This window comes from Panthera leo, chromosome D2 (assembly GCF_018350215.1).
Source record: "Panthera leo isolate Ple1 chromosome D2, P.leo_Ple1_pat1.1, whole genome shotgun sequence".
In the NCBI taxonomy this organism is placed as follows: Eukaryota; Metazoa; Chordata; class Mammalia; order Carnivora; family Felidae; genus Panthera; species Panthera leo.
Genome location: NC_056689.1, coordinates 73,515,413 through 73,586,035, shown reverse-complemented (window position 1 = coordinate 73,586,035; position 70,623 = coordinate 73,515,413). Strand labels below are relative to the sequence as shown.

At 52.1% G+C, this 70,623-nt stretch overlaps 1 protein-coding gene across 2 annotated transcripts; it reads right to left on the bottom strand.

Annotated features, from left to right (window-relative positions):
- Positions 1-36,174: 36,174 nt before the first annotated feature.
- On the bottom strand, positions 36,175-42,219 carry EMX2 (empty spiracles homeobox 2). Of its 2 annotated transcripts, XM_042908468.1 has the most exons (3): positions 41,514-42,219; positions 39,391-39,575; positions 36,175-37,153 (listed from the first exon to the last, which is right to left on the bottom strand). In XM_042908468.1, exons 1-3 carry the CDS (start codon positions 41,920-41,922, stop codon positions 36,986-36,988), a joined length of 762 nt encoding a protein of 253 aa, XP_042764402.1. In that variant the 5' UTR covers positions 41,923-42,219; the 3' UTR covers positions 36,175-36,985. The 2 variants fall into 2 exon arrangements, with proteins under 2 accessions (XP_042764402.1, XP_042764403.1); XM_042908469.1 differs by lacking the exon at positions 39,391-39,575 and having other exon boundaries at positions 37,050-37,153.
- Positions 42,220-70,623: the final 28,404 nt, after the last annotated feature.

Below are 70,623 nucleotides of genomic sequence, written 5' to 3'. Positions count from 1 at the left end.
AAACAGAATGATGAGAGAGGGAGACTAGAGTAGCCTTTGGAGCAGGAATTTAGGGAAGACCTCTCTAATGAAGCAACACTCAAAGGCCAAATTCCCTGTGAGGTAGCAGCCATGTTGAGAGCTGAGAGCAGATCAGAGTATGAAGCAAGTGAGAAGCCTAAGAAAAGAACAAACCTATGAGTGTGAGTAACAAAAAGACCAGGGAGGGTGGAGTGGGGTCATTAGGGGAAGGAGTGGTAGAAGATGAGATCAGAGATGTCAGCCAGGGTGCCATCATGGAAAGCCTTGCAGGCCCCAGTAAGAAGCCTGGGTTTATTTCTAAGTGTGATAAACTTTCAGCCACTGGAAGCCTTTAATAGGGAGAGGGATATGACCCATCTCAGTGAATAATGGCAGGAGCAGAACCAGAGCACCAAAAGAGGTCATTCTAAGAAGTTAAGGAGCAATGATGATGACCGGGACTAGGGAGGAAGCAATGGGGATGGAAAGAAAAAGTCAGATTTGAAATATATTGTTAGGGTAGATAGTTTTAAGTACTTGCTAATGGATTCAATGTGGAGGATGAAGGGAAAAAAGAGTCAAGTGAGACTCAGCATCACTTTTATATGTCACATATTTCTAGCATCACACATGGCCCGCTACAGGAACTAGTAAATAGTTGGATGCTTGCTTGTCCACTGGTAAGTTGGTTGGCTGGCTGGTTATCTGGGTTGATTGGGTAGTTGGTTGATGGGAGAGAGGGAGGGAGGGAGGAAAGGATGGATAGGTGCTTGATTAATACTTGGGTGGATAGGTAGTTGACTGGTGGAGTAGATAGGTAGATGGGTGGATGGGTAGATGAGTAGATGAATGGCTTTATGGTTGATGGTTGGATGGATGGATGGGTTGTAGAGAGGTTGACTTGTTCACCAGTAGGCTTAATATATTTCCTGCACAGCCTCTCCTTTCAGGCTCCTTTGCACCCACCCAACTCCCTTGAGCCTAATTCCCTGCCTTGACCAACACCAAGAGTTTTCCATTTTAGCCCAGTGCTTGCTATTTCCCCCATGGCCCTGCATCCTCAGGATCTTCCAGGGCTGTTGAGGGACTAATGCTGAGCTCCAAGTAGTCGAAGATCTTCAGTGCAGTGGTGGATATTCATAGTGGGCCGTAGACTCAGGCAGAGCCCAACTTTGCCTTTTTTGTGGCCATGTGGCCTGGGGCAGGTCACTCTACCGCAGTTCCACTTGGTAAATGGAGCTAAGAACGGCTGGCCCACCTACTCACAGGATCATGAAAATCAAACAAGAAACGGTGGATGAGGGTATTCAACGGGTGTCAGGGCGTATTCTCATTAGCCTGCCATTGCCGTTAAGGAGCAAGAGCTTCCTGTCTGGAGCAGGCATCTCCCTTTTTGTTGTCTTCACCTGCTGCTGCTCTCACAGCCCCACTCGGACCTGCAGCTCAGGCTTCTGCCCTCACCCCTGATATCCACACATGTAACCCATCTTGATGGTACGTTGCAAAAGCTCCTGCAATGCCTTCTGTGTTCTGGTTCATTTGAAAAAGAAAGCCTGTCTCCTACTCCAAGATCTCCAGCGCAGCCCATAGTACAATGCCTACACGTAGCGAGTGCTCAAAAAAGTACATGTGCAGGAACAGTGCCTCCTCATTGATTTTCCAGACGTTCTTTTGTCTAGGTGTGTTAGTTAGCTTTGGGTACGTTGAAAAAAAAAAAACAAACCAAGACTGTAGCTGTTTGAAACAACAAGCATGTAATAGCTCTCATGATTCTGTGGGTTGGCTGGCAACTCCTCTGGTTCGGGTGCCTCAGCTGAAGCCAGATGGTCTAGGACAGCCTCGTTCCCGCATCCGAGACTTCTGAGCGGACTGGGACCTCTCTCTACATTGTATTTCGTCCTTCAGAAGGCCAGCCAAGCTTTCTCACCAAAATGGCGGATGAACTCCCAAGCAAGAGGGTGCAAACCCAATGCGCATGCACTTTTTAAGACTCTACTTACGGGGCACCTGGGTGGCTCAGTCGGTTGAGCGTCCGACTTCAGCTCAGGTCACGATCTCACGGTTCGTGAGTTCGAGCCTCGCGTCGGGCTCTGGGCTGATGGCTCAGAGCCTGGAGCCTGCTTCCAATTCTGTGTCTCCCTCTCTCTCTGCTCCCCCCCCATTCATGCTCTGTCTCTCTCTGTCTCAAAAAAAAATAAACATTAAGAAAATAATAATAAAAAAAAGAAGAAAAAGAAAGAAAAAATATTAAAAAAAAAAAAAAAAGACTCTACTTACATCACGTCTGCTAATGTTTACTGGCCAAAGCCGGTCATGCAGGTAAGCCCAGAGTCATTCTGGGAAGGGACCACACAAGAGCATTGTCACAGGAGGCATTCGATTTATTGGGGGTCATTAGTCCAACAACCTACCACGTTAGGTAACTCAAAAGTGGCTTGACTGCGCCCACATTCTAAAAACTCCTCTGGGAAGCAGAACATTGAAGACCAACGGGGGGAGCCAGGGAGAACACGAAGCGGCTGAGAGCTGTCAGGCATGGCAGGAATTCTGGGAGAGGAACTGGAACTTCCTACTAACATGACACCTCCCCTGCACACACCAGCTTGCAACGTCCGTCTTAGTCAGCTGTTGACACAAAATACTGCATGACAGACAATCTCAAAACATCAGTGACTTACAAAAAAATACTTATTCTCCTTGTTGGCAGGTCTGTGACTTTTCTAAAGTTGCTCCCTCCCACGGTTGACTTTTGGGGGCTTAGACTGAAAGGGCAGTGGCTACCCAGGGCACACGCGTCTCACATTAGCCGCAGAAGTGCGGAGAGAGCGCCCAACTGCACAATCACATTTCAAACCTTTCTCACGTCACATCTGTGATCATCCCACTGGCTGATGCAAGCCCCATACCTAAGCCCAAAGTCAGAGGGCAGGGATATTCCCCCTCTCCACCACGAAGTATGATAAGGGTGTGGATGTCAAATACTCCTAAAGAGAAAGGCAGAACTGTAATTAACTTTTTAATCTACCAAAACCTCCTCATCGCATCCCTCCTCACCTTCCCATTTCCCCCACTCCAGCTCAGTCGATTCAAAGCTGTAGGTAACAAGCAAGTCAGCCAGATTTGCCCCCCCCCCACCCCCGCCAGGTGCCCAGCGCTTTCCTTGAAGCTTCTCGATACTCAGGTGCACCGAAGACGATATGGAGAAGGTTGACATGGTTAGAAACATGACGTGGGCTTAAGTTTTTATCTTGCCACAGAAGAGAAAGCCCTGCGGCCACGGAGCTACCTTTGTCACAGTAGAAGTGCCCAACATTCCCAATTGCGACACTTATCATCATTTCTGGTGTCCAAGATCACCAGCATCTTGTAGTCAAGGCTGAAAACAGGGCTATTGGCTGAGCTCCATATCTGACAGAGACTCGTGTCCAGGACATATTTTTATCATTAAAACTCCTTCTAACAGTTAAAACAGCAGAACACTTTTGAGGCGACTGGGCAAAACTTCCTCAGGAAACATGCTGATTTCAACCACCTGGGCAGAGCAGATGTCCTGATCTTCTTTTTATCTTGCTGAACACCTTTATTGATTTATTACCTTCTCCTAACATGTGTAAAGGGAGATCCTATTCATTTGCTCATAGAGCTTCCCCAGGCCCTAGGAACTGAAGTCGAGAGGAGGTTAAAAAACACGAAGATTTTTAGGGTGCACCTGCTAAGTGCTAGGAACAGGGCTGGGAGACCCAGGCAAGCAGGCAATGACCAGTCACGGCCCTGGTCAACACAGAGCACACACATGGGAGGCAACCACAAAGAAGAGGAGACAGCATTTGATGCAAATGACAAATCCTCTAGGAGTTTTAAGGAAGAAAAGGTTCCTCTGGGCTGGTTGAGCAGAGCTGGTGCACCTTGAGATAGGAGGGAACTAAGATTGAGAAAGGTGAAATGGCTTGCTCAGTGAGGATGGGGAAACCAGGATTAGGACTCACTGCTCCTGCATTTGGGTTCCAGGCATGTCCATTCTGTCATAATGGCTTCCCTCATCGACCACTGTCCAGGGATGTCTTCCTTAGCCATGTCCGAGGTTACATAGATGGAGACGGATTAGAATGAACTCCACAGTGACATTCAAGACCTAGTTTCTAGACCTGGCTTTATCACTTTTCAGTCGTTGAGTTCCCTGGCAAGTCATTCTGTTGGAACCAGGCCTTTTTCATCTGTAGAAAGGGTGTAAAAATCAGAGAATACCAGAATTACAAGAGATCTTTCAGGTTATCTACTCCAACCATCCACAAGATACTTGAATCCCTTTCCGGTGGAGGAAATGTAACCAGTGCTACAATAACTTCTGATGACAGAGAACTCATCACTCTCTGGGAAAGCATTTATCACGTTTGGACAGTTCTATTGGAAAGTCCTTGTTTAGAGTGAGCTGAAGTTTATCGTCCTGCTTACTCTCCTTGTAGATCTTTGATCTCCCCCTTTGAAATGAGAAGAACCCGTTGGCTTTCGCTTCCATAGGATAGGTCTTTCTTCGTCTGGGGAATTGATTCACAGGACCCCTGAGCTTTCTCTTCCGCCTATCAGACACCCCCAGCTCCTCCCCTCACGTCTCACGTCACCTGGTTTCAAGTCCCTTCGGCAACTTGATCTTTCTTCTCTGGACGGGCTTCCATTTTACTTTCAAAGCTCTAAAAGCCAAGCGTGGGAGCCGCTGGTAAGTTGGTACCAGCCCAGAGCAGGGAAATCCTTCCCCCTTCCAGCAACAGCATTTCTAACCTCACAGATAGAAATGGAGCAGCCTTTCCTCCCAGACTTAGGCTTATACTGGACTCCCTTTCAGCCAACTAGGTCTGTTCTGCACATGTCAATAATGCACACCCCCTTGGTTTCTCATTAGGTGCTTGCACGTGGATTAACCCAAACACTGCTCTTACACCTATCTTTGTTATACTTCACCTTCCTTGATTCAACTCTCTGCTCCAAATGTCAAAATCCATTTGTGTCTTTTAGAGGTTATTTTTTCTTTTTGTTGATCTTCCTTGCACCGTGGTGATTTTACTTTAAAATTTTAGAGCATGCTGAGACCTAAAAGAGCTGATCCAACCCTCTCATTTATTTATGGTTCTCTCTGTTTTCTTTGAACGATTTTTTTTTAAGTTATAGAAAGTAGAGTAAAAGTTATGAATGGATATTTCACAGAAAAGAATACTATTCCTATATACACGAATTATATATATTATAATTATATATAAATTATATATATATATATATTTATATGCAAGTGGCTCTTGTATATATGAAAAGTTGGCCACTCTGATGCACAATAAGGGAAATGAAGATTACCCACCAAATACGAAGAGATCAAAAAGCTGTCAAAAGCAGAGGAAAGACGCATGCTTTTATGTTGTTGGTGAAAAAATAGAAAATGTTATGAGAGCAATGTGAAAATGTTTACTACATTACAAATACAAATATATATGTGTGTGTGTGTATATATATACATATACACATATATATATAATGAACACACCATTTGACATTTTTAGGAATTTATTCTACAGATGTACTCAGATGTGTATGCAATTAATTAGGCGTGACTTACACTACAACATTGTTTCTAGAAGGAATATTGGAAACTACATAAATGCCTACCAATAGGAAACTGGTTAAATAAAATATGAGACAACAGATATTGAAATATTACACAGTTGTCTTCACAAAGAGGGTATTTCCACCTACGGCGGTGATGGAAAAACTAGCCTTTTCCCTTCATAAACAATTAGAAAATCGGGTCCAAACAATTGTTTTCTGACATTGAAAAATAGGCAGCGTAGGACTGCGGTCCCTGAGCCCAAGCTCCCAAGCAGAGTATAATGGACTTGCTGAGATAACGAGACAAAGATTCGAGTTCAGAGAGGTTAGGGTAACCGGAATTTGTGGAGCAGAATTCTAAAGAAGAGAAAACCATGCAGAGGAAGTCTCCAGAAACCTTCATGGCGACCTCCTGAGTCTTTGAAGACTAAGAGGTTTATGCATAGAGACTCCACAAAGCTATTCAAAGAACAACTATCAGGGTGAGAAATACTAATGGAACTCACACAGAATTTGGAGATGAGCAAGTACCATGCACTTGTTTGGAGAACATTCTTTCAGCATCAGAAGCAACATAGAGATCTCTCCCCCAAAAGCCAATGCCTTCAGAATAGAACTAAAGAAGTCCTAAACTAAAGGCTATTCTAGACACGTTCTAACAAATTTTAAAGCAAGTCTTGAAATGATTGCTCTATTTCTCCAAGTGAATTAACTGTCTGGAAAATAAAACACAACACTTTTAAAGACAACAAAATCCACATGCTCAACTACATAATAATCGCATGCCCAGTATCCAATCAAATATTACTAGACAAGCAAAGAAGCAAAGAAAGGTCACCAATATCTAGGAGAAAAAAGTGAGCCAATAGAAACGGACCCACAGGTAGTCTAGATGATAGAATTAGCAGAAAAGACTTTTATTTTTTTAAGTTTTATTTATTTATTTGTGCAATATATGCAAGATATGTATATATATTGTACAAAGAATATACCTCCAGAATATACACATTTTTAAATGTTCATTTACGTTTGAGAGGGAGAGACAGAGAGACAGAGCACGAGCAGGGGAAGGGCAGAGAGAGAGAGGGAGACACAGAATCTGAAGCAGGCTCCAGGCTCCGAGCTCTCAGCACAGAGCCTGATGCGGGGCTCGAACCCACACACTGTGGCCAAAGCCAGACGCTTAACCGACTGAGCCACTCAGGTGCCCCTTGCATCCCGGAAGACAAACAACCCAATGAAAAAAAACATGGGCAAAAGGTTTGAGCGGACACCTCACAGAAGAAGATGTACAGATGGACGATAAGTACATGAAAAGATGCTCAACATCACGAGTTATCAGGGAAATGCAAATTAAACGTGTAATGAGATTCCACCATACAGCCACCAGAATTGCTATTTAAGAAAAAGAAGAAAGACAATGCAAAATAAGGTGTGTTCAAGGTGTCGTGCTCAAGTAGAAGTTCCCGCTTTGGGGACCAGAGCGTCAGTGAGACTTTCAGGAGGGGTCTGCCCCAGGTTAGGGTACATGGCCAAAATGATACCTGGAAGGGCCACTAACTTGAGGCTGTGATACCAACAAAAGAATTCTCTGAACAGGAAAACGTGCTGCGCCAATTCAGAAGTGAAAATTATGGACATTTTCTGACTCAGTCGCCTTGAATATAATTGTATCCACAGACTACGAACGATTTGCAGGGGCTTCCGATATCACCAATCCCGCCCTCTCACTTGACCCTGGAATAGCTAAGTGAGGGGCACACGGTGGCAGTTAGAAGCAAAGTGCTGAGTGACATACACCTAGCCCCCAGCTCTAATTCCATCACTGAGCGGCTGAGACCTTGGGCAAGTTGTTTCGTGTCTGAGCCGCAGTTTTCCTCATCCATAAAGGGGGGATAAGACCACCTACCTCACGGGAGGGCCACGAAAGCTTCTGTGAAATCAAGTGGCGGTTGGCACGCGATGTTCGCAACAGAGGGCTGGTGTCGCTATTATTTGTTAAACCTATCAGACTTTCTCATGGCCTTGAGCTACTCTTTTGGTGTTCCAATGTGCAGCGTCCCCTACCATTCTGTGCTAGGATGCAGTGCCAGTACTGGGCCCGTTTGCTCTCAAGGTCTGATCTACACCCTCTCCTTGTTCTGCATCACAGCAGGGATGACCCAACAGGCTGCGGTTCCCAGACTCCTGTGTCAGCCAATGGGAGGCACTGGTGAGGGATTGGAGGGCGGGGCAAAGGAAGAAGCCAGGGTATTTCTCCTTCTATCTCTCTGCCCGAGATGTCTTCTCCGGTAGCAGCTCTTCCAATAGCTCCAGAGAACATTCCCTGCACAGGCCTGCCTGATTCCAGATCACCCTGGGCTCCAGTAACACGGTCTCTTCCTTCTGTTTCTCCGGCTTCAGGTGCGAGTGGCTTCCGGCCCTGACTGATCGGAGTTACTTCACTGAACCCTGTTTGTAACAAATTCCCTGTATTACATTCCCTCTGTTATAAACACCTGACGCGGTCTCCGTGTCCCCGTCAGCCCCTGACTGTACAGGTGGTTGGTCACCTGGTATGTAATACCCTTGGGATTTGCAGAACATTAATCGTCATTGCCTGTGTGCTTGTTCAGAGTCTGCCGTAAGCGCCAGTCCTCAATCAATCGCTCTGCGGTGGAAGCTTTGCATTCCTCCGATCCTTTCAGCAAAATACCTGCCGCTAATTACTTATTACCCAAGGGGATGGCTTCTCTCTGTTTTCTAGCTTGGTGGCCGGTACCTGGCTCTGTGTGTTTGTTTCTGGGGTTCGCCTCTGGTGTAGGAATGGGAGGAACATTTTCATCTCTTTCTTTTCATTGAGAAGAGTGACTTCCTGATTGAGACGTCAGTTAATAATGGATTTTTTTTTCCTTGCCGTTGGGCAGAAACCAGAGCCCCTCCCATGTAACCCCCACACACCTCTTTACCCTGTCCTCGTCACCCCCACACTGACCCCACACGGCAGCTCAGGGCTGTTGCTGCTGAACAGTATCATTCACCCTGTGGCCAGGGTGAATTTGCACGGCGCTGAGCAGGTTTGTCAGACAAAGGTGCCCCCCTCTAGAATCGGCTATAGAATTTTCAGGGCCCAGGGCTGAAAGGAAAAAGTGGGGCACCTTATCCGGAGAGTAACAACAGCAGAGTGCTAAACCGAGCACATAGGCCACATGGCCATGCACCGAGCTCTTTCCCCACCTCCCCCAGCACAGCATCATGGAGTTGCAGCCTGCTTTGGGGAGACCGGATTTAGGGAGACCAAAAACAGCGCCAAATGAGACGGGATAAGCGGCCTTGTATGGGCATAGTCCCAGTGATAAAGGACTTCTTTCTGCCAAATGGGCTGCACGGCAAGAAGGACAGTAAGGGAAGAAGAAATGGATGTGCCGACCCTGACATTCAGCCGGGGCAAGTGGACCTATTTTACAAAATAATCAAGCTGCGAGTTTGATCTCTATGCGATGCCCACATTGCCCACCCCCCCAGGCACTATTTTGGTCCCCAAAGCTTGCCCAGCTCGGTCACCTTCTTCATGTACTTTAGACACGTGATCTTGTGTTGTCTGGAAGAAGCCACCCAAGACCTGACCAAGCCAAGAGGAAGGGGCGATCCCTTAACCTGGGCCAATAGCATGTCAATTCATCACAACCTATCTGTACGGAAAAAAGAAAGTGATCTCCGTAGAGAGACACGAAAATTGACAGATGTACAGACCACATTAAGTCATGGAAAATATAGATGCTGGGGACAACCCCCCCCCCCCCCCAGCTCAGGGCTGACCTGTAGTGTGGGAGTCACAGACATAGTCTGGACAAGGGATGAATTCTATCTCCGCCACTTGCTATATGGTCTTGGGATAAAAGATTTCATGCCCTTAATTTCAGTTCTCTCATCTAAGAATTGGAACAACGTCTATCTTATTGGAGGATTGAACTAACGTACATAAAAATGTGTGGCCTGGAGCATGTGTACTAATTCTCAAAAAACGGTAGTTTGTATCTATGGGTACATGTATCGCGTATATGGGTAAATCTGTATTCACATATATAGATATAAGTATGTGCTTTATGTGTATATTTAGGTAAATGTTTTCATGCATCTCTGTGAATGTGGTCACGTGACCACTGTCCCAAACAACTTTCTCTGACCTCCAGCTGCCCCTTCAAACCAGCTCCACAGAGCATTCTTTCCCTGCCCCTGGGATAAGGCAGGTCCCATTGCGACTCTGGTCACTCTTCGATGACAGCCTCGCGGTCACTTTTAGTCCCAAGCACGATCCCATTTCAGGAATTGAACTGTCAGGCCCAGGGTCGTAATCACTCACCCCCCTACCCTCAGCCAGTGTAGAGCCAGCTGACAATGAGGACAGGCAGTGAGGTCGAGGTAGTGTCTCCACGTCCTAACCTTGTGCTTCTTTTCCTCTAGCGCCTAACCACCCATGAGACCGCCAAGTTTTGGAAGAGAGGAGGAAGAAGAGGCCTTCCTCGTTGATGTGATCACATGTTCCTGGATGTTCAAAGCCCGCTCATTCTCTCGGGAGTGCGGAGAAGGGTCCTTTCTCTGGGTTTGGGCGAAACTCTCCTGCTGGGAACTTCTCTCACGCCTGCTCCCTAGGACATCCCATCCCCCGGGCTCTCAAACGTCTCCCTCCCTCCGATATTCACCATTGGGGTCCCATTGCCCCACCGGCCAACAGCAGGTTCCCTATCTCACGGGGAAAACTCGTGCACCCAGGCTCCCAATACTAGGGGACGCATGTCAACGTTTCTGAGTGGTTCCTCTTGAACTTGTCTCCTCTGGCTTGAAACGAGGAGGAAATACCACATGGGGACCAGCCATGGAGGGCAGACAGAGGCAGAAAAGGTGGTGAAATGGGGAAAATGTGCAACATTCCAACTACTCCCTTCGAAGAAATGCTCTGTCCTGGCCTCTTTATCTCAATCCTTTTCTAACTTCTGGGGAGTACCATTTTAGCATCCTGTCGTAGGCAGATGAATTCCCAGATATGGAAACTAGGCAGAGAGTCCTCATAAAGGTCACCTGTGCGTTATAACTGGAAAAAACTCCAATCATGAGGAACATCACCTGGAAAGATAATTAAAAGAAAATCGAAAAGAATATGCGGTGCAGTTCATTTATTCCACTGTTTTCGAGCGTGTGCTGTGCTAGGCTAGACGCTGGCCCTCCAGGAGCACCCCCCCCACCCTGATCAAGGAGACACCCACTAACAGACAGCCAATGGGGAGTCACAAGACACAAAACTCCAAAGGGAGGATCAGGCCAAATACGTGAGCCTGATAAAGCTCTGGGACAAGAAGTCTGCATGTTTCCCCTAATCACATGGTTTCTCCATCAGGCATCTCTGAGAGTCTGAGGAGGGCAGTTATGGAGAGGGGGTATCTATGAGGTTTCTTCAGCAATTCTAGAAGATTAGCAGGAGCCACGCATTTACCCAAGAAACATCTGCATAGGTCAGTAAGACACGGAATTTCTTTCCTTTGGGCTGAAATTTCGTCGGTACTTCTTGTCTCCTGCTAATCAACAGGTCCGTTTGGCAGCCACGTGGCTTTGATTATTTGTAAATGGAGACGCGCATTAATTCATAAGCCGTAGAGTTTGGTCTACACTTGGCCCATAGAAAAAAAGTATTAGAAGGGAGTACCAGGGGAAAGGTTTTAAACAGGGAAGCGAGCAGGTCAGACTTGGGTTTTAGAACCGTCTTTGCAGACGTGGTGGGGGAAAATGGACCGAAGGGGTCAAGAATGGAGGTGGGAAAACTTCTCTGCTCTAGTCACCTGGGAGAGGCTGGTGAGGGACCCAGGCAGATCCTTGTGCACCATCCATCCACCTGTCCGTCCATCCATCCATCCAACAAGTTCATTGAGCAGTTACAAAGTGTCAGGCACTACCCTGCGTGCTGAGGACTCAGCAGGGATAAGCCACAGAGACAGAGCCCGCCCCCCCCCCCAAGCATGCCATCCACACAGGAGGCACGGTGTGTTATGCCATCGCACAAATGGATGTGTGGTTAAGGATCGGGATGGGTGCCGGGAAGACAAAGTCCAGGGTGCGAGGACAGTAGGACAGGGTCCTGGTGTCGATCACATTATTATGTTTCTAGGGTCTGGGGAGACAAATGACGCCCAGGCAATCCTCCACTCTTGCCCACAGAGTGAGAAGAGACTGCCCGCCTGCTGCGCCCCTGCGTGGGGTCCTGTACTTGTGATGGTTCCAGCAATGGGACAAGTGTCATTTAGTAGTTATTGAGCGCATGAATAGACACCTACATCCTAGACCAAACCCGTAATACAGATGATGAAACTGAGGTTTAAACAGTTTAAGTCTGGCCCCAGGGTCTGTTTATACCCCCGTGGCTCTCAACAGGTTGCCCCCAGCATCCACAACACCTGGGAATATGCTGGAAATGCAGATTCTCAAGCTCAGATAAGGTCAGCAGCTCTGTTCTCAAGGAGCCCTTGGGCTGAGTCAAACACCTGCCATAGATTGAGAAGCACTGGGCCACACCGGCGGGATTTGACCAATCCCAAGAATTACCGGTGATATTGTTGAAATTACAGCCTCTTTGGTTTTTATTTTTATTTTGAGAGAGAGAGAGAGAGCATGAGCTGTGGAGGGGGCAGAGGGAAAGAGAGAGAGAATCTTAAGCAGGCCCCATGCTCGTGCTCAGCACGGAGCCCGACGCAGGGCTCGATCCCTTGACCCTGGGATCATGACCTGAGCTGAAATCAAGAGTCAGACGCTCAACTAAGCAACCCAGGCGCCCCTAAAACTGCAGCTTCTTAACACCACCCCGCTAACCTACTACTTGGGAGAGGTCCTGGGAATATGTATTTTTTAACAAAGCCCCCATCAGGCAAGTTTTGGAAACATTCATCCAGAGTTTAACATTTTAAAAAAAATTTTTTAATGTTTATTTTTGAGAGAGAGACAGAGCGCAAACGGGGAAGGGGCAGAGAGAGAGAAGGAGACACAGGATCCAAAGCAGGCTCCAGGCTGTGAGCTGTGGGCACAGAGCCCCACGCGGGGCTTGAACTCACGGACCGTGAGATCATGACCTGAGCCGATGTCAGACGCTTAACTGACTGAGCTCCCCCGTCCCCGGGCGCCCCCAGATTTCCACATTTTAACACCACACTGGACGAAAAGAAAGATAAACTTGACACGGGGGGGGGGGGGCGAGGGGGCGTGTCCGCCGGGCGGCAGGTGTATCTTTCCTGCAAGTGGGGTCAAACACCGCAGCTCTTCCCGCCTGGAGTCGAGAGGACAGCAGCTCGCAAGCGACGTCACAGGTGTAAACCTCCCCGGCCGGACCCGGCGTGTGTACCGCGCAAGGCTTCCTAATCGCAAGAGCCGATCGCGTCTCCCGCAGGAATGTCAGCGCCTCAGCCAGACACCCACAGATCAGGCTCAGAAGTCCAGTGCTCCAGGCAAAAGCGCCTTTCTTGCTGTCCCTCTGAGAAGCACGGATCATCCCTGCCAGGGATTTCCTGTAATAAATACCTTTGTCATCTTGTCCCAAGAAGCCGTCTACCTCGAACACCTAGGGCTGAAATGTTACCGCTGCCTGCCTCCGTGCGGTCACCTGGGCTCCTGCGCCCTTGGGGTTTGGGGGCAGCGGGGAAGGGAACGAGTCACCCACGAACGCTGTAATTTCCCCCTCCTCCTCCCAGATTTCTCCCCGTTTTCACCTACTGCTGAAACCCAAGAGGGGAACGATGGAGAAAAAAAAAAAAAAGTGGCTGAGTTGGCAGAACTTTTAACATGGATGTTTCTACGTTAAGAGGGTAAATCCGGCCCTGTGGCTTTTAACCCAACTCTCAACCGACCGATGCACTCTGGAATGTTCCTGATGCTCCAGCTGCCCAAACCAGATGGAAATGTGCCAGGGTGGGCTGCAGGCATTTAGGCCGTGCTCTGCCACCAGTTACAGGGCAGGGTGGCCTTGAGCAAGTCCTTAAAGCTTCCAAACCTTAGATTACTTGACCATCGAGTGACGCCCAACCAGCCTACCGCTCGGGCTCGTTGTTAGGACTCGATGCGAAAACGGCCGCGGGGACTGCTTTGCAAATCCCCAAATGCTGTCCACGTGTGAGGGGTTATCATGGCACCAGAGGAGGGGCCCGGTGCAGATCCCAGCCCTGGAGGTGTCAGAGGGAGAGGAAGGGGGGTGGGCAGAGCGAGGGTGGACGAGGTCCGCGCTGTGGGAACAGCTGACTTTCACGATCCACGTCCTTGGCTTCTCCGGAGGACACCCACTGGGCCACCGCCGAACGGACCCCAGGGGATCACTTCTCTTCCCAGAATGATCCGGAGCCCTAGAGTCCAGCTCTGGCAGTGGATACGGCACAGACGTAAGAGGTAACTTGCAGCATCTGCCGGGGCATTCACTCTGGCTCACGAGAGCCACCCGGGGAACGTCTTCCCAACTCCGCCACCAACGACAGCACGTTAGTAGCACAAATTGGCCACACTGGAAACGTGCACACGGCAGAACCGGTGCAACCCTACAGGTCGTTGGCAAACGCGACAAGTCAGAGGGCAAGTTGCTAAACGCTTCCCAGTGCGTCACCCGGGAGCAGCAGGGGTGGGATGTAGCTGTTGGAATCTGGAGGCCACGGCAAAAGCTGAAGAGTGGACGGGAAAGTTCCTCCTCCACGCGGGAGTTGGGGGTACCGTTCACTCACAAACTCAACTTTTTTTTTTTAAGTTTATTTATTTATTTTTGAGAGAGAGCACGCGCGTGCGAGAGGGGGAGGGGCAGAGAGTAAGGGAGAGGGAGAGAGAATCCCAAGCAGGCTCCGCACAGAGCCCGAGGCGGGGCTCGAACCCACAAACCGTGAGATCATGGCCTGAGCCAAAGTCACACGCTTAACCGACTGAGCCGCCCCGGCGTCCCTACCCACGACACTTCTGATTAATATAGGGACACTTCTTGGAGGGAAGAGCATTTATTTCGTAAATGACTTACACAGGGAGAGACTGCTTTCTCTCTAGGAGACCCTGAAGCAAATCCCCGTCCCCTAAAACACATGCTGAGATGTCAGACCCAGTGCTGCCGCCTCCAGGCAGTCTTCCGATATTGTTTACCTTACTCCACGGGGACTTCCAGCATCATCTCAGCTCCTACACGGACAGTAGGAGGGCGGTTCATCAGGGATTGGGCTTTGGAGTCAGAACACTTGACTTAAAAATTCCGATTGGAAAGGCACCTGGCTGGAGGAGCATGTGACCCTTGATCTCAGGGTTGTGAGTTCGAGTCCCACGTCGGGTGCAGAGATTACATACATAACATACATTCATATGTACATGCGTACATAAAAATAAACTTTTAAAAATTACGATTTGACCACTTACTAGCTCTTCATGGGACAGTGAGTCCATCTGTGAAGTGAAGACTCTAGAACCGCCATGAGGGGCTAAGTAAACTAATGCCCGGAAAGAACTAGGCATCGCGCCTGACATACAGTAAGCGTGCGAACCGTGGCGACGGCCGTTCCTCTGAACCATCCTTTCACGTGTCACGGACAAAAGCTCTGCCTCTGCCTCTGCGACTGGATGAAAGTCTCATGAGGACGGGGACCTTGCTTGGCCCGTCCCTCTGTCCCCCACAGTGCTTATAAAGGGTAGGAAGTTTTCTGGAAATCATAGGGGCTTCAGCTGGGCCGAAAGCAGGCAGGTTTCCTTCCTACAACGTGTCCCCCCCAAAATCGGATGAACCGGTGATAAGAAAACGCCCGGGTGGGAACAGGTCAATGGTCAGTCAATAGGTGTCTGTAGAACCCTGTGCAACAGGTGTCTGTAGAACCCTCACAGCTGAGTCGTCGAGAACTTGCCCGAAGCTGGGGGAAGCTGCCTGCTCCAAGATTACCCCCGTCCCGGAGGCAGCCAGTGCTCAGGAGTACAGGACCCCACCCTCAGCCTTGATCCCGACACCCCGGGAAGGGCCAGCCCAGCTCCAGAGGCCCCCAGGGGATCCACTGGAGGCCCTGCTACAATTATATGGCAGGCCAGGCTCCCTCTGCCAATCCTGTCTTCTTCCTTCCTTCGTAGGCTTTGTCCTACAGCCTCCTTAGTAGAAGTCCTGTGTGCGCCCCTCTGTTTCAGCCCCAAGGCAACACCCGGCATGTTTGCACCCCTGCCCATCGCCAGGACCACTCCCCAGCTTCCCACCTCCGCCATTCGGGAGAGTGCATGAGATTTCAGCCCTCTAAGCTCACCCTCCATTCTCCAACAGATTCTAGCACGTTCTCAGATGACCTCTTCCCCACCTCTGTGCTGGCCACGGCCGCACCAAGTGTTCCCCTCGAAGGTCAGACGTGAGCAAAGGAACCCCCCCTCCCTCCCTGGTCCCCTTTCTTGTCACAGTCTTGATCCCCAGCCTCGTTCAGACCTGTGTGAGGTGAGGTTCAGGAGCAGACCCCGAGGTGAGAATTCATTGACAAGGGATTTATGACAGAAGCGCTCCGAGGAAAGAGTGGAGGGAAGCCGCGGGTGACGTAGGACCGGGAAGAGAGAGCAGCGAGGCCAGGGCGCCATTCCTGATGAGGTCCCAGCGCCAGCTTGATCTCACAGAGCTCCGCTGAGTAAATCACACTTTGGAGTTTGTCCTGCGAGGGAGCTGGGTTTCCATACTCCTGCTCTGGGCAAATACTGGCTAGGAGCCACCTGCTAACCTTCAGGCGCTTTCGGCCCTGTGCTTGGGCAACTGGCTTGGGCACCTCAAAGATCCGTTGAAAGCACAGCACACAGAAGCAGGCCGGTGGTCACACCAAAAGGGCAGGGGGAGTCCCCAAGGTGCTGGGCAGTTTCCCCGGCACCCACTGCAGAGTCACCGCGGATATCTAACTCAAGAGAGGAAAGTAGAGACTTTGGGAGAATACTCCGGTATCAGAAAGCTCAGCCCTCCCTGCTCTTTGCTGTGTGATCCGAAGCAAGTCTCTGCACCTCTCTGAGCCACAGTCTATAAAATCAAGATGGTAAGGCCAACAAACTACGGCTACCTCTCAGAAGTGTTGTGTGGTTTAAGCAGAATTGTGTGGGGCAAAGCGTCTTGTAAACCACGGGGGCTAGATTCCTGTCCTGCAAAAGGCAGCCTGCTGTCACCAACATAATCAAGCCCTGTTCCAAAACGCAGCTTGGGATTTCCTCCCTTCTCCCCGGCGCCCTCCCCCTTGCTGACTTCATTTGCTCTCTCTCCTTAAAGGCTTCTATGTTCGCCCTGCAGGCTGTTAAAGTTCCTGATTCAAAATAACCCGATAAAATGCTCTGGGGGAGGCGGGGGGGGGGGGTGAGGGGGGGCGGGGCTTGCTGGTTCCAAATAGAATACACGAGGAGCAGCTTGGGCTGAAACACCAAACCCGGAGCTCCAACCAGGACAGCGGTGAAGAATGCCTCCGGATCGCTGAGCATTCTAGAGCCAGTTCATTAAATCCTGATCACGGGGGGCGCCCAGCCAGGGGGTGAGGGCTGCCCGTGAGAGGCGTTCGGGGAGCAAACTCCACACGTCTGACCTGGAAGCCAGCCCGGATAGGACCCCCAGCCTGGAGTCGCAGTGCTCCCACCCCCATTGCCCATGCTGCCCGCTGGGGACCTCTTCCCTTTTCCCTGGAGCCCTGCCTCAAGCTGACCCAGATCCGTGGGGTGGCAACCCAACGCACTCTCTACCCAAAGGGCCGCTCACGACTCAGAGAGCGCATGATCCCCCAGGGCAGGGGAAGGGGACCGAGAGACTGCTGACTTGATCCATTTTGTCCCCGTTTCTGTCAGCCTGCTGAAACGGAAGCACCACAGCAGCACGAGCACTGGCCTGGGAGCCCAGATGTTTAGACTGAGGCCCTCTCTGGCTCTGCCGTGGACCACTCGGCAAGGCACCTCCCGTCTCAGGGCCTCGGTTTCCTCCTCTGCACAATGCGGGTGCTACGTCTCCTGGCGGCAGAAGGAAGGAGGAGCCTGTCGGCACAGGTGGACGTGGGCTCAGCAGCAGCTTCCAGTTCAGAACCGCCTGCCCAAAGATTCCGCACACGTCCCCCCGGTGAGTCCTGCGGGATAAACATCACCCCTGTGCAGATGAAGAGACAGGCCAGCAGGCTCCAAAACTCGCGCTCTTCCTGCCTTAGAGGAAAGTCCTGGAAGGGCCCCGGTCTGGAGACATCAACAGGCAAGCATTCCATCACTCATTCGTTCAGCGAGGCACATTCTAGAGCCCAACATGCTAGAGCGACGACAGTAATGACATTCTCCCTCCTGCTGAAATTCTGCCTCGCGGGGGCCTGGGGTCTGGTCTCCGGTGGCTTCTACCAGTTTTAGCTCCAGGCCACAGGACAGCGTGAGCAGAGCTGCCCCAGGGGGGTCCTCAACCCGGCTGCTGTTTCACTTTTGCTGGAGAGAAGACTTGACCGGGAACTAACCGGCCACGCTGCAAATCAGCAGGTCCGGGCCTAACGACGACAACGACAAGCACAGCGGTAGGCAGCTCGTGCCAGGCACAGTACCAGGCTCTTTTGACATATTAGCTCCATCACCTCCGCCAGCCTGTGAGGGCATTTGCTGTTCAAGGTCACGCAGCCCGTGAGAGGCCGCGCAAGGCTCGAAGCCTCATCCTTCCACCTCCGGGCCCCATGCTCTTATCGGCACCTGCTCTGTCCCTGAAATGCTGATGACTTTGAACCAACCCCTCCACCCCCTGGGCCTCAGTTTCCCAATATGTAAATTGTTGGAGCAGGATTGACGGAGATCTCTTTTAACTCTGACTAAGGGTCAGGGTCTAGGAGATGCAAGGCAGAGGGTGGCCCGCGGCTGGTCGCCAGGACCCAGGAAGGGCCTCCTACCAGAGAAGGGGACACAGAGCCCGGTCTGCGCCCAGCCCTCTGCTGAATGGAAGGGGAAGCCTCAGGATGGAGGTCAGCCTTGCCAGACAGCTTCTCCCTGGAAGCCAAATTTCTCAATGACACCAAAATTAAAGCCCCTTTGTGACATTCCCGTGGCAGGCTGCTTGCTGTAAGGGATTCCTGCACTAATGAGCTCAGAATGTCAAATTCCATCAGTCTGGCAGTGCGGACAGGAAGCGATGAAACACCCAGCTCAGGGGAGAGGTATGGCTCTCTTGCCTTTTTCTGTCTTTTAGTAACATTTGTCACTGCTGCACGTGAAAATAAAAACCAGATGGAATCCGGGAGCTGAAGAAAGGGTCTTCCCCATCCCTGGGCAGTAGGACAGAGCCTGAGGTGGGCACCTAGGGTCCCTGTGAGCCGGGAGGGGCTGCCTATCAGCTTCTCAGCAGAGCGGCCTCCCGGCCAGGGTACCTGATGGCAAATACCTGGGTCTTACCTGTCTCCTCTCTGCTGGGCCTCAGGAGGTGGCTGAGCAGGTGACGAGCTGAGGCTCCCCAGCTCTTCAAACTCCATCCCGGCCACGCATGCTCATATCCTTTTTTTTGTTCCTGGGAGTCTGTCTGTTCAGCCCCCGAGCACACAGCTAAGGGCCACTCACCAAGAGCACTTGAGATTCTCTCTTTCCCTCTCTCTCTCCCTCTGCCTCTGCCCCATTCATGCATATGCACTTTCTCTCTCTCTCTCTGTCTGTCTCTCTCTCTCTAAGAAAGAAAGAAAAGAGAGAGAAAAAGAAAGAAAGAAAGAGAGAGAGAGAAAGAAAGAGAAAGAGAGCAAGAAAGAAAGAAAGAAAGAGAAAGAAAAAAGAAAGGGAAAGAGAGAAAGAGAGGAAGAAAGAAAGAGGGAAAGAGAGAAAGAAAAAAGAAAGAAAGAGAAAGAAAGGGAAAGAGAGAGAGAAAGAAAGAAAGAGAAAGAAAAAAGAAAGGGAAAGAGAGAAAGAGAGAAAGAAAGAAAGAGGGAAAGAGAGAAAGAAAAAAGAAAGAAAGAGAAAGAAAGGGAAAGAGAGAAAGAGAAAGAAAGAGAGAAAGAAAGAAAGAAAGAGAAAGAAAAAAGAAAGAAAGAAAGAAAGAGAGAGAGAGAGGGAGGGAGGAAGGAAGGAAGGAAGGAAGGAAAGAAGGAAGGGAAGGAAAGAGCTGTCCCTACCTTAGGCACCTGTGGAGGTTGGGATGGGACTGCAGCTGGGTCATTCCCACTGTCCTTTCTCTATGTCATTTCCACCCTGGAATAGCAGCCATCGCTGAAACAGCAGGCCTACAGAGTGGTGAGCAGGGCGCTGGGCGATGGCCAGTGACGGAGGAAGGGGTACCAGCTTTCGGAAGACAGTGCAGCCAGGCCTCCCTCCCCCAACAGAGCCCTAAGCACCGTCCCTGACCCTTTCCTGTATTTCCTCCCTTTTCCCCCAAGTCCCCAGCCAGAGAGCATTCCAGATGAACCGCTTGTCTCCAAGCCAGGAGGCCCTCCATAGATTTGAGTCCAGTTCACCTCAGCCTCGGGGCCTCCGGGATCGGATGGCCAAGCATGGCTTGCATCAGAACATCTTACACCTGCTGGGCGTCCTCCACATCCAGTCTTCAGCCTTTGTCGATAGATTACGAACATTCAGCCCTTGCAGAGCCCTTTTTCTAGTTTACCTGGGCATCTTATAGCTTCGGTTGCCAAATCTGGCCACGCTGCTCCAGGGGCCGGGCCTTCTGTGACCACTAACCACACCACAGCACACGCTGGGTGAGGGCGAAGGGGGTGGTTTCTACACAGACCAGCTAAGCAGCTCTGTGTAGGTGTGTGCCCGCCAGTGTGCCTGTGTGTGCCCCAAGCCCACTGGAAGCGTGCTCTGTGTGTGGGCAGGTAGGAGCCCGTCCAGTGCGGTCTCCACCCATCTCTGAATAAAGTAACACCGGGGAGACTCACCGGGGGTCCGGGTGAGTTACGCTAACAGGAAAGATTTTCCAATCCCCTTTGCCATTGGAATTGTTCCTTTTATCTTAGGATCCCTCCTGCCAGATCCCCCCCCAGAGGGCTGGTCAGAGGCTCCTCCTGGGGCACCCTACACGTGCTTTCAAGGAACATCACAGACCTACCGGGCTGAGAAGACCTTTTGGTCCGACTCCTTCATTGCCCAGGTGAGAAAACTGAAGCCCAGAGAGGGGAAGGGACGCCCCCAAAGTTACACAGCCATCAGAGAAAGCGCTGGAACTAGAATCAGGGCCCCCTGGTTTGAGTCCAGGACTCATCTTACTGCAAAACGGACTCTTTCTGAGAGGAGGGCACAGTCCAGAGAAAGCTGATCTTGAGTAATCAATGGCAGCCACTCGATCCCCAAATAAGTGTAATCGTGGCTGGCATTTATGGAACCCTCAGCTCTTGCTGCACGCTGGGCTCGTTTAATTTACATTTAATTTACACAGCAACTACATGTCATGAGTTTTACTATTGCCCCCATTCGTGGGCGAAGAAACTGAGGCTGAGAGCCTTGCCCCAGGTCACACGCCTGCTGGGTGAGAGGCGCGCACTCCGGGCAGTGGCAGGGAGAGGGCATCCTCATGCTGAACAAGCTGGGCTCTAGAGCCACTTCTTCGGAGGCCTCAGTGGCTGGCGTGAGGGAGGACCCGTTAAGACGGGCCATAATCGGGGCACCTGGGTGGCTCAGTCGGTTGAGCGGTTGAGCGTCCGACTTCAGCTCAGGTCATGATCTCACAGTCTGTGGGTTCGAGCCCCACGTCGGGCTCTGTGCTGACGGCTCGGAGCCTGGCTCCTGCTTCGGATTCTGTGTCTCCCTCTCTCTCTGCCCCTCCCCTGCTCATGCTCTGTCTCAAAAATAAATAAAAACATGTAAAAAAATTTTTTTTAAAAAGAGACAGGCCATAATCAAATCATCAGGGTCCAAACCCTCTCTCTCCAAGTCAAAGGCAGCTGAAGGCAGCTGTGTCTCCTACCCACTTCTCCTCTTGCCCGAGTCATTAAGTGCAGCGAAGATTTTTAAAACTCACCTCACTAAGAGATTTTCCAAGACTCGTGCCCTAGACAGGAGGAGGGAAGAGATCGTGTTTCTAGCTTGTAAGCCCTGCCTTGCAACTCGCCCCTTGAGACAAGACACTTTCTCCTCTTTCCTTCTGAATGGCTCTTCCCTATGCCCCCCCCCCGCCCTCCACCACCTTCCCCCCATCCTCAGCTCGGCCCAGCCACTTAATTCAGCAGCCATTTGTCCCAGCGCCCCCGACCCCACATAGGTGTACTGTGTACTTACCTGCTTTCAGAAAAGTAAGTAGTTTTTTGGTGGGCAGCCAGTTCAGGGGACAGAGAGCAGAACACAGCCCCCTCCCTAGGGGACTGCCCCCGGACATGTTATCGGGTGCTCTTGAAACCCAATGCCTGGCCCTGCGGGGCCGCCAGGTGCGCCCCAAGACAAGGCGGTTTTTCCTCTCCAGGAAGGAGCCTCCCCTGTGGGGAGGGGGTAAGGGGTTCTGCTTCCTACACTCGGGGCTGCCTGGGCTGCCCTGCCAGGTGGGATCTTACCTCCTCCGAGGACCCTCTGACCGGATCTGCTTTTGCTCTCTTCCCCCTCCCCCACCCCAGTGTTTCCCCCATCACTTCTCAGTTCCCTCCTGACATTGCTGGGTCATTCAGGGTTGAGCGACCTCCGCCCTTCCCAGCATCCTGCTCCCCAAGCCTCCCCTGACTGCTGCTGCCCCGTGAGGTCCCCCCCCAAGCCAAGCCTGTCACTCCTCTGTACAGGATGCAGATGGGCTTGTTCAAGGTCAGACAGCGCCTCGGCTAAAATTCCTGCTCCGTCACGTCTCGCTGTGTGACCCTGGGCAAGATTCTGAACCACCCTGAGCCCGGTGTCCTCATCTGTAAAATGGGGATAAGAGAGTCCCCGCAGCTGAGGTTATTACTGAGAGGATCCAGTGACATAAAGCTCTGAGCCCAGCACAGAGCACGTTTAATAACTGTCACTGCTAACACAGAAACCATAATGGTATCTTACAGCATATCCATGTTCTAACTTCCCCCGTTTTGACTCTGAATTCATGGTTTCCGCAGTATTGATTTTTTACAGCTTTGTTTTTACCTTATAATTTGTTTGTACTTCAAATGTACCGTGAATTGAGCTCAATCCTATTCCCTGAGGGCCACCTCAGATATTTTTTTATCATGTGGCAGGGAAGACAGACACACAGACTCACAGACACCAGCAGAAATGACCAGAAAGGAGACACAAAAGGGCCAGGGCTGAGAGAGGGAAAAGGGAGGAGAGAGCAGAAGGAGGACTAGAGGGGGAAAAGCTGAGCAGGTCCGGCTAGAGCCAGGCGCTAAGGAGCAACAGGGACGGGCGAGGCTGGCCCTGTCCCCACCCTTACCCCGAGCATCTTAGAGCCCGTTGCAGAGACTGGATTTGCCCACTTCGAGACGGGTAAGCATTTGGGACAGCAAGACTGAGAAATGATGGCAGACTCTGTATGGAGAGAGACCCCGGAGGGCTGGCTGGGGAATCCAGGTAGACTTCCTGGAGGTGGAAGGACTAGAACCTGCCCTAAAAGCACAAGGAAGGTGTGACGGGCCAGAAAGGGGACAGAGAGGGGCATTTTAGGCCCTTGTGAGCAAAGATTGAGATGAGGAACTTAAAGGAATCCTCAGCAGGAAAACTCCCTACCCATCCCCCATCTCCTATATACACACACACACACACACACCCCTTATACCCATACACACCCATACACACACACCCCATATACCCATACACACGCACACACACACACACACACACACACACACACACAGCTCTCTGGAGGGGCCTCTCTCTCCGGTCAGCGCCCACAGTGTCATCCACACACACCTGACCAAGCTCCGAGGCCCTTGTCCTGGCTGCAGCCTTGTGGACCTTCTCAGGCAGCTCTATCCCCTCGCGTCCCTCCCCCACTGGGCCCCCTGCGTGGGGCACTCGGAGGGCCTGCAGACGTCTCCAGGGGGTCGGTCTAGAGAGTCCCCCAGCTGTGCTCACCCGGAGGCCTGCGAGGCCCCCGAGAGCCCCCCAGGCCAGCCTGGCCCCATCACAGCGCAGACGACCATCTCTCCTCCACCTTCTCGGTGCAGGTAACCACAGTGCTCTGCGGGAAACGTGAGAGGTTTAGCTCCCTTGAAATGGAGAAGGAGGTCAAGAGACACATTTCCTAACTTTCAAAAAGAACTGTTTGGGATAATTAATCAGCACATCACCAACACCAAGGGATTGTTTTATATCAGAAGACATATAATTAAGGAAACAATAGCAGGCTTGTTGTATATTTTGTTCCTAAAGAATGCTAATTATGTTTAGCACCCTGACACATCCAAAGGTTCTCCCCAATATTTAGAAATCAAACAGAACTTGGCTGCGAGGCATCGCTTTGCCTCGGCTTAGAATAGGGAGGGTTGTGGAGGCAAAACAGGCCCCCGACACGTCTTTGAATCAGCTTTTCAGCCTGTGATTGCTACACCAATGAGGAAGGGCTCTTGCCATTGCTAAACCGCACTTGCTATTGCTTAATTACACCTTCAGATCAGCACCTAATTTGCTTAGGGTGCAACTGAGCAGCCGTGGGTGTAATTGCTTGCCAGGACACTACTTAGCAATGCAGCCACAGCCGGAGGAAATTGGAAGCCAGGCTCAGCTCTGCTCGGAGAGGCTGTGGCCCCATGGCCGTGCTTTCCAGGGCCCTGGACCCCTGGAGGCCAGAAGAGAGGAAGGCAGCCCCGGCCCAGCTACTCCCTGGAAGCAAGCTGGCTGCCGGGGAGCTCAGAAAGGTCCCTCTGGAGCGGTTCGGAGAGCAACCCGCCCTGGGCTGACCCTCCTGGTGGATCCCTCCCCGGATGCCCTTCCAAGGAGCTGGCTCTAGAATGTAACAGTAGCCCTGCCCAGGCACTGCTCAGCTATCCTGGTGGACCCTGTTGGAGCCTGGGTCCCAGGGGTACGCCGTGCTGGGGCACAGCAAGAAAAGAGGTGGCTAAAGGTGCTGGCAGCCCACGGGGACAGGCATATGACCACAGGCACCAGACCCCAGATAAGGGACAAAGTTCCTTCCTAAGATCCTCAAGCCCAGTATGGCCAGAGTGGCAACCTCAGGATCTTTGGTCCCCACGAAGGAAGGCCAAAGCACCCATGTTTCCCCCCCCCAAAACATACACACAGAGATCTTCTTGGAAGGAAATTCTCCGCATGGGAGGAGGGCATCAGCATCTGCAGATGGGCCTGCCCTGTGTCCCAGAGGGGCCGCCTCTCCGCTCATGCCCCTGGGGAGCTGCCACCCGATAGGGCAATGGTGTATGTCCATGTGTACTCAGAAATCAGTGCATGACCTCATGGAGAATAGAATTATTAAGGTATCATGGTATTGCGGGTTAAGCTGCTACAGGGCTCCTGTTAGAGATCCATCCTAAAATTGTCACTTGAGAGAAGGTGTGAGGTCTGGAATTTGCTTCAAATCAGCAATGGGGCGGGGAGTGCCTGGGAAAGGCAACCAGAACGACACGGACCTTGAGTTTATCATTTGTAGGAGTTTGCTTAGGCTGCTCTAATAAGCACCCCTGACAGGGCACCTTACACAACAGAAGTGTATCGTCTCACACTCCCGGAGGCTAGAAATCCAAGATCAAGATGTCAACATGGTTGGCTCCTTCCGAGCCCTCTCTCCTTGACCCGTAGATGGCATCCTCTTTCTGTGCCTTCATAGCATCTTCCCTCTGTGTGTGTCTGGATCCAGATCCCCTCGTTTTATAAGAACACCAGTCATAATGGGTTTTATAGGAATGCCAGCCCACCTCAGTGACCTCGTTTTAACTTGATTACCTCTGTAAAGACCCTATCTCTAACAAGGTCACCCCCCTGAGGTACTGGGGCTGAGGACATCCACATAGGAACTCGGAGGGGACAGAATTCAACCCATACCATACTTGTTGAAGATGGAGAGTGTATACCTTATACTATTCACTTAACCGTCTATAAGCCTGCATTTTTTTTTTCATAATAATGGGAGAAAGGGGCACGCAAGGGGGGTAAGGCTCCAAATACATGTCAGGTCACCAGAGGAACTCCAAGGAGATAAGACTTCAAAGAAAATACTAAAATGCAGAGCTGTTTCAGAAGAGACGAGGCAACTTTGGAGGTAGTGAGCTTCCCAACTCTGGAAACATCCAAGCCCAGGCTGCATGACCACCAGTAGGGCCTTCTGTAGGGTCCCTTATCCGGGGGGAAGCTGGGCTTCCAACTCTTGGTTGCCAAAAAAAAAAAAAAAAAAAAAAAAAAAAAAAAGCCAGTGCTGTCTTGGGCCACAATGACAGAAGTAACAGTGGCCAAAACATGCATGAGAGAGTCCTGGTCTATATGGGACTGAAGGGACCCTGGTGCTCCATTCCAGGAACCCCACTGCAAGGGGGACATTAAGCATGTAAGAACGACAGCATTACACCTAGAGGGGGGCAGCCAGGTGCACAGGGAGGTGGAAAGCATGCTGTGACACTCAAAAAGTCCTGAAGAATTGGCTTTTACCAGTTTCTTTTGTATCCTATAAAGATCAGAAGTAACTGCAAACAAATACACACACATTTTAGGCATTTCTTTTAAACTAATGGTACCCCATGCACACTCCTTTTGCTTTATCAGTGGGCATTTACATATCTTGGAGATGCTGCCATTTGAGAACATTTTTTAAAATATTTATTTATTTGGGGGACCGCGCAAGGCGGGGAGGGGCAGAGAGAGGGGGGCGGAGGATCCAAAGCAGGCTCTGCGCTGACAGGCGCAGGGCTCAAACTCGGGAACCATGAGACCATGACCTGAGCCGAAGTCGGACGCTCAACCGAATGAGGCACCCAGGTGCCCCTAGAACATGCTTTTTAGCTGCTGCATAAATCCTATTCCGGGGCAAATTATTTTACCAATCCTCTACTGATGGATATTTAGGTTGCTTCAAATACTTCCCTACAGCAAACAATACTTACTAATTAACCTCATACATATATCACCTCACATAACGATTATACCTGTGGAATAAATCCACGTAAGTAAAAGGAAGAAAAGAAGAAGGGAAGGAGGGAGGAAAGGGGTGCCTAGACAATGCGTCTGGGCTCCAGGGAATGGCTCTCCACCCTTCCTGGAGACAGATATGGAAACATGGGTGAAAACCACGAGTGGACAGGGTAGAAAGGGCCTAGGGTCAGGGTGGGCTCTGTTGGTTCCTATCTCTTTGGGTGACCCCAGCACAAACCCGGCTTAGCCTCTTTGGCTGGTAGAAGAGAGCAAGTCCAGGGTCTGGGAAAGAAAGACACTGCCCCAGCTGCCCCCCATCCCCCCATCAGTCTGCATCAGGAAGCGAGGCCAGAGAAAGCAACGGGCAGGAGGTCAGTAGCATGGTCCTGACGGATGGCGGAGGGAGGGCACGGGCTAATGAAAGGCTTGTAAAGTGCCGGCTCATAGTAGGTGTTTGAGGCGTCTAACCACTCCTCTTCCTCTACCCTCCTGAGGCTGCCAGTGGGTCTGGGCTGTAGCATATTCTAAATAAAATCTCCTTTTCAGCTGGGAAAACTCAAGATTGGGGGAGAAGGGAGCAGGTGTGGGTGGAGGGGGTGGGGAGAGAAGGGCCTTAAAAGTGCTCTGGCTTTCCATAAACGTCAGCACTGACTACCCCCCCCCCACCACACACACATACACACACACACACACACACACACACACACCCAGGAGGTCCCTGGAGCTGAATAAGTCCCCTCTGTGCTGTCCCTAGGTGACAAGTAGGGAAAGGGACATGTTAATCAACATGGCATCGCTTACAAAGCAGTGGCCTTCCACATAGCTTTAGTCATCACTTCTGTTTCTCATGACGACAGAAGTGCAGTCATTTAGAGCAGGGGACAAGAAGGGGTGGGGGCGAGCCCTTTGCAAGGCAGACCGAAGGGGGCCCAGTGAGGCCAGGGAGCCAGGGCAAGGAAGCCAGCTGTACCCCCAACCCCTTACACGGCTCCCACAGACACACTTAGTTACGCCCTCCTGCAACGGCCACACCTATGCTCACCTACATACACTCTGGGCAGGCTCTCTCCCACGAACACAAATGTTCGCAAACATTCCCGCACTCCCAAACATTCACAGGCACGCGTGCCCTCTGAGTTACTCAGCTTCCCCTCCTCGGTGCACACGTACTGGGGGTTCGCGCCCCCTCTGCATGGCGTGACCTGCGGTAACTCCAGAGTGGCAGATATCTGGGGCTGTGGCATCCAGAACTCCGGGCTGGGAAAGGGGCAGTTCCCAGCTAAACGCACGCCAGTGGAGAAAAGACTGCCCAGAGCAAAGCCGTTTCTCGATAATAAAGGCACCTTCCGTAACATCCCAGCCAACGCATAGAATCACGGCCAGAAGTCGAGTGTGCGGACTACAGAGGGTGCACGAAGGGCTGGAGGAGGGGGCAGAGCTCGCCGAGGCCCAGCTCACACCTCGGTCTCCAAGGCACAGAGCAACCAGTGACCCAGAAGAAGGAATGCCTCTTTCTAAGCTTTGCAGACACAGCCTGGACTCCAGCAGCCCCCATCCCCCAAGACCTCGTGCCTACCGACACATCCATGCGTGCGATCCACATGCTGTGTAAGCACATTCAGGTACAGCCACTTGTGCGGCCGCGGCCACTAGCACGCAAGGTACACAGCCAAACTCAGGCACAAAACTCTCTTCCTTATTATGCTCGCTCCAAGGGACCCAAGCACGGATCCTTCAGCTTCTCCCTGTGCTGGGCTGATGGTGATGATGCCCTCGAACCCCGTCCCAGGCCAGGCGCCCCGTAGGCAGGGCCTCAGAAATGCCTAGGCCCCTGGGAACCCTGCCCTGAGAACAGGATCCGATGAGCAGGATCCCCCACAAGTGACTCGACCTGTCCCCTCTGACCTAGCACCAGGATGAGGCCACTGCCTGCACAGTCCTAGCTGAGGGAAGAGGCTGGGCGCTCTGGAGCCCTCTAGGTGCCCACTCTTGAGTCTGCAGTGGGTGTGTGGGTGTCTGAGGGGAAAGGGAGGCAGGGTCTCCGGGATGCCCTAGTTCCCATCTCCCAAGTCCTTGCAGCTTCTTGGAGCCCCAGGGGAGACTATGTCCAGATCCACCATTTCTAAATAAGCCAGTCCATCTGACAGGGCTGCAGGATCTCACCGCCCCCTCCCCGCCCCCAGCCCCTTGGTGGGCTTTTAGGTGCCCAGGTGGCACAGGGGAAGGACAGGAGGCCAGCCTTGAGACGCCTGGCTTTAATGACCTCTCCCCGTGGTGACTTCTGACTCTTTACGTTCCATTGGCCTCCCTGCGAGAAAGAGACTCTCCGGCCTAAAGAGAGGGTGCCGCCTCCGGCCCAGGAGCCCCCACCTCTGCCCAAGGACGTTGCCCTGAAGAGAGGCAGGGGGAGGAAGAGGAACTGAAGAGGATGCCGCAGCCAACACCCTCCTCCTCCTCCCTCCACCATTCAACTGGGACAGGACGGAGTCCAGCCAGAGAAACACCCGCTGATTTCGGGGAGGGGGGCGGTCCCGGCCGCCCCCCCTGCCCCCACTCCCCCTCCCTGGTTCCTTGCTGGCTCCTCCGGTTTAGGGGAGAGGGGGAGGAGCACCCACGTTCTCCGGGGAGCAGAGCGAAGCCCCGCGAAGTGACCCCGTTTCTGAATGAAATTGAGCTGCCATTTTCATCTTCTTCCCAAATGTCAGCAGCGTTAGATCAGATTAGGAGCTAATCTCTTGCCAAAATTCATTTCCGAACAAGAGAGGTGGCTGCGGGCGGGTGGAGGTTTGTTGTTTGTTTCAGTATCCCCGCCCCCACAGACACGCACTTTCTCCCCCGCCCCCCCCTACAGGGGTGAAGTGGGGGTAGAGGTCGAAGAGCCCGCCCTGCGGGCCCGAGGGGGGCCTGGGGGAGGTCGGGCCGCGGAGCCCCGGGCGCAGCAGGTCACCCGCGTGGGGTTGGGAGGGCAGCCGCCCCGGGCCGCGAGCTCCGCAGACGCGCTTTCTTCTCCGAAAAAGCTCGGGCGGCTCCGAGGCCCCGGGATGCTCCCAGGGCGTCCTTCCTCAGAGAGGAATGGGATCCGGGACCAGAGGGGCAAGGGCCCGAGGGACAGGCACCGAGAGGGCCTCAAGCCGGCACCCCTTCCTCCCGGGTGAGACCAGGTCCCTCCGTAAACCCCGCCCACCCCCTCCCCCAGGCCCCCTGCCCCCCAGCCCGCGGGCCAGGGTGGTAAAAAGGAAAGGAAAGGCCATTGCGACCTAAAGACAGAAGAGGAAAGGGGGGAAATAAACGCCCAAACGAACTGGTCAGTACCTTGCAGTCCTCATTTGACAAGTGACCGGAACACAGCCGCTGGCCTGAATGCATAATTACCCCCAAGTGAAAATTCCCCATCTAATTTGATATTTGGTTCTTTGCAGAAGCTATAGCCTTCGTAAATAATATACAAAGTAAGAAACCTAATCCCGCCTGCTAGAATGTTTAATTCATCATTATGCGAGCTAATTGGAAGGTGATTATATGGTAATTGCTCATTAGTGGTGTATATTTATCGCTGTACCTTATGTCAAGGCCATGGGAATTGTGTAGAGTCTGTTCTCTCATTTCAAGGATCAGTTTCAGAAGCAGGAGCGAAGCAGGCAAGATCAAGTTCTTCCTGACGTCAGGTCCAGCAGAGGGCTATGGAGACCCGTGCTATATATAGGGCCTGAAGCCGGCTGGGGGCAGGGGTGGCCTGGGACCGGGCAGAGGCGGGTAGCAGGGAGGTACCTGGCACCCACACCACTGCCAGGAGCCCGTCCTCCCAGGGAAAGAAAGGAAGGGCTTGAGGCTGGGGGCCCTGGACCATTTTCCAAACGCGACCCCATCCCCACTCCAGGCACCTCCCGGGCCTCTCAGGTGCGTCTCGACGTCAGGCTTTTTGCTGGGAGAGGAGACCTTAACCCTGCTCTTTCTCTTGGACTCCTCCGGCCGTGTGCGGAGGGGCAGTAGGTTTGGGGTAGAGAAGGGGAATGTCCAGGAGGACGTGGACACTTGGGTAGGAGACAGGGAGCGAGAAGGTAAGGTTGGATTTGGAGAGGCAGCTAGAATTTGAGGCTGGGGACTTGGACTTCCTCCTCCACCTGATCCCGGGAGAGTGGGGCAACTCCTACCCGCCTGCCTGGCCAAAATTTTCTCTCAACTCCCCACCCAGAGAAGCGGGGTGCTGACCCCACACGAGTGCGCTGTTGGTGCCTGGGGAGGGAACCCAGAGTCCCTCTGCGGGAAGGGGCGAGAGCAGGGCGAAAGAACTCGAAGCCAGAAGAAAGGCGGGACCTGAGCCCAGTCCAGCCCCAAGGCCTGGGCCTGAGCCGGGAACTTGGGAGAGGCAGGAAGGCAGGCCTGAAACCCCGGGGGTGCGTGGGCTCGGTCTGCGGGCGGAGGTGAGGGCTAGGACCCGGCCGTGGGCCTCCGGCAAATCGGAGGATCCTCCCGGACTCTGGAAGACCAACCTCCGCCAAGCGTCCTTGCACGTGGGCCTGAGCTTTGGCGCGCTCTGGCGCCCCCTCGGAGGAGTGCGACGCGCCTTGCCCTATCCGGACCCCAGTCCGGGGCGCCGAGCACCCCTACTTTCGGCCCCCGGGGCCCTCCCAAGCCCCCTTCCCACTCCCGCTGGGCAATAGGCACTAATGAACAAAAGGCCAATTAGACGCAGGGGCGCGGCTGATGAATGGACCTTTCGCTTTCAAGCGTGGCACCGCCTCGGGTTTCCCGTACGGGGTCGCGCCGGGAGAAGCCGCCTCCCCGAGCGGGGTCACGGCTGGGGTCAGCGGGTTCTCAAAACTCCCACTTCCCTCTCGCTGCGGCTTTGGTTGGGGGCGGTAAATCCGGCGGCCCGGCGATGGGCCTGTCTGCCGCCCCGCAACTCGGCCTCGGGGCACCCCGACCTCACAGGCCCCTTCTCTCTCCGGCGCGGCCCGGGGCTGCCCAGGGGCGGCACCCACTCTAAGGCTGATTGCCGGAATGATAAAGGCCGGCCTAGAGAAATGCGCAGTTACCAAAAACGGCTGTTGTTTACCAAACTCCCGATCGATCGAGCGGTCGCGCTGCCGCAGCCATCCGGGGAAGCCAAGCTTGTCGCCGGACGCACACACGCCTGCTCCCCGAGACAGACAGCTGCTGTCCCGGGTCCGGGCACGGCCGCCAGCACGCGGGGACCTCCACCCACACCCAGAGCCGCGTTCCCGCGGGTCGCACACGCCCCGGGGCCCTTCCCGTTGCAGGAAATGCACAGCTACAGCCGGACTCCCGGATACACAATCCGCGGGAGACTCTGGCACGCGGACTCCGCACTCAAACTGCATTTGTGCACCTCGGTGGCCCCTGCAGCCACGCAGCTGCGCGGTCCTCCCCTAACTCAGTGTAATCTAGAGCACAAGGAAAGCTGGACCCCTTGACACGCTCACACCGTCCACACAAGTAGCACTGGCCTCTTCGGCCTCGAACACGCAGTTAGCACAGTTAGCACCCACAGATCCGGACTTAAGTCCTGGCTCAGACGCGCAATGGTATCTCCGCACAAACACAAGTGTTTCGCAGACCTCACTGTTACGCTCAACCTGTGACAAACACGCAGCCACGGGGCTCTCGCTGTAACGACATCCACCCGCTTATTCCGACTTAAAACTGCCCACAGGCGGGCAGCCCCGACCCAGAGGTCCCCACCGCGGAGCGGGCCCGGGGGCCGAGCCGCCAGAGTCCCTCCCCAATCAGCCTGCGAGTCCGAGACTTTGTTCCCTGCGACTCCGAGGCGGGGACGGGGAGGAGCCGAGGTTTCCAGGGCCGCGCGCAGGCCCGAGCCCCCTTTCTGCCAGGCCCACTTGGCGTGGCCGCCCGCCTGTCACAATCCGCCCCTAGCACAAAAGTGGCCCGGCAGGTTCCGGGCCGCCGCCAACGCTCCCGCTCCGGCTCGGCTCGGCTGCCAGGAGCAGAGTCGGAGGGGAGTTGGGGGCACCGGACACCCAAAACGAAAGCCAGAAAGGGGTAACCGTCCCGGAAGTCCAAGGCTGCTCCCACCCCGGGAGTTTCTGGCGTCTTAAAAAGCCACCGCCCACCCCCTCCTGACGCGGGCCTGCGGAGCGGACCCTTGGCTGCGCAGAGGAAGAGGACCCCTAGCAAGAAAGGCACACGGAGCCCACGTGTCCCTGGCAGGCGAACGTAGCTGGGGCACAAATGCATTGTACACTGCGCTTGACTTTCTCAGGGGAAGGCAACTGAGAACGCACCCCAAATCCACTTGGCACACAGGGGTACACGCAGGGAGGGCCCACGAGCCATCAGCAAGGGAGCAGGACGTGGATCAAATGTAACCGGCATCCCCGTTCGGGGCAACGGACGGGACACTAGGCACACCATGCGTGCAGTTCGCCATGTGCAGCGAAGAGCGCAGAACCTTCCCCCCCATGCCCAGAGAGCCCCGCCAGGGGCATCGAGGTCTGGCACCCGTATACTACGTGGGAGGACACAGACCTGGGGCACATGGCTCCCACGTACCCCTACCCAAAGGGCTCCATCCAGCCCAGCATGCGCTCCCTGCGAGGGGGACGCAGCCTCAAGGCACACGCGCCCCGCACCCTGCCCCGCGCCCCGCGCCCAGATAGTCATCGTGGGATGGCATCTCGCAAATATTTATATTCCTCAGCGCCACGGCAGCCCGCGTCCACATTAGACGCTCTAATCCTGCCACTTTAAATAGATGAATTAATAAAGCAAACGAGCGGCTAATAAGCTGACTGTCCTGCCTTTTTGAGGCGGGGGAAGGACTCGAAAGTGCGCCAAATTTGTTTGCAGTGGATCAAGGCGAGCCGCCTCTGCTTCACTTTCTTTATCTTAATTCCGACTTGAAAAGATATAATTATCTAGTTTGAACAGAGCTGCTATCAAATCCTTCTTTGGGCCGGGAAGGGGGGCGTTGGAGTGGATTGCGGCTCTCTGAGCCGCTCGGTGCAGCCGGAGATAGCGCGTAATGGAGATATGGAGGCCCGAGATACAAAGGGCATTAACCTCATTAGCATGAAACCTTTTCTTCTTACCATTGTGGGACCCTTTCAGCCGCCTAATCCCCCCTATTTTCAAAGCTTGGTTTGTAATAAAGCTTTTAGGTTTTTTTTTTTTTTTCAAAGCTAATAGTATTCTCTGATGATTTTATTGCTGTTACACTACATAGGACGTTTACCAAAAAAAAAAAAAAAAAAAAATCTTTGCCACTTTTTCCCTTTTCTTGTACTTAAAAAAAAGTAGATGGTTGCTGCAGAAATAAGCCTTTTATTAAGATGGGGGGGATTTTTTTTTTTTTTTCTGCAAAGGCCAGTCAGAATTTTAGCCTGTGCTCCATGTTTGAGGCATTCTGGGTTTGGGGAAATGTGTGGAAAGGAGAAGGTAACTTGTTTAAGAAAAGGGGGTGGGGTGGGGCAGCAGTGACTGCCAGGCACGAGGGCCGGGACAGCCATCGGACAGGGAGGTCTCCCTGTTAAAGCAGCTGGAAACCCAACTTGAGTTTCCAGGATACCTAGGGCAGCACCTGTCCCTTTGAGAAGCACGCCTGGGTCTCTCCGAACAGCTCGCCTCACCCTGGCATGCTCCTGCGGCCAAACGTTCCCCACGATACACACACCTTCCCAGAGCAGTCTGCATGAAAATGTACCATGGACAGCCAGGGTGCTCCAGAGGAACAGAGATGGAGACAAAAAGGAGGGACGGGGCAGAGATAAAGAAAGAGAGCGAGAGAAACCAAGAATGAATTCTACTTTAGAAGAGAGGAGGGGAGGAAAAAAAAAGAAAAATTTCCATAGTGCCCTATAGTCCCCACACGTGCATGGAATGTCTAATCTTAACTTTTCAAGGCAGGATGTTAACAAAGCTTGTATTTTTGCCCTGCATTGTAACTTGGCCTTATCACAGTGTAAAGGGTGGGGAGATTGTCCTAAATTATGTCCAGGCAGCCCCCCTGGATCCGTGGATTAAGAGATTAAAGGAGACCACTGGGCAAGGCCTCCTCTTTCCCCTTCATATTCCTGGTATGATAATTGCTTAAACTGATTTGCACTTTCACAAAAGCTCGCAGGACGCTTTGTAGCTCGAACAGAACAGACGAGGTTTCTCTATCAATGGAAATAAAACTGATTAATGCAGCCTATCAGGATAAGAAGCAAATGAAGCATGCAAAAACAACCTCGTACCCCCAGAAGGGGGAAGGAGGAGGGGGAAAAAAAAAAGCTAAGTTTCCTCCAAGACTGGTTACAACTTTTTCTTTAATGTTAAAATTAAGAGTTGAAGGTTTCTCAGAATGCTTGCCTTATAAGGCTGCTGAGGCCCTTGGGCTTGCCTCATCACCTTCAGCAGACTGGGGCCAGAGAGACGAAGGAAGGAAGGAAGGAAGGAAGGAAGGAAGGAAGGAAGGAAGGAAAGAAGGAAGGGAAGAAGGAAGGGAAGAAGAAAGGGTGGGAAGAAGGAAGGGAGGAAGAAAAAGAGAAGGAAAGGAAGGAAGGCGAGAGGAAGGGAAAGAGGGAAGGAAAGGGAACGGAGGGGAGGGGAGGGGAGGGGAGGGAAGGGGAGGGGAGGGGAGGGGAATCGAAGCGAAGGGAAGGGAAGCGAAGCAAAGCGAAGGGAAGGGAAGGGAAGGAAGGAAGGAAGGGAGGGAGGAAGGAAAAGACTGATGGGATAGAGGAGCTTGCACTTTGGGGTTTGAAGTCAGAAGCACAATTTAGAAGTCCCAGATTGTGATTCTGCTAAGTGTTTCCTCCAATCCTAGGGGAATATTCTTCAATGCATAACTATATATCCCAGGTTGTTTTTTTTTTTTTATCTAGAAAATTAAGAGAGGTAAGCATTTTTAACCTGAAATTCAAACTGATCTCCCTCAGTGAGCCTTGTAATGGGCAAAGGTCTGGTTGGAAAACTTTTCTCCCATCCCTTTTCTGAAGGACTTAAGTTTTCCTAATCCTCTCCCTTCTCCACCCTCATCTGTCTTTAAAATGCCCAAGAATCCATCAGTCTGGTCCTTTTGTGGGTGAGGAGCCTGGGTTTCTTGAGCCTCGCTGGGGAAGGACCACACTCAAATTATAGATACTTAAAAAAAAAAAAAAAAACTCACTTCAATTTCTCAAAACGACTACTCTGAGGGCATATTGATAAATCTTTATTGACAAAATATTGACATTGACATACTTCTTGGAAGTATATAGTGTGTTAGAATTCTAACAAATTAACACAAAACACAAAAATATTTACATTCTGGTATAGAAGACATTAAGGAAGCATTTGTCACTCTCTTTAGTAAGTCTATGATCTTGGAATAGAAACTCAGTGCTTGAAAACTTGCTGCCATGTCCTTGGCCACACTTAACATCATCCCGCTAACTACAGTCCTTCAGTTTTTGCCACAGATAGATTTAAAGTTTGGAATGGCCTTTACAGCGAATGGTTGAATTTGGCCAATCTCTCCAACCACCAAAAGGAGTTTACTTCGTGGTTTTAAGCCTTCGGGATGTTAGGAAAGGGAATGTTCAAGAAATAGAATTAATTTAGGGTTTTTCTTTCCCAGCACAAGTCCTGACTCCTCTTGTGGGCACCCTCCCCCGCCACCCCCAGCCCCCCATCCTGCTCCCCATTTCTCTGTAAGAGGACCCCTATCGCTGAGCCTACTTCGTGTACCTTTCACAATCACTTTGACGTCAGAAGGTATAAAAAAGTGTTTACAGACTCCACATTCTTAGAAAAAAAAAATCAAAATGAAAAGCACACAGAACCTGTCTTTAAAAGGAAAAGAAAATTACAATTCATTTTCTGTCTTTAGGTACCATTCACCCAACAACTGCTACATGCAATTCAAGTTTTTGAACAGGTGTGGGATGGGGCTGGATATGGAATTTCGATTGTTATTATTACTAATTATTTTTAAAGATGGGGGGGGAACTCTGTGAAGTGCAAAATAAAAAAGTCCTGTGCTTGGTTGGGGTTTTCTTTCACCATCATTATTATCATTATTTAAAAAAAAAAAAACAACAAATCAGGACTGTGATAAACGGAATACCTGCCAATCATCCTCTCTCGCTGGTTTGGCGTTTGACTGACAGCTTCCCTTGTTCAGAGCGCCTTGGGCTTTGCCACTTTTGGATCTCTCTCTCTTTCTCTCCCTCTCTCTCTCTCTCTCTCTCTCTTTCTCTCACTCAGCTGCCTCTTTAGACAAGGGTTGCATGTTGATCAAGAAGCCTCCGTCCTCTGCCATATCCGCGCAGCCTGGGATCAGGACCCTGCGCCCCCGCTGCTCAAAGTCTGCGATGCACCGAAGATCTCTCTGACTCCCTCTTCCTTTTTTCGGTGAATGTGTGTGTGCGGTTTGTTTTTGTTTTGTAGGTTTGTTTTTTTCTTCTACCCCTCCTCTCCCTGTCTCTGTTTTGCTCCGGGTTGTCCGTTTCGGTTTGTGTTTTTAATCATCTGAGGTCACGTCTATTTCCTCGGGACTCGCCTGCTTGGTGGCGATTCTCCACCGGTTAATATGGTGCGTCCCTTTTTTCTTTTGTTGGGAATCTGAGCCTTCTTCCTCCAGCTTCTGTCTTTTGAATTTCGTCCTTCGGTTCTGAAACCATACTTTTACCTGTGGATGAGATGCAGATTGGGGCGCGTTAGTTCCTCCACAGCGCCCTCCTACCTCTTCCTCCTCCGAGTGGGACTGCGGAAGTCCTGTCCCCCAGCTGCTCTCCAAAGGGCGGGCCTCCCCAAGGCCTCCCTTCTGGGAGCCGAGCTTCTGGTGCTGGCAGATAGGAAGCCTGGATCCCTACTCTTCTGGGCCCTGGCAGGGCGCTTCCCTCAGGCCAGGCGGCCCAAGGTGCAGTGCCCCCCGCTCGCCTGGCCCTGAATGGCACACCCACATCCTGCTGAGAGCAGAAGCCTTGCAAAGCATGGGAAACCCCTACACCAATAATAAGTGAGGAAAAATAAAAAGAGACAGGGCCCTAACTCCCTCCACCTAGCTAGGGCAGGGAAGGCCTCCTTCCAGGCTGCAGCAGCTTTCTTGTACAAGACCCAGTGTGCTTTGTATTTTGTCTGTTTGGGCAGCATTGCCTAAATATAGCACCTCCTCTGAAAGGCCCGGGCCCTGGGTAGGCGGTCAGGATTGACCTGAGCTTCTCTTCCTTGCCCAGGACACTTCTGCAGGTGAGCAGAAGTTGGGGGCGGGGGGGGGGGGGGTGGTGGTTAGTGCTGGAAGAGGCCAGGGGGGATGGTGGGAGGCAGAGGCCTGGGGACCAACCCAGCTGTACCTTTCCAGCTAGGAAAAGAGACTCAAAAGTGAAAGCTTCTGAAAGACCTTGGGATAAAGAGGAAGTAAGAGAGAAACTGAGAAAGAGGAGACAAGAGACGGAGTGCCCTCTCTTCCTTTATCCTGACCAGCCCCAAGACCCACCAGGCCCAAGTTTCCAGCCTTGGTCACATCACTTCCCACCAGAGTGGGGCTGGCGGCCTCATCTCCCCAGAGCAGCTGTTAGATGTCCTGGGGGAGGGGGGATAGCGCTGATGTGGGACTGGGCAGCAACCCCATCAACCCCTGGGGGCGCTGGGCAGTGGGTCCCCACTCAGCCACCAGACCAGACAGTGACATTGTCCCAGCTTCCCAGCAGGGCGGTACCATGAGGGGAAATGGTGGCGACAGCACCTCCCTTGCCCCCCGGGGCCTGTCCCATCCGAAAAGCAGCAACCCAGGCCCCAGAAGCCCACTCCGCTCCCTCCCTTTAGAAGGCCGGCCCAGGTCCCGGCTTGCTCTCCCCAATGCCCAGTCCCCCAAAGTGCCCCATGAAAAAGCCGAGCTGGAACAAGGCTGAGTTTAATTTGCTTTGAGTTTGCTAATTGAGGGGAGGACGGTTCATTTCTCCCCGGCGCTCGCCCAAGGCGCGCGTCGGTGCGCTCGGGGCTTGACACGCACACAAAGAGCCCAGGCAGCGTGGGCAGCGAGGCGGACAAAGACCACCGCGGCCTCGGCTCTCCAGGAGAAATCAGCCGGGCTGTGCCTTGTGCCGGGCCCCGCACCAACCCGCGAGGCCCTCCTCGGTTTTGTCCAGGGGAACATTTTAAAACAAAAGCCTCGACCCCTTTGCGCCTCCCAGAAAAAGTGTTACAACTTAATCTGCCCGAAAACGTTACTGTTTGCCGGGAACTTTGACCCCGCCCTGGGGCTCCACCTACAGTAGCGATTACTGTAGCCCTAAACCCCCTCCCCGACCCCAGCAGGCCGAGCCAGGCCCGCCTCCTGGCCCTGTGGCTCGGCAGGGCTAGGTCCCCGGAGGCAACCCTTCTCTGCAGCCTTCCAGCTCAGTTCCGCTCATTTAAGGACGCACCTAGGATGTCTAGCCTCTACCTCTCGGTTCTCCGATCCCCTCGAGGAGAGTAACAGGAGCCCTCGGTGTGAACCTTGGGTCTGCAGTGGCACAGAACTCGCCCTTAACCCACTCCCGAGACCTCTCTAGACTTCAGCCCCTTGCGGGAGGGTCTCCTCCCTTTCACCTTTCTGCATTCTCCTTCTTCCTGGACCCAGCCGGGTCCCCAGATTCTAACAGAAAGTCTCACCAAGAGTGCACAGGTGTCTTAGCCAGGAGCTGTAAGTCCTGCCGAGCCAGACAGAAGGAGCTATTCAGCCCGTCTGTCCAGAGACTGGGGTGGGTCCACTCCCTTGCTGGAGCCCAGGGAAGCCAGGCACCTCAAAACTTACACATTCTGAACCAAACGTGGAACCAGTTGCCGGCTTCTTTGCCAAAGGCCCTCCCCGAGCTCCGCACTTGTGGCCTAGCTGCGTGGGGCCAGGGATGCGGGCTGGGGTGGCCGGGCGCGCGCCTCGCTCACCTGAGTTTCCGTGAGGCTGAGGCTGTGCGCCAGCTGCTTCCTCTCGGCGCCCACCACGTAGTGGTTCTTCTCGAAGGCGTGTTCCAGCCTCAGAAGCTGGGACGGGGAAAAGGCGGTTCGGATCCGCTTCGGCTTGCGGGCTAGCGCGTTGTGCAAAAGGAAGCTCTCCGGGCTTGTGTCGTTCCCTGCCGGGGACAGAGCAGAAGTCCCGTTAGAGAGGACGGTCCTGGCCGGGGCCGCGCGCTTCTCCCGAGCCGGGCTGGCGGCGCACGGCGCTCATGGCCTTCACGCAGCCGGTGCGGCTCGGCCCCTGGACACCCCGGGCCCTCCGGAGGCGCGCGAAGAGGACGCCGGCCCAGCCGCCGGGCCCGGAACACCAGGGCTGTACCTACGCGGCACCCACCCGGCAGCTGCCCCGGCGGGACAAGTCCCCAGGCTCCTGACCCCGGCGGGCTTCGCAGCCGCCCTGGCGCCACGGGCCTCACCACCTCCGCGCCCCGCGCCGGGGGCAGAGGAGCGGCAGCAGAGCCAGTCCCGGGGATTGGCGCCCAAGACCCAGAGAAACTTTCTCTTCTTTCTAACCTCGGGGAATGTTAACCCCGGAGTGGAGAGGCGGTGGGCCGCTATCCAGAGTTTTCTCGGGGACTTCATTTTAAATTATCTAAGTCTCTTCCCCTCCGGGGACGTACAGAGGACCGGCCGGGACCGAAATTTCGCCGGCGGGTGTGGCGGGTTTCCGCAGTCACTGCCTCCCAAGGACGCGGCTTCCGCACTGCCCCGCTCCGGAGAACGAGCAGACGCGAGCGAAGGGATCGAAACCCAGGGGTTGCCGAGCTGCGGGCGTCCTATGGGACTGTGTGGGGTCCCAGAAAATCCCGGCCACTTCGGGCCTGGTGGGGACACCCAGAGCGTAGCTGGCAGAGAATGAGGAAGGGAGCCCTAAACTTTGTGAGCAAAGACCGAGGAGTTTCGGGTTCACTCGTAAAGGTGGGAAATCGATTCACTCAAAACCCAAACAAAGAAAAACCGACAGTTTAGGAGAGAATGGGGGCAAATCGGGTCCCGGGATTAGGATGAAAGGTTGTTTTTGTTTTGTTTTGTTCTGTTCTTTATTGGGGGGGGGGGTGGCAACCCCCGGATCTTAGGCTCTGGCAGGAACGCAAAGGGTTAATGAATGGACAAGCCACCGAGTATTGATCGGCTGTCGGGGGAGGTAAGTCTTTTCCCCCCGGCTCCGACCGCTAAACTAATTACTCGGCCTCTTTTCTGGAGTTTTAACTTTCCTCCTACCCCCGCCCAGAGAAAAAAAACAAACAAATAAAAAAAAAATAGCAAGAAAGGAAAACACCCAAACAGATCTTTTCATCCAGCCCGTCTCCCGATCCGGTTCATTTCTTTTAAAAGAAAAACAAAATCACAAACAAAAACCAGACCGAACCTGCCTCCCCGCCGAGGACGCTCGGCGCCCCGTTTGAGCAGGTCTTGGCGAGAGCGCCGATCTACCGAGGTTACTACCCGCGCGGGTTCCAGGACCCTCCCCAGGCCTCCAAAAAGAAAAAGAAAAAGAAAAGAAAAAACAAACCCCTTGACTTTGCCCTGGGGGCGCGAGGGTCCCCTCGCCGCCCGAAGAGGGTCGGAAACTGAGAAGTCACGGGTCTAGGCTTGAAGGGGCAAGGAGTGGGCGGCGAGCTGGATCTTACGCAGTCGAAGGCGAACCTGGCGGCCCGGCCGTGGCCGTGCCCCTCGGAGCTAGGGCAGCAAGGGCATCGCGGGGGAGACGGAGAGCCTGGGTACCCCGCGGGCTCCGGGACTCTGAGGCGTCCGGCGCTCAGAGAAGGCAGTCCCAGCCTGGCTCGACCGGAGAGACGCTCGGAGACAACGTCTCCGTGTACGTCCCTCTCGAAGGGGTCGAGCGGCCCCAGGCCAGCCCCCAAAGCGGCCGCAGCTTCGGAGACTGGGGACCAGCACCACGCCGGGCCCCTCGTCGCCCAGTTTCCGAACGGGGCGCGCGGGCCGGCGAGCTGGAGGAACCTCCTCCCGGGCCTTGCCAAGCGGCCACCCGGCGCAGGCCGAGGGCAGTGCAGGACGCGCGGCGCGCTGCAGCCCCGCGACGTGGCACGTACCTTGGAAGCGGTGGCCCAGATATCGGTAGCGGTGGATGAGCCAGGGGTAGAAGGTGGACGGGTCCCGCTGCTGCGAGGCGAAGAGGGGGTGTGGCGAGTGCGAGGAGGGCAGGGGGTGGGCGGCCAGGGCGTGCGGCGGCGGCACCGGGTGCACGGGCACCGCGGGGTTGGGCGGGTGCGAGACCGCCTCGGCGAACACCAAGTCCGGGTTGGAGTAGACGCCCCTGCCGGCGGCGGCGGCGGCGGCGGCCGAGTGGAAGCCGTTGAGGAACGGGTTTATGGGGCTGGAGTTGGCGTAGCTGAGCGCCGCGGGACGGATGGGGTCCTCAGAGCGCGAAGCGGGCAGGGGACTGTCCTTGGCCACCAGCGACTCGATGGTGAAGCAGCGCTTGGGCGCCGGCTGGAACATGCTGCGCCGAGGAGCGAGCGCCCGAGGCTCCCGGCTCCCGGCGACCGCGGCACGCTGCCTCCGCCGCCCGCTGCCCGCGGCGAGGACGGACGAGAATTGGGGACTTGTTTGTTTGGGGTGGGGGTGGGGGGAGGAAAGGAAGAAAGAAAGGAAAGGAAAAGGAAAGGAGGGGGGAGGGGGAGGGAGAGGCAACGCCGAGGATCCCGAGAATCTTGCACCAAACGCGCCCAACCTGGAGAGAGGGGGAAAAAAATCCTTCCAGAAGAATTTGCAGGCGTGGATTGGGGTAATTTTTTTCTTTTTTTTTTCTTTTTCTTTTTTTTTCTTTTTTTTTTTTTTTTTTTTTTTTTCTTTTTTTTTTTTTTTTGGCGAGATGGCGTGGGGGGGATCGGAGTTAGAGGCAGGGAGGAGAGGGGGGGAAAGTTTCTCGGGGGAGGCAAAAAAAAAAAAAGTTTTCTCTCCTCTGCAAAAGGCGGGCAGGGCGCCCTAAGTCCAAGGACAATCCATGGAAGTGTTCGCTTCTTCACAAGTTGTGCAAACGATTTGTTAGTTCATGAGCCTAATTAGTGCGGGGATCACATAAACAGCTTCCTCCGAAGCCTGGTAAATGGCTTGATGATTGGTCGCTATTACTCGCCCTGAGGTGGAAGGGGGGAGACTCTTTAAAGTGCGTCAGAGGGAGGCGAGCGCCTGGGAACCCGGAGGCCTGGATCCCGGCCGAGTGTGGAACGGAGTCGGCGCCGCTGCCTCGGCCGAGCCTCCTGCGCCCGCCAGGCCGCCGGCCTCGCCGCGCCTTCGCCCCGCGCTCCCAGCTCACTCGCTCCCGCGGCGCCCGCTGCGGCTTCTCCTCCTCCTCTTTCGCCTCCTCCTCTTCCTCCGGCGTCTTCTCCTTCTCCTCCTCCTCCTCCTCCTCCTCTTCCTCCTTCTTCTCCTCCTCCTCTTCTTCCTCCTCCTCTTTCCCCACCTCCTCCCCCTCTGCCACCGCCTCCTCCTACACTACCACCACTCCCTCCGGGGCACCCCGGTCCCTGCAGAGTCCCCGGCCCGTGCCGCCTCTGCTGCGGCCCCCTGGATCCCGAGCTGGTGGGACAGACGGACGGACAGACACGCAGATGCCTGGCGCCTAGCTCTCGGCCGCCGCCGCCTCCCGTGGCCCCGCGTCGGGGAAGCGGGGATCGCCCCGGGAGCACCGCGAGGGTAAGCAGGCAGGGGTGGGTTCCGGGGCGAAGGCTAACGGAGCTGTTCGGTTACACCAGTTCCCACCCCCAGCACAACTCCCGGCGGTTTCCCAGGTGAGAAAGGAGCCTGGGCTGGGGGCGTGGGGGGGTCTCCAACCACGCGTAGCAACGAGGTCTCAGGGTCGCGGTGCTCGCGATTGTTGACCCTGTTTGTTCGTTTGCAAGTTGAGACACGAGTCAACGACCCTGCCCAGGCGCCAGGCTTCCAACCAGCCCTGCGGGCTCTCACTTTTTCTCTCTGGGAGGGTTCTCGCCTCCTTACCCAAAACAGTTCCTTTGGCAATATCTGGGACCACGGGGTCCAAGGTCAGGGGAAAGACTGATGTGGTGTTACTATTATCGGTCCGTTGTCTGTTGTCGTTATTATTTTTGTTCGTTTTGTCATTATGACTATTGCTGTCCTTTTTGTTATTATTATTATCATTATTATTACTACTATTAGTATTCTTTTATCTGTCGTCCCAGGGGCGGGTTGCTGTGCAGGGATTGCAACTAGGGACTGCAGATCGCGTCTCCGCTCCCAGGCCGTGTCCGCATTTTCGAGCTCGCCTTCGGTTTTGGGATGATTTTAGGGCCGAGTTCCCTCGTCCCCATTGGCTCACGCAACGGCATAATTATGATCACATCCCCCAGGCTGCTGGCGCTGCTCTCTGTTTATTGGTGGTTAAAGATCTATTATCTATTCATCAGCCGCTTCTTTTTTCCTTTTTTTTTTCCCCTTCTTGCCAATTGCATTCTTCTAAAGTGAAGTACCAGCAGGTATTTTGCACGTTTACAATTAATGAGAAAAAAAAAATCTGGCATCCTTTAAATCTATTACTTAGAGGCCCATGCCATTTCTCTTAAGGAGGAAGAAATGCCTGTGTTTGGTGACTAGGTTGCTGTGAGACCCGAGAAAAGTCGATTGGGGGGGGGGGGGAAGAGCAAAGTCCGAGAGAAGCCTGCTACCACCAGCAGCTTCATCAATTGAGGGTCTGGGTTTTTGGACACACTTCCCCGCTTCCCCAACTACCCACCTCACTGTCCTGGGTTCTCCCCGGGCCCTCTGTGGTTTCATCTGATGTATTTTTATGTTCACATCAATTTCTCAACTTGATTCCAGGCATAATTTGCTTTGGGACGGGGAGGGGAAACCTTTTAGGGAAACCCTCCAGGAAAGAGAGGTTAGAATTGTGTTTTCTGGGTGTGTCTGGGCACCTGACCTTAGCTAACAGAGATCATCTGGGTTGTCCCCCCCCCGCCGCCCACCTTTCCCACAGAAGGCACATAGACACACATCCACACCCAAGACAGGTGTGGACCTCAGCTTTCCCCTCATGCCCTGAGAAATCTGACTGCTCCTGTCTCAGGCTTCAGACCTCTGACGCCAGCTCTGGGCAGGGGTGGTGGCTGGGTATTCACCCTTAGCAGGTTCTTGTGGTCGTGCTTTGCAGAGGCACCCCCAACCCCCCATCCTTTTTCCCAGGCCCAAGGATACGGGGTGTCCAGTGCAGCTTCTGGGGGTGGGGTGTATCTGGAGATGTACCTCCCTATGGCCTGAACCACCGACCTCCAGAAATATTGTCTCCAGTTCAGAAATCCCTCTCTCAGTTAGGCGGTAGGGACATAAGCCCCACCAGTGCCCAGGCCAGCAGGGAGCCTGAAGCCACCGAGAAATGGGAGGTCTTCTGGCTGTGCTAACCAGCAAGCCTGGAATGGAGCTAGAGGTCAGCCCTCCATTTCCAAAGCTGGGAAGAAACGCCCAGTTTAGGTGGGCTGTAGATCGTGGATCCTGGAACCAGAGGGAGGAGTCCTCCTTCCTGGAAGGCTCTCCAGGAGGAATGGAAGGTCAGGCTTGTCCTCAGACCAGGCTCTCCAAACTTGGCAGTTAGGCTCCAAGTGGAAAAGTAGCAGCACTAAAAAGCCCCGCCCTGGCCACAGGGTGGGGAATGAGCATTTAATTTCACAGTTCGTATTAGGGGTCTTGGCTGGGGGCCTGAGAGTAGATGACCTTGAGGGCAAAGGGGATCCAGTTTGTGTCCAGGAGGTGGGGTGTATGAAACGTAAGGGCTTTTAACCTTTTTTTAACGTCTCAGGCTTAGCGCTGAGGTGTTGTTGGTACTTCCTTAAACCCTTTCCTACCTTTGGCTAGGAGTGTCCAGGGTACCCAAGGGAGTGAGCGACGGTCTGGAGCCCAGACCCTCTCCTCCTCCTGCCAGAGGCAGGAAAGTTGGGCCCAGGGCAAAAGGCCCAGTCTCCTGGGAGCCTTGTCTCCCTTCGTGCAATATCCTCTTCAGGCCACCCACCTCCTGCAAACTGCACAGAGGGGCCACGTTGGGCCCAAGGTGTTTCATGGACAGCAGGTGGGCCAGGGTGAGGGAGCAGCGGGGGTCCTTTTCCTCTGCCCCAAGGGCTACCCGCCCCAAGCCTCGCTCAGGCCCACCAGAGAGATAAGTGGGTTTGGGGCTGCTCGCAGAAGCCCTGGAAGCCGGATAATCTATGCTAATTCATGCGCCAGGGACCTGAGGAACTCGGGAAGGTTCAAGCAACCACCCCGACGTGTGGGAGAATTAACGAGGACAGTAACTCATTAACCAGACTGGTGGGTGAGGCTCCACAGGGCACTGGGCATTCTGGTCTGGACCCGGACCCTGAGCCAACTCTACCCCTGGCCCTCGCACCACCCGGCTGCTGCTCACTTTATTCGAGGCTTGGGCCTCGCAGAATCCGGCCCCTCTTTGTTCCCTAGCTGCCCTAGAGGGATGGGTGATTGGTTAAGTAGTGGGAGCCTGCAGTGCGCAGTGAAGGGATTTCGGAGGCTCCATTTTAGAGCAAAGGGCTCCCTTTCCTACAGGCCCCAAACCGCCGCAGGCTGAGCTCTGTAGATTCCGGAATCCACGCTCCGCCAGCAGCTGGACGAGCAGACACCAGATGAAGGTTCGAGTCTCGGATCTGTCACTTACTGGCTGGGCAAACACCACCACCTCTCCCGACCTCCATTTTGTCACCGGTGCAAATGCGGCCAAGACTGCCTGCGAGGCGGTTGGAGCCGTGGAGGGTAGAAGTCAGGCCTGTTTTGAGGCGTAACAGAACCCTTCTACTTTTGGCCACGGTGGTAATTACGCTTCTCTGAGCGTTTTTCAAAACTCATAGACCTGTACACTGTACAGGGTGAATTTTACTGTATGTTTTACAGAACCCATTCCATCCCCCCACCCCCACCCCCGGTCCCTCCAAAAAGAAAAAGAAAAACAAAAAAAGCCAGTCAGGCCTGGGTGACTTTGAGCAAATTACCTGAACTCTCTGTGCCGTTCTCTTCTGAGAACTGGAGATAAATAATAGTATCTTGGCCCTTGGGGTTGTTCAAGGAGATAAGCCAAGCAAAGGGCTTATTGTGATTGGCGTAGAATGAGCTAGAATCGTTGAGCTCCTGTCCTTGATGTTGCTGTTATTATTATTACCTGCCCACCTCCAGGGCTCGCTGCTGGGCTTCAAGACTGAACAATATAGTTGTGCAAACATAAGCTACTGCTGGTCTCAAGCTCCTGCCACCGGCTTCTCTGTGCTTCCCTCTCCTCCTCCTCAAGGGTAGGGGACTTCCTTAGGGAGGTGTTGGGGTGACAGAGGCCTGGATTCCTGGCTAGTGCGAGGCAACAGAGGGCAGACCCCATAACTGTCTGCTCTGAGTTTCCTGCCTGGAGTGCATTCATAGCCTCCCTGCAATTCGGGATGGACGGTCAGGTTGCTGCGTGGGGTCACGACCGTCGTGACCACCTTCTTGGCTCTCAGTTTTCTCCTCCGTGAAAAGTAAATCTCAATATCTTAACAGTTGTTGAGAGGCGTCGGTGAGCTCATGTTTGGCACAGCCACCGTCCATCAGACAGGGCTGTTAGGCCACGGCCTGGCGTGGTCGCGCGCACCGGGTGCGCTCCGCCACGTCCAGGGCTGTCCCCGGGAGCCGGCACCCACCGGCGCCGAGGACCAGAGCGGAGGGTGAGCCCTCTCCCCGGCCCAACGCAAAGCGAAGTTTCCCCGGGATGGGGAGGCCTCAGGGCTGGGTTAGGAATTCCTCCAGCCCACTCCGAGAGTCCCAGTCACCTGGCCTCTCCGAACGCGTAGGGAGAGGGTGGGAAAACGCAAAGAAGAACTCATAGCTTTAAAACCTGTTTTTAAAACATTTGTGATTAGAGCAAATTCCCTTCCTGGCGCCCTCCCCGGCGGCTGCTCAGCGGCGGGGATCCGCGTGCGCGCAGCGGCGCCTAGTGGCGGGGGCCGGAGCGGGCGGGCTGCCCGCGGAGCCCCCGAGCCCGGCGCGCCCCGGGGGTGCTGGGGTTGCGCCCCACTGCCGAGCTCTGGCGGCGACCGCAATCTGGGCCGGAAGAGGGGGTTCTACGGAGACGCGCGGACTACAGAGTAGAAACAAAGACTTGGAAACGCGTCCCTCCTCCCTCCATCGGCTCCAGCCCTTCGAATTCCAGCTCCAGGAGTTGGGCTTCTTTTCGAAGTGTGCAAGGAAGGGGGGGGAACGGGTTCGCTTCTAGAAAGGACGGGGCGGCCGTGGCCGCCCGTGCCAGGGCGATGGCCAACTACCGCGCCAATGCACCCACGACGCCATGCCTGAGGTCCCAGATCCCGCTGCCGGACCGCGGCGGTTCAAAGAATGGACCCAGGTTGCCCAGCGCGGGCCCCAGGTGGGGTGGAGTCAAAGGAGCTGGGTCGCGGGGTGCGGCTGTCCCGGCTTTGCGCCCCCTCGTGGGCGGCCGGTGATAGCTGGAGACAGGGGTCCTGGTGGTTATTCCCGAGGTGGCGATTGGGTGGCCGCGGTGGGCCCGGGTGACCGGCCCCTTCCTCTTGGAGCCCGCGGACGCCGTCTGTCTCGGGACAGCCTAGCTTCTCCCGAGAATAATCCTCGCGGGGTTAGCTGGAAACCCCAGCGACAGCCTCCAGGTAACTTCAAAGCGTCCACCTGGGGGCCAAGCCCTCACAGGCCTGTCCGGACCCTGGTCTCGGCCTCTGCTTTCCCAGGCGACTGCAGGAGACCGCTGCTGCCCTTCTCTGGACGCTAGCAGGAGCTCGTGAACTCCTGGGTCTCCCGAGATCTATCCGATTTTAGATCCAACAATTCTGAGCGCGGAACTCGGCATGACCCGTTGGAGCCACACGCAGGAGCTGACCCTAGAGTTTTACTTCCTTCATCACGTTGAAGATCATCAATCCCTCAACACACTGCCTGGACTCACTACTGAAAGCAAAGATGCAGAATCAAAGGAGGCCCCGATTTCTTTCTCCCTCAGCTGCTTTCAAATGAGTCTAAGGCCAAGCAAAGATAGGTGAGGGACAGACTGATGGACACAGACAGACAAGCAGGAGTTAGGAAACGCTGGCCTTGCCCAAGCGACCCCTGCTCCCCAGGGGTGGGGATAGCGCTCTCCTACACGCTCCCCCCAATGTGCTCACATTCCCCTCCATCTGCCCCCACAACCATAGCTCCCTTGGGCCACAGGGCAGTAACCATCTCCAGGTGCTCCCAGAGGCTGGGCAAGGTGACCAGCAGGCCACAGGACCAGCATGGGAGGTGGCAGACGGACCTTCGGACCCCTCTGCTACCACCTCTGGAATCTTTTCGTTTGAGACTGCTTTTGCCACCTGTGACCAACCTTGTAAACTGAGGTTCAGTCCTTTAAGGAGCTCCTTGGGATTGTCAGCGCCAACGAACCTTCAAGCCTGAAACACTAGTGCCCCCGTCAGCCCCTCTTTTGGAATTTAATTGTCTCTTCTTCTAATACCTTTCTATTTTCTGGACTCTGGGGGCTGCCCTAGGGCTTAGAAAGGGATCCTGGCCCTCCGAGGAAAGAAGGAAAGTGGAGAGGATCTCTTGGAGGCTGAAGATCTCCTTGAAATCTGGAGAGGATGCCTGGAAGGTGTAGAAGTTGTGGCATTTCAAAGCCAGTTTGCTCGCACTCATGATCTCAAGTGAACTTCAGAATCTGATATGGAAGGAATCCTAACACCCATTTCCGAGAGTTAAAAAACTGAGGCTCAGAGGTGTTCCCCAAAGCACTCTCACCTCCTGGCCGTGTATGCAGTGGGCATTCCACGAGAGACCCTGGGACAGCCCCGCCCCCTCCAGTGTTGCCAGACACCTACATTCAAGCCAATGAGAAAAGGAAGCGAGGAGCCCCCCGCAGGCGGACGGGGGCGCCCAAACCGTCTCACGCAGCGAGGCTGGTCCAAGCGGCCCCACGTAGCGGACCCCGGCGCTTGCGTGGAAGCCACTTGCCCACCATTGTCCTGCAGACCGTCTTTTCCGTCCTCAGGCCTCGCCCCGCGCCCTCTTTCTCCTGCCCTGGTCCCCCTCCTGCGGATTCAAGGCCAGGGTTTGGGACGAGAGGGCCGTCAGCGGCTTCTCTGCAGCCGGGGAGCTGAGGAGCTGGCAGGGCAACGCTGGGAGGCCCCGGGCGCTCGGAGGCCACGGCCGAGACTCCGTGCACCCCGCACCCTGGCGCTGCTTTTGTGGGCGCCCCAGAGCAGCCCTGAAACCTGCAGCGCAGCGCCCGCGCCTGCGGACGGAAAAGTCGGAGCGCGGTGCCAGCTCCGGTCCCAGCCGGCGAGGCGCCCTGGTCCAGCCACCTCCGGCTCCCTAGCTCTGCCAGCCTGTGCCGACCTAGCGCGGGACGGAAGAGTGTACGGGGGCTGGGAGCTTCCGAAGAGGCCCGCCGAGAGGGGCTTCCCCCCCCCCCCATCCCGAAGAGAACCCCTCCCGGAGCCTGGGCCCGGCGGCCTTTAATTACCAGCGGCGGCCAGGCTGCCCCCAGGGCGAGCGCGGGAGCCCCTCTAGCTGGGGCCCCGCAGCTGCACGTCCCCACCACACTCACATTTCGGGGCTCCTAGAGCCCGGGGATTGGGCGCACCAGGCCCCGCTCCCCCTGTTTGCGTCCCGGCCGCGTCTGGGCGCGGGGACACGCGGCGCGCCCGGCTTCCCTCCCGGCCCCGCGGCCAGTCCCCGGCGGCTGGAGGAGAGGCCGAGTGGGGCCCGCAGGGACCTCCGCGTCGGGCCTCCGAGGCCTCCGCGCTGGGTCTGCCCGTCTCCCCCACCCCGGCGCGGACCCGGAGAGGCCCGACCGCAGCCGCCCTCCGCTTAGCCGGCCGCCCGCGGCTCGCCGGGAGCAGCGCAACAAAGGGTGGCATCGCGGCGGCGCGGGCAGGGACCTCATTGGTTCAATATTAGCTTTTCATTCCAGTCTATTGTGCCCATCTGAGATAATATTGACTCTGAGGTGAGAGCCCACAGACGACAGAGCTTGTCTAACACTCCGCCGCAGGGCGCTCGAAGGGAAGGGAACCAGAAATGCAAAGTTAAAGAGACTGCAAATAAAGGCCGCTCGCGCGGCGGCGCGCCCCGGGGCGGCGGACGGCACCGGCACCGGCAGCCGGGCGCTCTCCGCGGCGTGCGCCCGGGCCTCCGACCCGGGAACCGGGGCTTGGGAGAGGGTCTCCGGGTCCGAAGCCCGCTCTGAGGAGAGGCGCTGCGCCTTCCTATCGAAAACAGCCCCCCGCTTAACACACACTCCCGTCTCCCAGACGATCGGTCTTGAGGTTCCTATTCCAGGTAACTGGAGAGAAACTGGTACCCATACACACTGTTTCAGCTTGCCAGTGAGCCAACGTCGGCCTCAGGGATATTTCCCCCTTTTAAAAGATGTACCTCTTTAGGGTAACTTCTCTGTCCGAGCGTTTCCCCTTTTTCTCCGGCATAAGCAAAGCAAAACACTCGCGGCAATTATCATTAAGCTTGCTTGACTTGGAAGTGCGCGGTTAATATCAAATTTCTAACTGTGCGTTTTTGCTTTCCTTTGAATCGTCTCCTTGCGGCCCGTCCACGGGGTTCTTAGCTGCCTTTCTAACCGCAGCTGTAGAGGGCCTGTGAAACGTCAAGTCTTGCATGTAAAGATTCGTTTCAATTTCCAAATTGCCTCTAAATGCTTACATTGGAAAATGGCACTTGAAGTTGTCTTCCGTGTCTGAGACCGAACACTTAGGTTTACGCTCCGCGGAACAAGCGCCAAACGCTCAGGGCTTGCAGTGAACGCGGGGAAGGATGCCCCGGGGGTCTCCTTTAGGAAATTTGTGCCTCCCCCACCCCCCTCATGGGAGACTGACCTCTGTAAGAGATAATCTGTTAGCTCCATTACTCCAATAAGGAGCTAGCCGTTTGGAATCTTTATGTCCACCCCAGGACACGTGGGCGCGGGCGGAGGTGGGATGGCAAGGACTAAAGTAGTGCCACCAGCATCTGGGAACCGTCCTCTGCCTGTCTCCTTCTCAGGGTCCCTGTACTGAGCTGGGGCTCGGTGATCCCCAGCCCGTTGGATATTTCGGAGGAGGACAATCTTTTTAATATATGTGATCTATAATCTATTATGTATGGTCCGTTTGTATTATATACTATTTATATTATTTGCTATACATAATTATGTATTATATATTATACAATTTAACATATAACATGTATTGTATAGTTTCATCATATTACATGCTGTTTGACGTATATTTAACACCTAGTTCCTATATTACATTATTATATCACTTAGTAATGGATACTATGTTTAATTAATTATACATTATATATTGAATGCTGTATACAGTTTGGGTATATGTGTACATATAGACATGTTTGTTATATGCGTGTGTGTGCAAAAGTATTTGGAAGAGCCTTTAATCTCCCTAAAAGTATATATTTGATTGTTTAATGCAACGTTATAAAGTCCTGATGGAAACCACTTTGACAACAGCTCTGTCGTTATGACAAATATCCTGGTGTCCAGTTTTGGCTCCGGGGAAAGTCTGACGTGAGGGACAACAGGTTCCCCCTCTGGAAAGTGGTCTTGCAAATGCCCATTCCCTGGGGAGGGAGGAGACAACGTTCTGGACCAGGCGACTTCCTCCCTTTTCACTTGCGCTGTGGTGGCTGTTTTGGTTTTTGAGAGGCTGTTTAGAGGCTCCAGTGGCCCCTAAACTGATGTCATGAATTAAAAATGAATTTGGGGAGTGCAGCATATGCTCGGCCGAGGCGTCTGGGCGGGCAGCGGAGGCCTTTCCCGGGTTCTGGGCTCCAGACGCCAGACCCGCGGGCTGGGGCCTCGGCGCCCGGTGCGGACGCGCCGCAGCGCTCGGGTCTCCCGCCTCGGCAGGTCCCCGCTTCTACCGGCCGGCCGCTGGCCGCCGCCCTCCGGGCCTCGCGCTGGGAAAAGCTGTCCTGGGCTCGGACCGCCTGCGGATCAGGTGTTGCCGACTACAGTTCGCTTCTCCTCTCCGTTAAGAGCTAAAATTAGAGGGTAGTCGCCTGCTCGCGCCAGAAGGCAGGGGCGGTGCGGGGCAGGAGAAAAATAAAGTCGGGATCTCACGCGTCAGCACGTGTTCGCCCCTCTAAAAGGGAAGAGCCGCACAAGCGATCCAGTTCATAGAGGCGGGGGGGGGGGGGGGGGAAGGAAAAGGGAAAAGAAAAGATAATCCAAGTCAGGTATGGCCTAAGACAGCATCGGAAATGAGAAACGCCCTAACGTTACAGCGTGGTGAACAGGCACGGCCACTTCCACTTGTGAGGCCTGGGAGTCCGCAAGAGGGGCTGGGGTGGGGGGAGCAAGGAAGACCCAGGGAAGGGGGCAGAGGTTCAGAGACTGCCGGGATGCGGTGGGCTGTTTCTTAAAAATGACACCGTCCCTCCCCCCTCACCCCTCCCCCCCCCCATGGCTATCTGGTGGAACAGAACAGTGGAAGTTGCCAAAAACAAAAACAAAAAACCCACCTCACCAACAGACTTGGGATTTCCACTGCCAGCAGAACCCCGAGCTCTGCTAGACTGAGCCACCTCTGATCTGGGTCCAATCCCCAACCTTGGGGAAAGGTTTTTGCTGCACAAGTCAAAAGGAGCTGCGCGATGCCGGTGGGGCTCCTGGGATGAGCTGGGGGCCAGGAAGTGGGAGGAAGTCTTCGTGTTGCCAAAAATAAAGCAGCCGACCCTCCCCTTCCCCAGTGGTTGCAGTCTCCCCGCCGCTACATGGCTAGGTGTCTGAATGCGCACAGGATGCCAAGCCTTCCAGAGGAGAGGGGATCACAGTGCCCACCATTGGATGTGGATCTCCCCCAGATGGGCTTTGGCCTGTCTGGCACATCTGTAATGTTTTCTCCATCCAGGTGATCCGTTTCGCCTATGCCCAATGCGGTGGAAAACTTTCTTCTCATTGTGTAAGCATGAGCGTTCCAGATTTCTACCCCTTGCTTCGAGCCCCGCTGATTCTGATTTAAGGGGCAGTTGCCCCGGTGTGCTGGGAACTAGATAGGGTCTATTTCATTGCTCATTCACTGCCAGGGAATCTTACACGAGAGGTGGGCCACTTCTATCACTGATGGCCCCTGTGTGGATACTGCGCTGAGCATCTGTTACAAGGCTCTACCTTAACTAGTCCTCCCAGAAATCCACTGAAGTGTTCAATCTATTCCCAGCTTCCAGATGCAAAAACCGAGACTCTGAAATAAAAGGACTCACCCAAGGTCTCTCTCTCTCTCTCTCTCTCTCACACACACACACACACACACACACACACACACACACACACGCGCGCAGCTGGGAAATGAAGGAGTCTGGAGTCTGGCCCAGGTCTGCCTGTCTCCAACTTGCCCTCCCTCCTCCGTCTCCTGTATCTATCAGGATGCTCCCCCTTTGCCCCAGCGAGGAAGCTGAGGAAGCCGCAGTGTGAGGAAAAAGCTAACACTGTGCTCTGAGTCTCCCCAAAAGTCAGCAACCACAGTGGACAGAGCCTAGATCCCACATTCTCTCCAGAGCATTTATTCCAGGTCCGGAAGAGACAAGACAGCGCTGGCACATGGGTAGCATGCGTGGATTACAGACAGCCGGCTCACACCTTGCTTCTGCCGCCTTCCCACACACCCAGGGAGGTGGATACTGCTGTTATTCCCCAGTTAGAGAGGCAGAAATGGGCTCGACTGGGTTGAACAACGTGTTCACTGCCCAGCCAGTTCACGCAGAGCCCTGGCACTGGCCCGGGCCAGCCTGTTCCGAGCCTCCCAGCTCTGCGCACCACATATGGGACCATTTAACCAACAGAGTCAGGCCTTGCATTCTGTTGTGAAATTGCTAGGTTGTTTTCTCTTTAAGCGTTCCTGCAAATATTATTTTGGGATTCAAAACTTTCTCTTCATTTATGCCTCTCTTCTACTCATTCTCTCTCCACGTGTGCACCCATCTGTGTAACGGGGACGTCAGGGAAACAGAACAAGGAGCCGCCCCTTATCTGTGTTCAAATGCTATTCGGAGATCGTAGTGTGCAGATTTGATCTACAATTGTATAGTTTGCTCTGTAATTGTTTGCTTTATGCTCGTCCCTAAAACTCAAATGTGTCATCAAGAACTTAAAATTGAAAATGGGTGTATCTTTTTTCCATGATTTTAATGGAATTTTGAACCCTTGCTTTAGACAGTCTTTTCTATTTGCCAAGATCCAAGGGGAAGAGTCTGAGACAGAAGGAATCCTTTGGCCGAATGGTTCCATATCCAAAGCGTAATTGAGAATCCAGACAGGAAATGGCTCAAGGGGGTCTCTAACCTGGAGGTGATATACCAATTACCCAACCACCAGGAAGGGCCTTGCCAGGGAAAGGCATGAGCCCTCAGACAGCCAGGGCTGCACTTCTACACCCATCTGAACCTCACTTCTTTACTTTTCCGCAAGAGCCCTGTCCTTCCATGCCATGAAAAAGCTTATTGTCTTTATTATCTCATTGTTATAAAATTATATGTATATTTTCATACTAGACCAGAATGTGTAAAGAAGAAAGTAACAATCACTTGAATTTCCCCTAGCCAGAGGCCACCACTGTCAGACATTTGGGGATGTTAACTTCTGACACCTTGGAAAAGAAAAGAAATCGGATTATGTCTACCTGTGTTCATTATCGCTGTTCTAGTAAAGAAAGAAAGGAAAGAAACGTGCTATGTAGTTCTGTTTATGTGACGTTCATAACAGGACATAGAAATCAGAACAGTGGTTGCCTCTGGCAGAGGGTTGGTTACAAAGGAGCCCAAGAGAACTTGGGAGGGTGCTAGAAATGTCCTCTACCGTGATTAGGGTAATGGTAGCACATGTATACAGTTGCCAACACTCGTTGAACTTAAGACCTGTGGATTTTACTATAAGTTTTTATACCTCAATAAAGAAAAAGAAAGTAAAGGAAGGATCTCGGGCAAATATAGCCAAAGACCAAGCTGGGGTGGGGGTGGGGGGGCGGTGAAGAAAAAAATAAATAAATAAAGCAAGCGATGCTCAGCTGAGACAAACCACGCGTGGTACCCAGAGATTTACAGAGACGGAAACCAGGCTCGGCCCCATATACCAGCCTCTCCCAGCACCCCCTTTTTGCAAGTCTGCAGTTAAATCCGAGAAGACTGGATCATTAAAAGGGTAGTGCGATCTTAAGATCCTGTTGGGATCCACCACCTACTAGACTCTTCTTTGATGCTGTTACTCCTCCATGTTTGTAGTCCGGCCCTGCATTTCCTGCTCGGGGCGGGGGTCCCTTGGAGCATACCAAGAATCTGTGCCTGAGTCAGGAAGGAGGCTCGAGGGCCTCAAGTTTTGACTAGGTTATGTTCCAAAAGTTTCTTTCTTAATCACTGTCTAGGACTCAGAATGTTGTCCCTCACCGTGACAATGTTAAAAATGGTCAAGGTTTCAAGTTTCTTCCCCGCTTCCCCCTCCCCAGTCGCCGCCCCACCAAAATCTAGTAAATGCCTACTCATAAGATAAAGAATTTTAGGCTTGGTAGGAATATAAGTGTGTTGAATTATACTGGTTATGTGCCATGAATAGCAAAATCCTTCCCCCCCCCCACCACCACCAAAAAAAGAAAAAATATATACCTGCTATCTGCCAGACACTGTGCTGGCATTTGGGATTCAAAAATGAAAAATCTCATGATATCTTCCCTCAAGCAGCTCACCTATATAGTGAAGAAAGACAATCTTGTATATAAATAAGTGTAGCAAGATCTTCTAGGTGTAGCAATAGAGGTTGTCATAATTAAAGAAAACAGAAAAATAGAAGAGAATGCCAGTTGGCAGGGGAGAACACATTTTGAAGCAGGTTGAGTCGTTGGGGTAAGGAGTTAGATGAAGCCCTGTAGAGAGACTCTAAGGTCCTGGGACACTTCAAAGGGCAGTGGTCCTAGATCTGATTCTACTTCAATATATATGTCCAGGGTGACTCAGTCGGTTGAGCGTCTGACCTCCACTCAGCTCATGATCTCAGGGTTCATGAGTTTGAGCCCCATGTCGGGCTCTGTGCTAACAGCTCAGACCCTGGAGCCTACTTTGGATTCTGTGTCTCCCTCTCTCTCTGCCGCTCCCCAGCTCTCTCTCTGTCTCTCTCTCTCTCTCTCAAACATAAATAAAAACATTAAAAAAAAATTTTTAATGTATGTCTCCCCTTTCCATGGTAGAGCATGAAAGATCGACTTCTCTGTCACGTTTGGGTTTGGTTGGTTTTGACTTTCAAATTATTTGAAGGGAGTAGAGGTAGGCAATACTTATAATTCCAAAGAGAAAAACGAGAATTTAGGAGGTATGTAAACCTAGGAGAAGGATTTTCAGAGGTATATTTGACCTGGTAGTGAGGGAGGAAAAAGCATAACCCCCAATACTGGGGAAGAAAGAAAGGCTGTTCCCCATTCCATTCACTGGATGGTGAAGTTGGGTCACGATGGCTTGGTTGCCATCTTGAAAACAGAGTGGGTTAGTGGACTATCCTCTCAGAAGTATGGCACCACTGAAACTCACATATTTATAGTATTTTGGGATCATTTATTTATTCAAGCAATAGTGTGCATTTACCATTTATAAGGAAATTTGCAACTGACCTGCAATTAACAAGGTTTAAAGCGTTAGCGGATCATGATCCTTGCTCTTAAGGACTAGGTGGGGAACTAGATAACTATTATTGAATGTGTCCAGACATAAAATCCTCTATGTTTTCTCCTCCTGATGCCATTCTACCAGCAAGTTGGGAGTAATAACAATGCAGGATCCACTGACATCACACAATTGTTCTGAGGACAGATGTGATTAGGAAGTAAAAACGCCTTTGTGAAGTTCTGACATTAGGAAAGCATTAATTGTTAAAATGCCTTTCAATTGCTTGCTTGTCAGTTTTTCATTCAACAAATATTTATGGTGCACCTCTGCTGAGCAAACACTGTTAGGGGCCCTGGGGGCGCAGCAGTAAAGAAAACAGACAAAATCTCTGCCCTCATGGAGCTGACATTCCCCAGTAGGACAGTCTGTTGACATGAATTAAAAGATTCATCAGCCACATGAGAGAGGCAGAAAGCTTAAGCCTGAAAATATATATTCACTGAATATATATATATTCACTGTTTGGAATTTTGAAAAATTGGAAACAACCCTGTGTCCCTTATGGGGGGCTGGTAAAAAATTATGTTGTTTTCATTCTACAGAAAATCGTGTCACTCTTAAAAAGATGGGAGTAGCTGTCTATATGTAGTATTATGGGAAGATCTCCAAGACCTGCTAAAGGGAGATAAAGCAAGTTCCAGAACAATACATAATATGACCCCATTAATGTTTAAAATAAACACTTACCGGGGCACCTGGGTGGCTGAGCATCCGACTTCAGCTCAGGTCATGATCTCACGGTTCGGGTCCCGAGTTCCAGCCCCGCGTCAGGCTCTGTGCTGTGAGCGCAGAGCCTGCCTTGGATCCTCTGTCCTCCTCTCTCTCTGCCCCTCCCCTGCTCGCTCTATCTTAAAAATAAAATAAAATAATTTAAAAAAGTAAACAGCTGTTTGTTTCATTCACATGGTAGTATATAGTTATATGTATGTATTGAAATGAGAGAGAAAAATTCTGGAAATACACAAGTGACAAGTGTGTTACCTCAAAGGAGCGAAAGGGCACTGGTGGGGGAATGATGCAGGCCGGGGTACATTTTCTGACTACAATGCATACTTCTTGCTTCATTTCTGACAAGGAGACCGCACTGGTGTATCGCTTGTGTAATTAAACAAGGTGTATGCATGTGGGTACAATGGAGTAGTGGCAACATGATTATGGATGACAATTGTTGCTCTTTTAATCTCCTTTAATGTTGTTTTAATATGTCTATAGAGAGATATAGACACATAGATGAGACGATGCCAAAACATAAAAGGCGGAATTAAAACATGGTGCCCTGGCTCAGAAATGTTGCCTCTCCCCACCCCACCTGCAGTTTATAGTGAAACCTTTTTTAAGAGCATCATGGGATGTTGGATAAAAATCCTTGATCTCCCAGTTCTGAGGCACATGTAATTATTTCATAGGTAAGTAGCCTCAAGGATCTTTTCGATAGATATGACTTCATTATGAGAGCATCGTGCCTCTCCCAGCAGTAATTGCGCTTTGGCTGGAGCCAATGTGGGGGTTCTGGTATGTGCTGGGTGGTTCCCAATCAGGTTCTCCTGGCTTCCAACCCAAATCAAGTGAGCTGGCCTTCGCTTTGGCTGATCTCTGAAAACCAGCTCATTCAGGCTGGCCAAATCTCTTCCATTGCCTCTCTCTCTTTCTCTCTCTCTCTCCCTCTGGGACCTTGGGCAAGTCTTCTGGGTCTCCAATGGAAGGCGATGGACTGCATAGCCTATAACATCATTTATAGTCCTAAGCTTCTCGTTTCTACTGTGGCAAGTTGTTGCAATAGACCACCCGTGTTCACAGGCACCTGCCATGTGCTGAGAACACGCAGAAGCAGAGGAGCAAGGTCTCTGGTTTTAAGGGGCTGCTCATGGCGGAGTCATTATCTTGGGGAAGTTGAATGCAGTGAAACAGCTAGAAAGGTGGACTCCAAAGAGCTGTTGGGAGAACTCTCCTGCACTTCCCTCCAGCCTCTGGCTCTGAGCCTCTTGCATTAGGCTGGCCTCTGCTCCTCCAGCCCCTTTGTTCTGGAAGTAAGCTGGTTAGCGCCCCTAGCCATGAGGGATTGCTTCAGGTCCCAGAGACTGACCCCCACTCATGTTACAGTAGGGAAAGAAGAGTCTTGGGGTGGGGACAGGGATAGCCTGAGGTCAGGGTGAGATCCAACAGACTGGAGTGGGAACCCAGGCCTTCACGGCCGATCTACTGACTCAGCAAACCTTTGTGGAGCATTTTGCTACAGGCCACGCACTGTGCTAGATTGCCAGAGCACAGGTGCGAAATCAGTGGCACTTGGGGCTTCCAGATCAAGCTCTAGTGATTAGAAGCTTTTCCCGGGCAGGACGATACCCTCCATTGGAGAACCTTCAGATCTGTGCCTTTCTTCGGGGCTCCCCAGGCAAGCAGCCCAACCAGCCTTAGCCACCAAGGAGCAAAAGGCTGCCAGAGGAGACCCAGTTCATCCTACGAGTCAGAAGTCCTCCTCAACTGTGCAGAAAGCTCCACGGTGCTCTCGGTCGAGGCCGATCTCCAGCAAGGGAAACTTGCTTCCACGGGCTGAGGGCGGGTGGGTGCTTTCCCAGAAGAGAAGCAGCCGTGTGGCAGGAGTGGAGAATGAACGCCAAGCTGACCCAATGTCTCGTTCCCTTTCCACACCTTCCAGCTGTGTGACCAGGTCTGTGGCTCAGCCTCCTGAGTCTCAGTGGTCTCTTCCGGAAAATGGGAATAGTCACAGTCCCGCTGATTCTCTTCTCAGGAGGTGATTTCGTAGATCAAATGAGGTGATGGATGGAAAGGAATCATAAAGCGCTTTACAATACCAGCTGATGTCGTTAGACACTTGGAGGCCATGCGTCTTCCTGCTTTACCCCCTCGACCTCTGCCACCCCACTGGTCCTCCTAGAACCCACAGACGCCCTCACAGGATGTCCCTTAGGAGGCAAGAGGGCCAGCTGGCGCTGGCACTGGCTGGGCGGCCCCATGACTACTGCGGGTTGAGGCCTCACCCTGAAACCCATTAGACCAATGCTGCGTGTGCCCGACGGGTGGCAGCAAGTGACGTTTTCAGGGCACCTCAGGGGCCCCCTGGGGGAGGGGGGTCTTCCTCAGCGGGAAGAAGGAACTCTGGGGGCAGAGGAGGCCTGGGCATCAGGAGACCCAACGCCCCAGGTCCTGGTGTGCTGTCAGCCTTGGGGTCACCTCGCCTCTCTGGGCACGAGTGTCAGATGGGTGTTGTTTTTTTATTTTAAAAGTGACATGATCCTAAAACATGTAAATATCACAGAAGAGGCAAGTCAGGGAAGGTGCCTCCCCCACGCCACAATACTCAAATAGTTATGTATGCTCCTTAAACAATACACATAAGTATTGGGATCGCAAAGAGCCCTGGTCTCTCGGACCTTCTTTCTATCACCGTGTTCGTAGGATGTCTCCTTCCTTCAACCAACGGCAGAGACTTGTAGCATCTTATCAGGCCATTTTGTATTATTTCCATAAGATAAACTCCCTGTCATGGAATTACAGGATCAAAGATATTTCAGCACATCCTCAATACATTGAGTGTTACCTTCCTTTTTAAACATTTGAAAGCGATGACTGAGGATGTTATTTTCTCCTAATTTTAAGCTGCTCGTTAGTGAGGTTGAGTATCTTTTTTTTTTGTACGTTTAGCAGCTATATGCATTTCTTCTGCTGTAAAAATCTCGCTTGTGCCTTCCGATTTTTCTATTGGAATGATGGTCTTTTTCTTATTTATTTTTTTAATTTTTTAAAATGTTTATTCATTTTTGAGAGACACATAGAGACAGAGCGTGAATGGGGGAAAGGCAGAGAGAGAGGGAGACACAGAATCCGAAGCAGGATCCAGGCTCTGAGCTGTCAGCACAGAGCCCGACGTGGGGCTCGAACTCACCAACTGTGAGATTGTGACCTGAGCCGAAGTCAGACACCTAATCGACTGAGCCACCCAGACACCCTGGTCTTTTTCTTGTTTACAGCAGCACTTTATGCAGCAAAGCTCTTAATCCATTGCTTGTCCTACAAGTTATGTTATTTCCCTACTTTGTTATGTGTTTATAGTGTTCATGTCCCATACCAAAGACTTAAATATGTATGCAGGTAAAATTGTTAGTTTTTTCCTTTATGGATTCGGAGGCTTATCTGTTTTTAAGAAAGCCTTTTCTCATTCTCAAGATTATGGAATTGTTTTTTTATCTAGTTTCTTTTCCAGCTTTTATAAATTAAAAAAATGCATGCCTCTTTAATACATTTGGGATTTTTTTTATGAATGTGGCATTAGGTGAAAACCCACTTTTTCCCCCTCCAAATGGATCACTGATTATTCCAACACCATTGAAGCACCAACCTGATTTCTCTACAAATAAGAAATACAATCTTTATCATGTAACATACATTTTATTCCATTAACCTATTTCATTCTATTCTACATTCTATTTTCTTTGTTTATCTATTTGATATTTCTACAACATTATCGTGCTTAATTCTTCTGACTTTAATAATATCTTTTCAAACCCAATGGGGCAAGCCCCATCTCATTTTTCTTCTTTTATAAAAATTGTTTATTCTCGTGTATCTGGCATCCTAGATAATATTTAGAATCAACTTGCCAATTGTCTTAATCAGAAATTTTACTGGGGTGCCTCACTGGCTCAGTTGGTAGAGCATTTGACTCCTGATCTCGGGTTGTGAGTTCAAGCCCCAAGTTGGGCATAGAGCTTACTTTAACATAGATAAATAAAAATTTTTGAAAAAAGAAATTTTACTGAAGTTGCATAAAATGTATAAACTAAGTTGGGGGAAGAATTGAGATCTTAGCAATGTTTAGATATCCCAAGCGGACATACAATAATGTATTTTATTTAGACTTTCTTCAGTGTATTCAATATTTGCTTCCAAACAGGTCTTAGGTATCTCTTGCATGAATTAGTTGGTGTATTTTCAGGTTTATGGGTGATTTATGCTTTGTTTTTTTTTTTGTTATAGTGAAAGGAATAATTTTCATTTTAAATTTTCAACTTGCTATTTCTATTGTATAAGAAAACTAGTTTGTGTCTGGGAATCCTTGCAAACTCTCTTATTGTTTCTATTAAATAATCAGTTGAGTCTCTTCGATTTTCCATTTAATAACTGCTCTGCTTATTACCAAAGAAAATCATGTCTATTGTAGAACATGAAAACACACAAAAAGAAAGAGACAAATAATACCTGTAAAATCTACTATTTAAAAAAAAATTTTTTTAACATTTATTTTTGAGAGAAAGAGAGAGACAGACAAACAGAGAATGAGAGGGGCGGGGGGGGGGGGGCGGGCAAAGAGAGAGGGAGACATAGAATTTGAAGCAGGCTCCAGGCTCTGAGCTGTCAGCACAGAACCCGACATGGGGCTTGAACCCATGAACTGTGAGATTATGACCTGAGCTGAAGTCAGATGCTCAACTGACTGAGCCACCCAGGTGCCCTTGTAAAATTTACTCTTTAGAAAAAGTTATTCTTAACATTTTGATGAATGTTCCACCCCCCAAAAAAAGATTTATTATATATACATATTGTATACGTTGTATACATTTATACATATATATATACTTAAAATAGTATCACAATATATATGACATTGTACATATATCTCCTGAGGTATACAATGTACAGGTCCAAGAATTAAATAGATGCATGTATACGGAGTTGTTGAAATAGCATCATACTATGCATACTGTTTTCTAACCCACTTTTCCTATTTCATAAACTATTACAAACCTTTTCCTACAGTGTTATTATTCTACATCATCATTTCAATAGCTGCATTAAATGTGGGGAAAAAGCAACCCCCAACGGCAGACATTTAGCTAGTCAATTTCTTAATATTATATATCTATAGTGAACATCTTATTACTTAAAGCTCTGTGAATATTCATTATTATTCTTTAGGAGAACTTTCTAGAAGTGGTATTCTGGGTTCAAAGACATGCAGAAATTAAAAAAAAAAAACACGCAGAAATCTAAGGCTTTGGTGACAAGTTGACAAATTGCCCTCCAGAAAGCTTATGCCAATTTATTCTCCGACCTCTACTTTTCAATACATATTTCTTCTTCAGATCCCACTTTCTTCAGTAAACATCATACCATAGGCTTTTCTTAAGTCTTAATCTCACTGGCAACGTCATTTTAACAGTAACAGAGTGTTTTTTCCTGCCACTAGCCCTCTGTCGGAGCCCCCACAGCTCTGTTTCTGGGATAAATCCAAGAGTTCCCAACTTCCAGACCAAGTGGCTTCGTTTGATAACGGGAAACCCCAGCTTTGGGCTCCAGTTTCCAGGGCCGTTTTATTTTATTTATTATTTTTTTAATGTTTGTTTATTTTTGAGAGAGACAGACAGACAGAGCGTGAGCAGGGCAGGGGCAGAGAGAGAGGGAGACACAGACTCCAAAGCAGGCTCCAGGCTCCGACCTGTCAGCACAGAGCCTGACGCGGGGCTCGAACTCACCAACTGCGAGATCATGACCCGAGCCGAAGTCGGACGCTTAACCACCTAAGTCACCCAGGCGCCCCCCTGGGCTTCAGTTTCCAAAGGAGAAATAAAATGGTTAACTCAGCCTCGATTTCGTTTGCTTTCTGCTGCAGGAAGGTGGCCAGGGGGCTCCACGAAATGTTAATCATTCTGAGAGATCACTAGCTATAAGCAGAAGACCCATTTGTGCTTTCAATAAAAATGCCCCATTCCCTGTCATTTTTTATCAGTGAAAACGGTGTCATGTTTCTCCCCATCAGGTGTTCCCTCGGCAAGAACCTCCTAATTCAGAAACCATTCCAGCAAGGGGGTAAGTTTTTCTGCACAACAAATGACTACAAACACATCTGCATTGACAAGTCACAACTTATATCCTTCTATGGTGTTTCTGCTCTTTTGAAAATGTTAATAAAAACTTAATGTGGAAAAAAAACAACTTTTTCCAAATATGTGTACCAATGAGCCCAAGGCAACTCATACTTTCTTATAAAATAAAGTAGGTCACTCACATCAATCATGTTGTCTTAGCACATTTTTTCCAAATTAGGAATTCTCAATCCATCATACCACGTTATGGCATCTCTTTTCCAAACATTTCCTTTTAATATGCTCTTTAACATGATAAGCAAATCTAATAGAATACATTAGTGTCACTTCTCAGTGATGGAGTGTTTCCTCCTGTTGCAATTCATGATGAGTTCAGGGAAACGTTTTTACTAGTTCACCCTCGAACAGCGATCAGTTGTTGAAAATATGACAGTGGCCCCGAAGCTGCCAAGGCCACACTTGGGTGTTAGTCACGGGACTCGTACCTCACCTCTCCATGTGTCCTATAGGTAGAGAACGCAGAAGATGTGTGTGTCCCGAAGCAAAATAATAAATCCGGATTCCGTATGTGACAGGAGTGTTTGCGCTTAGCCCGTCGACTCAGGACGGCTGCAGATGCACGCATCCTGTCCTGTGTGGATCAAAAGCTTGTACTGGGCTTCGTTTTAAAACCACATTGCTCGCAGAACATTTCCAAATCTCCTGGATCACGCAGCGAGGGAGGATCCCTGGCTTGATGCGTGCAAGATTCTCCAAAACCAGTTACCGACTTTTTGTACATGAACGCGGACCCCGTGGGAGATGCCTGCTTTGTTTATGACCCACTTGAGATAAATATATTTGCATGTTCCTATATTTGACAACGTCTACCTGGCAAAAACAGGGTGTTTATTTCCACTCGGCTCTCTGGTTCCTGGACTCATGTGTTCGGTGTTAGTGCTTGAGTTTCTTTAGGGATTTTTTTATTTGGACAGAATTTTGGAATAAAATATTTGGGAAAGTTGGGGATGGGAGAGGTTTGTCGAACGCCCAGGAATTCAGCTGTTTCAGGCTCTTGGCCACCCAACAGGAAAACATCTGAATGCAAAGGGGGAAAGTTCAGTCTGTTTTCTGGACCTTTCATCTGGACACGTAGGGTCCTATAGACACTGGCTTATTACCCAGTCTATAAGCCGTAACTCTCCTCATGTCTTGGGGAAGGGGAGTTAAGTTTTGGATTCCGATCAGTGCAGCTTCCTGACACTGCCCCATGCTCGAGCTCGAGCAGAGCTAGTGACACAAGGCTGTGCGTGCCCAGGAAGTGCCATTGACTCACTTATCACAAAAAATGAGGTACAGCTCCTGCCCCTTATGGAGCATGAAGTCGGGCTTGATATCAAGCCAGACATGACTTTCCCCTTAAAGGGGGAAAAATGCCCAGGTTGTCCAGAGGAGGGAGAGATCACTGCCAGGCGGGGGTGGATATCATAAAAGTCCAAGAAGATGATCTTTGAACCGGGCCCTGACCAGGGAGTGGGCTTTGGATCTGTAAGGTGGGGGAGGGGCATTCTAGCTCAAGGGCTCCTTGGGAGTAAAGGGACAGGCAGAGCGAAAGCATGCAGGGAATGGGATGTGTGACAAATAATTCAAGACCAAAGGGACACAGGTTGCATGAAGAGAGGCATGAGAAGAAATTGAAGGAGGAGACTGAAGCAAGTGTATGAGGAGCCTTGAATGCCAAGCTAGGTACAAAGGCTCCAGGGATTCTCCCTCTCCCGTGCCTCAAAATCATTCTCATCACATCAGTGCGTTTACCCAGAATAGCAAGGTTATTAGGGTGACAATATTTGTGTCGGTGCATTTGAACCGCCTCAATCTTCTGTCTCTTTTACACCTCTCCTGCTAGACGCAAGCAATAGCCATAGCAAATTCAAGCTTTCCGCTGCTGAGATCGGGAGCGCCATCCTGGAAATTCTCGCTGGCCTCGCCACCATTGCTCACAGAGGTCCAGTACCCTCCCAAGTTTCAGTGTTTTCCGTGAGTTGATTAAAATGTGCAGAACTTGCCCCTTTCCTTCTGGCCCATGGACCCGGAGGGGACTCCGCAATGCAAGACTTCAGGTACTTTGGTAAGTTCATCACTTCGTTCACCAAACGTTCGTTGGGCAACCACCGTGTGCCTCAACATTGCTCTATTTGCTGGAGACAAAGTGTGGAAACGAAACAGACAGGGACCTACTCTCTGGAGGGAAAGACAAAAAAGTTAACAGTCATTCCAGGGTGAGAAGGAAGCAAAGGAAAGCAGCGGGAGCCGGGAGGGGCGACACCCACATCAGAGAAGGTGGCCAGACCGGCCTGAAAGGCGAAGGCTGGGAGGCGCCCGCTAAATGAGGAGCCCAGGGGGAAACTTACACAGGCGGAGGACGCACCAAGTGCAAATGTGTGGCACTGGACGAAGCCAGAAGCCGCTAAGCGAGGGGGGGAGAGGGAGCAGGTAGGGCTGGAGGGCTGCGGGAGCCGATCTGGGATTTGAGGTGCACCGAGAGTTCCCGCAGGCTTTTAAGCGGGGCAGTGACGGAGCCGTGAATGACAGGGTCCCCGCTTTGGAGCCACCGCTAGCCGCCATGTGCTTTAGTCTCGCCGTCGCTGACTTTGCCTGCAAAGTCAAAACAAGCGCTCGGAGTGCATCGGCTTTTATTTTTACAGCAATCTTTGTACCCAAACCACCGTAGCATTTTTAATAACAAACTGGCAGGGAGTCAGACATCTGTACTTGAAAAAAACAGCGCAAGCCAACTATTTCTAAATGTTTTATATTTACTTGTAACATTAGAATAACCATGAGGTTGCTTTTTGCATAATCGGAACCATTCTCATTAGGGTTCGACAGATCTCGTCCTTCATGGGCTTGGGCAGTGGTTTTCATTATGGCAGTGACATTGATCTGATGGGAGTGAATCTTTCCTTGAGCGTTTTGGGGGGCGGGGGGAAGGGAGGAAGAAGTTGAGAGAAGCTGGGGCAAGCTAGGAAAATAAGAACTCTGCAAAGATTGCCATCAGCTTGGAACTGGGGTGCCATGGAAAAAGCCCAGGCTGGGCAACCTTGAGCAAGTCACTTAACCTCTCTGAGTTTCCATCTACCCATAGGCAAGATGGCGACGATGATAGAAGCTATTTCATGGAGTTGCGGTGAGATCTAGACGAAATAACAGATAAAGGGGCCTGGCACGACACTGTGTTCCTGCTGTGTTCCTCCAAAATGAGTATTTAACATGCAAGATTCAGATGCTTTTACTCCCAGCGATTTCTATCTTTTTTTCTAAAGTGGGGTTGTAAGACTTGCCAAATAAAAATACAGGATGCCCCGTTAAATTCCAACTTCAGAGGAACAATAATTATTTAGTAAAAGCATGACCCATGCAATATTTGGGACGTACTTCCAGTCAATAAGTATTGGTTGTTTATCTGAGATTAAAATTTAACTAAGCATTCTGTATTTTACCCAGAGACCCTATTCTAGAGATTTAAGGGTCCGAAGAGCCTTACCTGGAACAGAACCTGGTAGGTGCTTGATAAAGATGTATTGAATGAACAGCTGAAAGACTGTAAGACCCTGTTGTAAGTCAGATTTGGTAAGTCTGTATGTTTTATTTTATTTTATTTTAATGCTTATTTATTTTTGAGGGAGACAGACAGAGTGCAAGCTGGGGAGGGGCAGAGAGAGGGGGAGACACAGAATCAGAAGCAGGCTCCAGGCTCTGAGCTGTCAGCACAGAGCCCGACATGGGGCTCGAACTCATGAACCATATGATCATGACCTGAGCCGAAGTCGGATGCTTAACCGACTGAGCCACCTAGGCACAACGCCCCCCCACCCCCCGCCTTTTTTTAAGGTAAGCATGTATATTTTAAACACACCTATGGATCAAGCATCTCCTTTCCCCGAAGGGGGTGAGAAGGTGGACCCACTGGCCACTGCAGCCCTCGCTGCCCCCTGCCAGAATAGACCTGGAATCAAAAAGGAGGGCAGGCTGCATGCTCTGGCCTTCTCTCTCAGCCACCTGCAGCCAACACAGAGCCAGATCGGTGCAGATAGGTCTCAGCCCCTGCTCTGAACTCCCTTCCAGGGCTCTTCCCGAAACAGCATGGGCTGTAAGAATATTTCACACCAACTCACTTGATACTTCATTTGTTTTATTAAAAAAGAAGAAACAACTTCCGGTTCGACGTCCATTCTTTTCTCCCTCTTCTTTCTGGAGACCAGGAGACATCTGGGCTGGGCAGTGGGGAATGCTGGGCTTTCGGACTGGGAGAAGCTGGGGGGGGGGGGGAAGGTAGTCAGGTGTGGCCCCTCCTGGGCTTCCCAGGCCCACGCATGTCTGCATTCCCAGAAAGTCCTGAGCACAGAGGATTTCCCCAGGAATCCGGGCTGGACTTGTAAAGATCTGATCCCAACATCAAGAAAAAGAAACCAGCCAGTAAATTCCCAGTTAGTTCATTTTCTAAGACTTCTGAATGTGTTTTGAATTTTCTCTAAATTAAGATAATCATAAAAGGTTAAGATATTTAAACAGAGTTCCACCTGATCCCAGGGCTTGATTTGTATGCTTAATTAGTTCCCGAACATATGGTTCAGAGCTTCTTATAAAAACAGGGTAATGACTCGAGGTATATTTGGGTATTAGATTGAACGATGTTAAAGGGACATTCAGACCCGTCTCAAAGGCCTTAACCTGCCCTTGATCTGTGCTGGAAGCTTCTGCTGACATCTGTTTCAAAGAGATATCAAAAAAAAAAAAAAAACCTTTCCAGTGGCCTCATGATAAAACAAAAATCCATACGGAGATAGATATCAGGCATTAAAATACTTAGGATTCAGCATGGCCTGAGGAATGTGTGAGGCCCCAGAGTGTAACAGTGGGGGGGCGAGGTGAGGGGGGGGGTCAGGCAAAGAAGGAGCCGGGGCCTCTGAGAACTCCCGAAAGTGCCGCGCCTGGGCTCAGTATGGAGAAGGAGCAGCTGGGTCACAAATGTCCCCAGGGCCCTTTGTTCTTTTGCGCGGTTCAGTCCCTGATAATAAATCAGGTGCTTCTGTGTGGGGGACACAATTCAGGTCACCAGGAGTCCCCTTCCCGGCTCCCATGCAACCCCGCTTTTCCCCACTCCCTCCCAGAAAGGTACTTTTGGAGACACCCCACCTCTCCGGTGGGAGTGATGTCTTGTGCTGGCTTGTCTCCACCCCCTGGTCCGGGTCTATGACCGGTTCCCACCCTTAACCTCCTGGGCAATAAAGGGGAGATCTAGATATATATTTGCTGTGTGTAACACAGCTTCCAGACAAACCCCGGCCCAACTGCCCATCAGATTTCTGCCCTAAGCCCTCCCTATATAAGCACTCGGGGGCCATTCTGCCCATGCAGGTTTGGGCCACGGGTAGGAAATGACTGCCCCGAGGAGACGCAACCGTCTGAGGCCATACCATGGGCTGCACAGGGGATCGGGCCCATCTCTGATTCGGTGCTTCATGGCTCTGCCCAGATTCATGCGTTCATCCATACAGTCACCTGTCCTTGAGCAAGCACACCCCAAGCACCTATTGTTGGGGGGGGGGGGGGAGTCAGGGGGCGCAAGGTGCTATGGGAAAACCAGAGCTGATTTAAGGGTAGCCCTGCCCTCCAGGAGCTCATAGTCCAAGGAGATAAGGCAGACCCAGGAAGACGGGTATTTCGTGAGGCCGTCCCAGGTGCTGGAGAGAGGTGTCAGGGACACGATACCGGAAACCTGAGAGGAAGAGATCGTGTCAGGCAGGGTAGCAACGGCAGCTTCACAGAGGACGCGGCGTCTGCCCTGGGCAAGAAGATATACCCATTTGGACAATGGTAACTGAGGGCGACGGGGCATTCCAGGGGGAGGGATGGCAAGAACGAAGACCCAGAGACGGGAAACCACGGTATGGCCCCAAAACAGTCAGTTGCTTTCCAGATGTCCACAGCCTGCTCATTCGTCCCTCAACCATCCTTGAGAAGTCCATAAGGCAGGTGTAATTATTTCCATTTTATAGATAAGACAACCAAGATGTACAGTGGTGATACACAGTTCCCAGGGTTTCACAGCTCAGATGCAGTCGAGACCAGATTCAAACTCAGGCTTAAACTTCCCAGACCGACCTTAGGCCAAAAAGTTAAGGAAGGGTCAGACCATCAAGGGTCTGAAAAGCTGAGAAGGGCTGAGCTGACTGCTGTCTCCTGGGCAGTCGCTCCTGGGGAGTGAGTGGGGACCTTCCAGCAGGGGCTGGAAAATCCTTTGGGCAGCTGGGAGCAGGGAAAGCCAGAGCAGAGGGAGACGGAGAGCAGGAAGGTGAAGGAGGAACCTTTGATCCCCCAGAGATCCTTCCGTCCAACCCGGCCGGGAGCCAGAGGAGAGAGGAGAACAAGGACTCGGGAAAGGGGTGTTACGCTTTTGTCATGCAGAAGGCAGGACAGGAGGCTCTAGGAACCGCTGTCCCTGTGCTTCCAAAGGGCTGGCTCCGATTCCTCCCGAAGTCATCTGGGACCGGGACATCAGTGACAGCCAGCGGAGTGTTTACAACGAGCCACCTGCTGTCACATAGATTTCGTCACTTGGTCCCCATAACAACCACAGGAAGTGGCTCATTTTCTTATCTCCATTTTACAGATG

Bases quoted from the DNA above. Each gene is read 5' to 3' on its own strand.
- EMX2 (XM_042908468.1), bottom strand. From the start codon at position 41,922: ATGTTCCAGCCGGCGCCCAAGCGCTGCTTCACCATCGAGTCGCTGGTG. The intron at 39,576-41,513 runs GTACGTGCCACG...TGTCCCCGGCAG, and splicing joins TCTGGGCCACCGCTTCCAAG to GGAACGACACAAGCCCGGAG. The intron at 37,154-39,390 runs GTGAGCGAGGCG...TCTCATCCACAG, and splicing joins TCAGCCTCACGGAAACTCAG to GTAAAAGTATGGTTTCAGAA.